The sequence below is a fragment of the Durio zibethinus genome, chromosome 2 (assembly GCF_047325235.1).
Source record: "Durio zibethinus cultivar Kanyao isolate XHJ-2024 chromosome 2, ASM4732523v1, whole genome shotgun sequence".
NCBI lineage: Eukaryota > Viridiplantae > Streptophyta > Magnoliopsida > Malvales > Malvaceae > Durio > Durio zibethinus.
In genome coordinates this window covers 29656837-29728925 of record NC_143163.1, presented here as the reverse complement: position 1 = coordinate 29728925, position 72089 = coordinate 29656837, and the positions used below count along the sequence as shown (strand labels likewise).

The window sequence follows — 72089 nt, the reverse complement described above, 5'->3', positions numbered from 1 at the left end:
CCTTCGCTACCTTATGTAGGCATACTCGGGCTAGATCGACTTGTTCTTATCATGCCTGGGTAAATTTGTAAGCTGCTAGATTCGAACCCGTGTACCCCGTGTTAATAGCACTAGGTGCACATGGACTTTGATTCCTAGCCCTCTTCGTTAAAGGTTGTATGAGAACTAAACTACATCTAGCACCTTAGGCTAGTATCATTGAAAGGTACTAATATAGTGTCGAAGGTACATCTTTAATAAAGCATTCACTTTCTCGGCTTGCTCATCTGTATGAGAGTGCACAATGGTGGAGAACTTTAAATTTAACCTTAGGAGTTTGAATAGTTTACTTCAAAACCTACCTACAAATATCTTATCTTGATCATTGATAATGGATTGAGGAACACCCCCAGTACTTGACCACGTTCTTAAGGAACAATCAAGCTGCTTATTCCATTGGGCATTCCTTAGTTGCTAGAATGAAGGTTCTATACTTGAAGAATTGATCCACCACTATGAGGATGCTACTGTACCCATCGATCTCAGGTAGTCTAACAATGAAGTCCATAGAGACACTCTTCCATGGGCATTGGTTCTAGGAGGTTGGCTGGGATTTTTGCTTTATCTTATCTTGTTGGCACACAAGATAGGTTCTAACATAGGCCTCCACATCGTCCCTTATCCTAGGCTAATAATATCGATCCTCAATAAGGGTTAAAGTGCAATGCATGATTGGATAGCCTGCCTATCATGAGTTATGACACTCATTCATGACTTTCTTTTGAAGTTTGTCAAACTGTAAGACAAATGGACGATTCCCCTTGGGGTAGAGTAGATCACCTTCAAGCCAAAATTGTCTAGTCTTCCCTTGCTATGCATACTTAATAAAAGTTTAGGCTATGGGTTTTTGGGTTAGCCCCTCTTTGATATGTGCCACCAAAGAACCTTCTAGGCTACTAATTGCTACTAGTTTAGCCTTACGGTTGAGTGTATCTACCACAATGTTAGCCTTTCTTGGCTTGTACCTCATGAAAAAATTAAACTTAGCTAAGAAGTCTTACCAAAATGCTTGTTTGGGAGTAAGCTTCTTTTTTCTTTGGAAGTAGCTAGTTGTTATATTGTCGGTCATAAGCACAAACTTACTTCCCAACAAGTAATGCCTCAACGTGCACAAACAATGCACCACGATGATCATCTCTTTCTTTTAGATCATATATCAACGCTTAGTATCATTGAGCTTTCTACTCTCAATGGCAATTGGATGCTAGTCCTGCATCAACATATCACCAATAGTAAAGTTAGATGCATCAATATGTACCTTAAATGGCTTGGTGTAGTCGAGGAGAGTTAGGATAGGCTTATCAGTGACAGCTTGCTTTAGGCAATCAAAGGCCTCTTGGCTCTCAAGACTTCATTCCCAAACTCGTCCCTTCTTGAGCATATTGGTCAAGGGTGCTATAATGGCCGAGTACCCCTTAATGAAGTGTCGATAGTAGTTTGCCATACCAAGGAATGATCGTAACTCTGTGACCTTGGTTGGTAGTTTCTAATCTTGGATTGTACAAACCTTGTCACCATTCATTTGGAGCCGACCACTCCCTATAATATGGCCTAAGAATGAGATCTCATGGTGGGTGAATGAACATTTCTCCTTCTTTAAGTATAATTTATTCTCTCTTAATACTTAGAACACTTACCACAAGTGATCCACATGCTTCTCGAGTGTTTAGCTATAAACAACAATATCATCAAAGTATACTAAAACAAATTGATCAAGAAAGGGTTATAGTACCTTATTCATCAAAGTACTAAATGTCACGAGTGCATTCGTAAGACTGAAAAGCATAACCAAAAACTCGTACGCCCCATAACGAGTTACATATCCCATCTTTGGATCATCACCTTTGACTACCCTCACTTGATAGTATCTTGATCTTAGATCCAGCTTGGTGAACCACCGTTTCCTCCTAGCTAGTCGAACAAGTTGGTAATAAAGGAATAGGATACTTGTTCTTCACCGTAAGCTTGTTTAGCATTAAGTAATTGATGTACATCCGTAAAAACCCATCATACTGTTGCTAAAAGGACTGGTGCACCATATGAAGCTTTAGAGGGTCTAATAAACCTTGTATCTAGAAGCTCATTGAGTTATTTCCTTAGCTTTTCTAGCTTTGGGGGTGACATCCTATACGGGGCTTAGGCTGGTGGCTTGGCATTAGGCACCAGCTTAATGTTGTGGTCTACCTCCCTCTTGGGTGGTAGTCTCTTGGGCAATTCTATAGGCGTAATATCCTTGAAGGATTCCAACACCTCTAGCACCTCTAAGAGGGTGTTGTTGTTTAGCTCTTAAGCTTATCCTTCTTTAGTGCCACTAAAAAGGTGGGCTTCTCCTTTCGAATGCCCTTGGAAAATTGGATGGTCAATAGTGCCTTGGTTTTAGTCTCTTGCTTTCGTTTCATTAGGACAATGCATTGGCATCGACGGTCTAAGATGCAAATATAGTTAACAAAGGGAACAAAGAGTGTATTGATCCTATCAAGGAAATTTACACTGATAACAAAGTCATAATCATCAAGAGGGATTACCTAAATGGATTCCTTGCTCTTTTATGCTTCAAGTTGTAACTTGACCCCTTGTGTCATGCCTACAATCAAAACTTTTTAGAGTTGATCGTCTTGATCCATTCAGCCTCTTTCTTGACCTTGAGCCCTAGTCTCTTAGTCACTCTTTCAGATATAAAAAGGTCAGATGCACTTGTGTCTATTAGCGCATTCAAACATTTACCCACAACTGAGATTTTGACAAACATGGGCCTATTTCTTTTGCATCCCTTCTTTATTAAGGAAAAACTTAGCATAATTGAACCAAACTTCAATCCTTCCTTCTCGGGTTACTCTTCATGCCCCTTGACAATGGCCACATGCTTGGCTCTATTGGGATAATCTCTAGATCGATATGGTCCATCACACAAAAAATAAGTCATGGGTCTAGTCACTGGCCATTTGTCTTTCTTTTTGTCCCCATTCTTGGTGGACTTCCATTTTTGTGTTAAGACATTGCCATTGCTACTTTTATCTTTATCTCCCTCATCTTTGCCATAATCTTGTACCTTTCTACGTGGATGAGCCACTGTAGCTTAGCACATGCCTCTTTCACACATATTGTGGGTAAAACTACTGCCTAAACTCCCTTTGGAACTTCTTCCATGTTCTAATGGTAGCACCCCCCGCCTAGCCTCCTTAAACCTACAATGCCACCATAGGAGAGCAATATCTACAAGATACATAGAGGTGGTGTTTACCTTAACAGTGTCTTTTTCGATGCCTATTGCATGAAAATATTACCTCATGCCTCATAAAAAGTTGTCTACATCTTTTGCAGACCGTGTCCTCTCGAACTCTTTCAACTTAGGAACCTCCACCCTTGTCCTAGGAGCTATTGTGAGTATGCTTGCCCTTAAGGTTTCCTCGTATGTGAATAGCCTCCTCTTGAGCTACTCTATCTCCTTCCTCATGGCCTCCACCAAGGCCTTTAGGGTAGAGTTCTTATAGGTGAGGCTTTCGATATCTTCAGAAAGAGTTTACTTTAACTCTTCCATGATCTCTTTTCCCATCGAGACTAATTCTCCATTTGATCTTCGTACTTGTCTCACATTTTAGCCATGGCCAACTCCACATTGGCCAATTGGGCATCAAAAGCTGACATCATGTCCTTACTAGTGCCTTTTTTACCATTTCCAGTAGTGTATGTCTCACGAGCCTCTTGCCCTTCAACGTACTGGTGGCTCATCTCAGAAGTAAACATTATCTTGGATCGGGGTCACACACCAAACCGTGCTCTGATATCAATTGTCATATGCTCGATGTTAAGCCTTTCAACTGTACAGCCTTAGGCTAGAAACTATCATTCAAGTATGCCTAAGTCAGCCTTTAACCGGGTTAAGTGAATGTGTCATTCATCAAGGACTAGTTAGGTCTTAGAGATAATCGAACACTATAGCACACTAAGAAAGCATTTGGTGAAAATACAAGATCTTTTTTATTGTTGGAAAAATATGGCTTATGTACAATTGCACTTTGAGTAGCTTTTTTGGTTCACAAGTTCATTAGCTTTTGTGTTAGTCCTATAAGGAAGAGGGCACCCCTATTTATACTTAAGCCCCTATGGCCTATGCGATCACTATAGAGCTAAGTGTGTGGCTCTTATATACATTCTAGAAGGCTTCAAGAACATTAGACACATATAAGGTCGTTGAGAAGTTTTTAGAAGGGAGTTGGTTCCAGGTACTCTGTGGTTCATTGGGTCTAAAAGGTTCTAGGCTCCCTTACAGAGTGCCCATGCCTAGGGCCTTTCAACAACTTCCCTATCTGGGTGTTATAATACCTCTGCTCATTTGCATATCTAACCTTTCCAAAAGGTTCTATGCCCGCACGCTAGCTTAGGTCTAGGCTTATCTAGAGCTTTCACATATGCAATGCCCACACCACCTTTTTGGGACCTTCTAGAAGCTTCTCCTAAAAGGTTTTAGGCTCAGTATCAGACAACTCTTGTAGGGACTTATTTTTGTAGCCTGGTGGTTGGGCAAGGGTTTGGCCTTTTTGCACTGGTGCTCAGACCTTGGTCGTGATGGTGTTGACGCGGGGTGTGATACAAGATCCTGGCTATGCAATAGCTGTTGAACAGAACTAGTGCCTACTTGAAAGAGGTGGAAGGAGATTAAGATAGGTTATAGAATAAACAAACTGATGGTTGTTGCCTGCGCTAGCCAAATGCAAGTAAAGAGAGACCAAGCACTGGTGCATAACCTTCAACTTAAGGAGGAGTTGGCGAAGCTAATAGTAGGCTTGGAAGGGGAGAGGGCTAAGTCTTCCAAGAAGTTGGTAAAGTAAAATGATGACTATACTAGAGTCTAACTAGCCATTGGTGAGTAGTATAGGCTGTACGTGCTCTATCAAGTTTAGCTACAGGTGAGCCTTGTGGAATTGAGAAACGTAGACTTTTCTGAAATGATAATGCCTCTTGAAGGCTTTAAGGTAGAGTTACCATAGGACTTGGCTCCGCTAAAGGAGGTTAGAGTTTTAGAGGCAATGGGCAGGGTTTCGATGGCCCTAAACTTAAATGCCCTATCTAGCCAAATTGGTAATTCTAAGGCTAACAGTTCTAGTGCAGAGCTTGCCCTTGTGGGCCACGAAATTGAATATACTATGGTGGCGCCCCTTACTTAGGCTATTGTGATTATGCTCAATGAAAATGCCCCTACCTTGCTCTAACTTTTGATGTGGGCCTCTTTCTGCTATTTAGGAATTTTTTGTGGTTTTATAGTTTTCTTATTTTTATATTTTGCACGTATGTAAAAAATTATTATTACTATTATTAATGAAAGAGGAACTTTTTCAGCAAATAACATTTGCTTTATTATTTTGCTACTTAACTGCTTCATAGTATTCGTGATGTCATAAGATGGCTAAGTCCATTATCGCTAGTAATTCAATGTTGTCTTTCTATTTGAATGACTTTATCATGGTTAAAGACTTAATTGTAACAAGTCGAATTTTATCTAACATGTGTGTCTTGGACTTAATTATTTGCCAAAATAGTAAGTGCCTAATTATACCAATTGAGGTGGAAATTGGAAGAAACCAATGAGTGTGTAAGTTTGATAAAATCATTATGTAACTTGTGTAATCATCATGGATCAATACACGCTAGAAAGGTTCATAGATCAAAAACTGAGTTGTTTTGAGACTTGCAATTATGTACTTGTACTTAAGATATTGAATAGTTTGAGTACTAAAGAGATCATACCTTCTAAGCCTTTTTTACTTTGCTTAACACATTTCCATTGTATTATGATGTGTAAAAAGGATTTTACTTAAAGGAAATTGTGATCATGAATGCACTTAAGTGTATTCAAAATGACTTGTGGAAAGTAACAAGTATTTATACCTTTTTGGTGAGGTTTTGACTTGCTGTATGAACTCCACTTGGGCATGTTGATAGAGGAGTTATGGGTTTGAAATATAGATGGTGTGCTAGGCAAATTGGGCATGTTGGCGTAGTATCCTTAATGCGATAAAGAAGTTATGGGTTTGAAATATAGATGGTGTGCTAGGCAAATTAGGCATGTTGGCATAGTATCCTTAATGCGATAAAGAAAGGTGCGTAGGACGGGTTGAACATGTTAGAGTGGGGAAGTCTTAACATAATAAAAATGGTGCGTAGGTCGCATTGAGCTTATAGGCATGGAAGCCTTAATGCAATAATAAAAGTATGCAAGGTGTGTTAAGCATGTCAACTTGGGAGTTTTAATGCAATAAAAAAGGTGCACAGGGCACATTGAGCGTGTTGGTGTAAGAGCCTTAATGAAGGTCTATAGGGCACGTTGGGCTTGTTAGCATGGGAACTTTAATGTGTTAATGAAAGAGTTGTAAAGTGTAACTGGGGTAGGATGGTATTTGGACAATTCTGCAAGCGAACAAGCCATACAAATAATAATAGTAACCAAAATGTCGAGATTTCGATCTCACTAGGATTAGGTAAAGAACTCCTTAGCCAATGTATCTATTATCCCCAAACCCTCATAAAATTGGTTCATTCAAAGAGTAAATATGAAAACTAACTACTACGAATATACAATCAAATAAATGCTATAGAGTACACATGAATTAAGCTGTAATTCTAAACAAAGAATTAAAAATAGCAAGCAAAAATTGAAACAAAAATAGTAATTAAAGCAAGGTAATCATATTAACTAACTACAACTAACTATAGTTAACTTTAACTAATTATAACTAACTACTCAACTTCCAACTAAAATAACTAATAAAAATACCCAAGAAATTATCCAAACAAATTAAGAATTATCAAAAATAGTAAACTAATTAATGCTAAAATGAAATTGAAGTAAAGATTAAAGGATGAAAATGCAAAACTAACATAAGCAAGTAACACCAAAAGCATACTTTCAAGATTGAAAACTGCCTATTCAATCAAAGAAACTGGATTTGTCTTGTATTAATTTGAATGGAATGAAACTGGAAATTTCAAGAACAATTAATGAGCTAAAGGGAAAGTACAAGTAAGAAGTAGATTAGGAAGGAAAATTGCAAAATCAAATAAAAAAGAGTAAAAACTGAATATGTGAGAAAATCTGGAAACTAAATGTCAGCTAAAGCAACATTCATCAACAAGTTTACCATAAAATTCAGCAAAGAAGTCACAACTCATAAAAGGAAAATAAGCTCATTGAACTAGCAACTTAAACAGTGTATAAATTTGGAAAAAATAGAGCATGTTCAAAGAAATCTATCCAAATAGTAGGTAAATTCATGAAAATAAATGCAATCAATTGAAAACTAACAAGTAAACATATGAATCTAAGAGTGTGAAGTGAAAAAGAAGCAAACCAAATGCCAAGAAATAGAGTAGATCCTTGCTATTTGTTACTCATGTAAAGAACTAATCTATCAACTAAGTTTAAGAGTGACTTTGGAGAGTTTTTTGTACTTGTGTCAATGGAATTTGAAGCTAATTTTTTCTAGAATTAAAGATCTATGAGATAGAAATCTAAGAAAAAAATTTTAGCTCAAAACAAGCTAGAATTCATTAAGAACTAATCCAAAGCTACACAAAGGTCAAAATTGTAAAATTTAAAACAGATTTGAAGAACACATGAATTCACTTGAAATTTCATTAAGGAAATCTGAAAGAACTTTGAAAATTGATTTAAGAAAAGTAATTTGCATGGAAAATAAAAGAAAATTGGCTACCAAACAGCCTTATTTTGGAAAACAAGAAAAGTAAATGCATAAATTTAAAACTAAAATCTAAAAATCTATATTCCCATTTTTGGCTAGCCAGTCTCCCCTATTTATAGGCAAATGGAAGGTGCCTCAACCTCTAAAATATCTTGCAAAAATATCTAGATATGAACATTCTTCTAGATCCTTCTTTCTCCCTTCCTTCATGGCTTGTGTATACTCGTTTGGCTTCTTAAGCTCCTCCTTGTTTTCAAGCTCTCTTCTTATGAACCTTTGCACTCCAAGAAGTCAAAATAATGACCAATAAGAATCCTTCATTTGGCCAAACTCAACAGCTTCTAATGGCCCTCTTTGAATTGCCAAAAATGGAGCCAAAAAATGTGATCACATGAACCTTGCTTCTAAAGTGCAACATGGATTTTCTTCTCTTTTGGTGCTAAATGTACACATTTCCTCTTCAATTTTTTGCCTCAATTTCAAACCATAAAATGAACCAATTGGACATTATAATGGTTGGAAAAATTCTGGCAATTAATCAACTAAAATTCACTTCCAACTTCATAATGCATACATTACCTTTTAAATATGTATAAAGATACCAAAAATGTACTAATGCAAAATTGATCTAAAGAACATAATTCCAAATGAAAATTATGAGAAATGGGACACAAAATAATGTTCCATGAAGTTCATTTGAGCTTAAGAAATCATAGAAGCAAAGGGTAAAAAGAACTCCCTTAATAGGCAATGAAGTATAATTACAGTAGTTATGACCTTTGCTAGCTTTTGCCACCATAAATCCTCCAAATTGAGTCCAAATTGTCCAAAATTTCTAGTTTTCTATATTTTTACCTACACATGAGATAAATATGCATTTAAGAGTATTTTTGCCAAGATTCCCAAGGAATAAACCAAAATACAAAAGAAATAGCACTAAAAATAAGTAAAAAAATGCTAAAATTTTAGTGCAATCAGATGGCAGGATGCCATCTTTCTTCATTAAAATGTTCTTGTACATGATTTCTTATAAAGAAAAGACAAGGATAATGCTTAAATATACAATTGAAAAACAATACAAAAGAAAAAGTTGTTATATAATTTTAAAAGACTTGACAGTAGATGCTGGTCATATGTAGTATTTCTTTAAATAGATGGCATTCCGTGTTCTTCATATGGGATTGCCGCTATATTTTCCAATTCATTTGCTCTAAACCCAATAACTATCAAAATTCTATAAGGTTTCTTCTAGTTAGGTGACAACTTCTTCTTTTTTTTAGCTAGCTTGCTAGCTTTACAGTTTATAAGAATCATGTTACCTATTTGGAAATGCCTATGCTTGACATGAAAGCTATAATATTCGGTGACCTGTTGGGCCATGGTAACCATCTTGACCTTAGCTAGGTCTCAAATTTTTTGCATCAAATCTAAATTGCCCCTTAAAGCTTTTTCATTCTGATTGGGGTCAAAATATGCTGTTCTCAGTATGTTGACACCCATCTTAGTAGTTGTTACTACCTCTGTCAGTGTGAATAGCTTTTTTTTTTTATTGTTAAGTGGTCTGTGGTCCTAATCACCTAAAGTATACTAAGGGTTTCTTCCACCTAAACCCTTTTGGCTTCATCAAGTTTTTACTTTAAGGCAGTTAAAATCTTTTGGTTCATAGACTTTGCTTAATCATTTGTTTAAGGATGGGCCACTAAGCTATGTACAAGAGTTATTTTAAAATTTTGACAAAATCATTTTAATTTATCTACTCAAAACTATGTCCTATTGTTCGTCATAATAGTGTAAGGGATGCCAAACCTATACACAATAAACTTTTACATAAAATCTTTCACTATTTTAATAGTAATGGTGGCCATAGGTTCTACCTCAACCCATTTGGTAAAGTAAACGCAAGCTACAATCATGAATTTCTTTTGGGTGATCACCACAGAGAATGGGCCTAGGATATTTATACCACATTATGTGACTGGCCATGGGTTAAAGATTTGGTTAAGGGCTTCTACTGGCTGTTGATGAACTTTGGCAAACTTCTAACATCTATCACACTTTTTAACTACCTCAACTAGATCATTCTTCAATATAGGCCTATACTAGACTTGTCTTAGTGCCTTTTATGTAAATGCTTGCTCACTTACATGGTGACCATACACCCTCTCATGAATTTTTCTTAAGTAATACTCGATTTTCGATGATGAAAGACATTTAAGAAGACAAACAAAGAAGCTTTCTTGTATAATGTGTCTTCCACTAATGTGAAATGAGTTACTCTTTTTTAGACCTTTTTGCATATAATAGGGTTATAAGAGTGCTCTCTTTTGAGGTAGGCTTTAATATGAGTCATTTAAGTGTCATCTTCTTCTATTCATAAGACTAGAGAATTTGTAAGTAACAGGTATCAACATGTATTCCAATAAGATTTTCTCACATTCCTTAATCTTAGTAGAGTTATCCAACTTAGACAACAAGTTAATGTTAGTGTTGTTGGTACGAGTGACCTGATCCAAGATCATTAATGTAAATGATTGACTGAGTTGATGGGTGACAGCATAGCATTTGGTCAGCGTGAGATCTCTTACTTCATATTCACTATTCACCTAACAAGTGACCAACTAAGATTCTGTGTATACAATTAAATCCTTCATGTTCAGACTAACTGCTAGTTCTAGTTCCATAACTAATGCCTTATATTTAGCTACATTATTAGAGATAGAGAAATTGAAAGATAGACTATATTACCATTCTTGTCTTCAAAGGCTTAATAATAAAATCCAAATACCAAAGCCATCATTTTTTTAGAAACCATTGACATACAACATTTAAGTTTGCTCTGGCAAAAAGCTAGATATTAGGGGCGTTAAATGATTTGAAGGGTTGGTGTGAGGGGATTGACTGGTTTTTCTATCTCTTTTGTTTTTAGTGGTATTGTTTGGGTTAGGATTTGGGTTTTTCACTTTGTTGTTAGGGGATTTTTGCTTTAAGGGTAAAATAGCATTTGGTGAGGAAGTCAACTAAAACCTAGGCCTTAAAAACCTTTTTGGGCTTGTACTCAATGTGAAATTTACTAAGTTCAATACTCCATTTCATTATTCTTTCTAAAGTGTCGACTTTGTGTATAACCTTTTTAAGTTACTTGTCTATCAACACAATGATGGTATGCTCTTTAAAGCACTATCTTAGTCTACAGATAGCTGTTACCAGTGCAAAGGTAATCTTTTCTAGCCATGTGTAGTTGACTTTGCCATTTTGTAATGCTTTGCTAGCATAGTATATTGGAACCTAGTTCCCATTTTCTCTCTTGACTAGTACTGTAGCCACTGTTTCATTAGATGCCATCAAATACACATACAAAAGTTTACCAGGGATAGGGTTGGTGAGCAGGGGTGAATTGAGGTATTTTTTTTCACTTTTTAAAGACTTTCTAGCAATGGTCATCCCATTTGAATTTGGTTATGCTTCAAAGAACTTTGGAAAATGGTAAACATTTGTCAGCCAACTTAGATATAAACCAACTAAGGGTCGTCACTTGCCTAGTCAGTTTTTGCAGCTTCTTAGTGGTTTATGGAGGGCTCATATCTAAAATGGCTATTATCTTTTCAGGGTTTGCCTTAACACCCTTGTTAGAAACCATAAATCCCAAAAATTTTCATGCTTCCACACTGAAATATATTTGGTCATATTTAATTTAATGTTATGTTATCGCATGATAGAAAAGACCTTTACCAAGTCTTACACATATTGCTTTGAAGAGAGACTCTCAATCAATATGTCATCCATATACACTTCCAAGGATTAACCAATCTGCTACTTTAAAATTTTGTTAACCATGCTCTTAAGGTGACCTTTGCATTTTTTAGGCCAAAGGGCATGACCAGCAATAAAAACCATTCTAAATTATAAAAGATGTTTTTTCCTAATCAGAGCTAGCTAATTTGATATAATTGTATCTTGAGAAGGCATCCATGAAACTCAAATAATTACGACCAGTAGAAGAGTCTACCAATTGATCAACTAAGGGTAAAAGAAAGCTATCTTTTGGGCATGCCTTATTCAGATCTGTGAAATAACATACATCCACCATTTTCCATTTGCCTTTTCATTATGACAACATTGGAGAGCCACTCTGGGTATTTTACTTATAGGATATATCTATCCACTAGTAACATGTCAACTTCCTCCCTAATCACCTATATTCGCATAAGGGTGAATTGTCTTTTTTTTTTTGCTTCACTAGTTTGGCAACTGCGTCCACATTTAAATTATGAGTGATGACACGCTTGTTTATACCTACGATATTTGCATTAGACTATGTAAAAACATTTACATTATGCTATAAGAACATGTGCAATATGCTTATTGCTTTAGAGCCCAACAAAGAACCTGTTTGAATGACAAACTTTAGGTTTAGCAGGTATAGTTGGATTGGTATGATTTGCTCAATGGGGCGAGCCTTGGACTCTCTTATTTCATCATAAAAATCCAAACTATCTGTGTTGAGTGTTTATGCTAAGGTAGATTAATTAAATGCGTTAAAGGTAGGGGGTTGGACTATGTTTCAGGTTCTTCTGATGATGAAGGTGATGTGTTTGTTGTTTGTTCTTCCTTTTGTGTTAACTAGAGGCTTAGCAAATGGCATTGACATATGTGACTTGGTTGGTTTTCATGAATCTCACCCTTGTGGGTGGGGGGAACTTAACTTTTAAGTAATAAATAGTTGTAACCATTTTGGCTTCCTTCATCAATGGTCTGCCAAAATTAATATTATAGGTTAAAGGTTGGTCCATGACTAAGAAATTTGTTAACTACTTTTGCTTATTGGCTTCTTCGTCTTAGCGGAACGAGCTCTCACCCTGTTTGTATACATTTCATTTTGTCCAAGATTTTGATTTGATTGTGCAATTAGGCTTTAAATAAAAAAAAATTGGCCCAAGGTTTAAATGCCCAAAATTTTTAATTTTGATTGTAATTTAGATTTGGATTTTGATTTTGATTTGATTTTGGTTTTGGTCAAAATTAAAAAGTCAAATAAAAAAATGGGATTTTATAAAAAGAGACAACCTTGGATTCGATTTTGGTCTTAGAGTCAATCTCATATTTGAATTTATTATTAGATATGGAAAATTTTAAACTTTAATCCATGGAAAAAGGAAAAATCATAGAAAAATCTTAGAGTTCAGGGAGCATTAAAGCTTGTCCAAATTGATGTAGATTTCTTCTATAAAACAACTCTTAATTTGTGAACAGGAGAGGGTAGACAACAATAATTAACAATCAATACGGAGGCAATTGGTAGCAAAATTTTGGTGTGTCAGGTTAGAAATTTTAGGATATTGTGGGATCCAAAGAAAAAGGATTTGGGCAATAAATTTTGAAGGTCTTGAGTTTAATTTTGGTGAGATTTCTGTCTAGAGAAAGGCATTAAAGAACAATCAACAATTAAACCATAATTGACAGCAAGTAAGAATCAAATAAGGACTAACAAGAAGATAAGCAATTAGAATTAGTTTCAAAGATAGACAATCACAGTAGCCGAAATTCACACATGACAACCTAAGCTTGGGATCAACCACTAGATTCATAATTAATCAACTGAGACAGTGACAAGCAATTCCTAGTAGCAAATAGGCAAAAATCAACCAGCAATAAAAAGCAAGCAATTCAATAGGGAGGTAAAAAAATAATAAGTAATTTAGAAAGCAATCAAGTAACTTGGTAACAGATATTCAAGCTTAATTCACAATATACACAACCAAGAACAAAGGCAAGCAATTATCTAGAAAAGACACTAGGCCATTAATGAATTTTCAAAAGCAATCATTGGAGTTCCATCACTAACATAAGAAGAAAAATCAAATAGCATAATCGACAATCGCTATAAGCAATCAACAAAGGATCCCAAAATCCAAACCTCACCATCTAGTCATTAATCCACCTCTAGCCATATTCTTTTCCAAAACTAAATTCCTAAAAAACCTACAAAGCAACACACACCATACAAATACTCAACCAATTCCCAACAACTTCAAATAGAGCTAGCAAGCCTGAAAATCAACCCATCCACAGCCAAGCAACCAAAAGGAAAAAACAACAAAACTCAGCGTTGATTTTCTATCAAAAGAGCCTTTAGGATTTTTCTTTTTTTTAGGAAATTGAAAAAGTAAGACAACAATTATAGTAGTGGGTTTCACCAATTCTGGGTAATTGGAGTTCTTAAGTTTGGGGATTTTGAAAAGAATTTCAAGAAAAATTTTTAGAAAGAGGAGAGGAAGGAATCAAAGGTAGATTTTTAGGTTCTTGATGGAAGGCCGACATTAGATTTTAGAAAAGTTAGTGATGATAATTGGTGGCTTCTGAGCTATTCACTTTCTAGTTGAACTTGTTCTTAGACTGAAGAACTTTTAGAGAAAGATAAGAAAGCTTGAAAGAAGAAAAATTAGAGAGAGTGCTATAGAAGAAAATGAGAAAAAGTAAAAAAATTTGGCTTTTGTGGTAGTTAGAAATGTTACATTTTTTTTTAAAAAAAAAGAAGACCACCATGCTTTTTGGACATGACTTGACCCACATAAATTGGTAATTTTCTCTTTGATTTTTATTTTTTATTTTATTTTTATTTATTAGGTCATCTATATTTTGATTCTCTCATTAGAATTATTGAAAAATAATGAAAAAAAAACTTTTAATTTTTACATGAGTTTTTTTTCATACTTTTATTTTTTTTATGATTTAAGATACTTTTGTATAAGTTTTAATATATTTGCATGATTATTTATTAATTGCATGATTTTTAATATATTTACATGATTTATTATTTATTTGTATAATTTGTTATTTGCATGATTTATTATATATTTTTTCATGTTTTTTCTGTGTCTTATGATTTTTTTTTTATATGATTGCTTCATGATATTTATTATTGCATGATTGCATGTTATGATATACTTTGATATTTTCTATAAAATTTTTGTATAACCATATTGTGTAAAGAAATAAAAAGGACTAGAATTGATTTATTTGCATGATATAAAATCATTTTTGATAAGGCTTAGATAAGATAACACATAATTAACTTGGTATCAATTTTAGGCATAAAGGGATGCTAATACCTTCCTTACACGTAATCGATAGTTCTATTGATATAGATCAAAACTTATTCTTTTTAGGGACCCTTCATTTACATTTAGGATAATCTTAAAATGGATAGATTCACATAGGTGAGCAATCACACCTAGGTAAAAAATATTGGTGATGACTCCATAATTTTTGTGTCTAATGGGTAAGTTCTCCCAACCTAGACATTATGATAGTTTGGCAACTTCACTAAAGACTTTAGTGAGTCAAGCCATTAGTTAATTGTGTTTTCTCTTAAGCCTTGCTTTGATGGTTTTATTATGTAATTATTTGTGATTTTTTGTGTGTACTAACCTGTGTGTTTAATTTGTAGCTTATGATTTTTTATGTGTATTAATTTATTATTTTTTTATAGATTTTGATTTTTCCATATGTACCAATTTATTTGATTATTTGATATGTCTCTTTACATACACCATTCTTTCACGCATAAGCTCTAGACTCGAGCTTTGACTTTTGTTAAGAGGGAATAAGTACCTATACTTTTGTGAGGTGATAATCTTTGTGTGAGCTAGTGAAAACTCCTACTCAAATTGAAACCATTCCTTTTGAACCTATAATGGTGGGTGAGGATTAGGGTGCCTTACTAGTTTATAATGGATGATGATGCAAAAAATAATTTGAGAACCTTTAGAGTGTCAAACTTTTGAGCCCAACATGTAAATAAACCCTAAAAATTTAAACCTAAGTTAAAGCCTTACCCTTCCCTTTGCTAGAAAATCCTAAATAGAATATATGATGGAACGTTTATTATTTTACTTGTAAATTTATAAGTTGTTCCTTGTAGATATTATGTGCATACTAATCTTTCATATTTTTCCCTGTATATATCATGTTTACTAACCATTTTCTTTTACTATAGATGCATGTATTTACATTATTGAATCCTCTTTATTGCATTCATGTAAAAGGTAGAAAGATTTCATAAACATCTATCTAAATATGCATCTAATTATGGTAAATCAAAGTTCAAGGATAGCTCAGTCTTCATATCAAGCTAAAATTATAACAAAAGAACAAGCTCTTTACTTTCAAAAGATGGAAATGGCATAAAAAGAGATGAAAAGGCAATTCGAAGATATGGTTGAATTGTTGAAAAATCTAAGCAAAGGGAAAACAATGGTTGAAAAAATTAAATATCTAATATATCCACCTAGTTTTGGCCCATTTTTCAAATAGACATTTCAAGGGGCCCAACATCGAAAGCCATTTATGACAAGCTACCTTTACATGCATACTGACATGCTTTAAATTGCTGCTTCTACTTACATGGCTACTATTCTTGATCCAACTCAAGTTCCTAATTTGAAATAAGAGAAGCTAAAAACAAACATAGTAAAACCAAAAAAAGCTTTGGATCTTAATAAAAAATGGATCTTATTAAAGAAAGGCTTCAAGTTATTGATGTAATGGATTTTTATAGTTCAATGGATGGTGTTGAATTGTGCTTGGTTCCTAATGTAGTCATTCAACCTAAGTTAAAGTGCTTGAATTCAAAAAGTATGATGGAACAAAATGCCCCATAAGATGGTTGCACATGCACATAATGAAAAACTACTCATCCATGTTTTTCAATATAACCTCACTATATCTACTTCAAGGTGGTATGTTCAATTGGATAGGTCCCACATCCATGGTTGAAGGGAACTAGCTAGGACATTTATCACACAATACAAACATATAATAGATTTGGCTCTAGACTGTTTGTCCTTACAAAGCATGAAAAAAAAAAACACTAAAAACTTTAAGAAATATGCCTAGAGGTGGAAGGATATTGTTGCCTAAGTTTAACCACTGCTTACTAACAAGGAGACCATGACTCTATTTGTTAATATTCTCAAAGTCCCATATTATGAAAAGATATTTGAAAATACAACTAAGAATTTTGCTGATATGGTGATTTTTAGGTAGATGATAAAAAAGACAATCAAGAATGGCAAACTTAAGGGAAGTGGTATAAATGATGGAAAGAAAGATGATTCATCAAAGAAAAAAGAAGAAGATACTCAAGTTATGATTTATAAGGGGCAACATGCTAAAAGCTTCACCCCATATCAACCTTGTCCGATGTACCCACCTTATTACCTTTCTATAAACAACCTTCCCCAAAATCTTTATCTTTGTCAACCTGTACAACAGTTAGGCTTTCATCCCCAAATAATTGCTCGTGCCCCTGTCATTCAATTTGCTACCCAACCAGGGAGCAAGTAAAAAAGATAAAAAAATAATCAAGAGAGAATTCCAATCTCAATTCCTAACCTATTGCTTTTACTAATAAAGCATCAATTCCTTACCCTTGTGCCTTTGAAAATAACCCCAAATCCATTAACAAGAACCTATAATCCAAATGGTAGATGTGATTATCACATAGGGTTAATTGGACACTCAACTGAAAGATACAAGCATTTAAAACAGAATATTGAAGAATTCATCAATAATGACACTTTGACTATAGAGTTTATGGAGCAATGAAAATATGCTTTACAATAGTTTTTCTTTTAGATATTATATATCAAACAATTTGTGATAAAATTTCAAAATTTTGAGTTTTTTGTCTAAGTTTTGCTTTGACATATGCATGAATTTTTGCCTTAGTTTTGCTTTCAATTTGTTCTTGCATTACATGTGAAAATAATCTTGAGGGAATTGGTAATTATTTTAAAAAATAAACATACCTAGTTATAACTAGTTCATACTCCAATTCAGTTAAGAATTACACCATTCTAAAGTCTGACTTATCAAGTCTCACAAACTTGATTTTCACTTGACAAAAAGGAATTTTCAAGTCAATAATCTTCATTAAGGCTATGAGCCATGAAATTTGCAAATCTTTATAAGCCAATACATAAGGCTCTTTCTTAAAGATTCTAGACATTGGTAATTTGATAAGTGTCAAGACTATTCCAAACACATTATTACCCATGTTTCTTCACAAAGCCTTACCTCTTTAATTTCTTCTTTAGGGCATAATTACTAAAAAGATCATATCCCCTCAATATCTTCTGTGACTCATTTATTTATGTAACATTCATTTTCTCCTTCATTCGTTACCCTAAATTTTTTCTTTACCCACATCTTAGGGCAAATTTACAAAAAAGTCAAATTAGCCAATTTTTTCAGTATCCTTTCTTTTAGATGGCATTGATTTTATCTCTTGGTGTGAATTATGAAAATGAAGATTGTTACATTGGGCCTTCATTTGATGCAGTAAAACGATACACATTGAGCTTAAGTTGTAAAAAAAAAAGAGCAAAAGAAAAATGAAAAAAAAATTAATTGTAACATCATACATATAAGATATTTAAAAGATTTCAAAATCAAAGAAAAAATTTACTTTTAAGAATTGCTTTTTAATATGGGTATCCATATTTGACATGATAAATGATCATCTTTTATATTCCCTTCACAAAAAGAAAATATCCATTTACTACCCCTTTTGAGCCTATTGAATTCTTTTTAAAAACCTTAACTAAGGATCATCCTCCACATTAGAGGGCAAGCATGAACATAAATCTTTTTAAGAAAATATTAAATCCAAAACTAAAGACAAAAAAGAATAGCTATAGTTAAAATGCAAGTTCTAAAATTTTGGACTTAATTTATCAAGAAATGGAAACAAGAAAGAAAAAAAGGAAAAAGGAAAAAAAGGAAAAGGAAAGAAATGAAAAGAAAAAAGAGAAAAGAAAGGGAAAAATGTGAAAAATGTGGAAAGGAAAATGTCATTAAGAAAAGAAATGATCTTTGGTTTGATTACCCTCAAACACATTTTTAGGCCTATTTATCCTTTCTTTCATAACCCTAAACCTTGGCTTATGTTACGTCCTTTGAAAAGTATATTTTGATCAAGTGTGGATATCTAAATTGAAGAGTTTTTCTTTAGGAAATTGCCATCACTTTTTTATTTTGAATGAATTTCAAATTTTCAAATGCATGATGGAATAGTTAAAAAAAAAAGTTTGAATAAAGCTCTAGGTTGAAAACCTGAAAAAGCAGTCTAGAGCAATATTAAAAGTAACTCAAGCAATGTCATTAGAGGAAGTGAGTTTCAAGGACCAATGAACAATGATAACCTTTGAAAATCTAATAAGATGAACCAAATCTGAAGATTTGTTTTGAAATTTGAGCTTTTCTTTTTTTTCCTAAAATTTTGAGCTTATCACAACTAGTTTTGATATTTGTTAAAATACCACATATCAAGAAATTAAGAGAGTGCAAAAATGGATTGCGCTTTAAAAGATGATTTTTCATTTGTAAGCCTAAATGAAGAAATACCGATTTGCTTTTTCCCATCTAGTGGTAAAATTTCCTTTAAAACCTCAGTGTGACGAAGAATTTCATTCCTTTGAATAGACCAAGTTGTGATCCACTTTCATTATTCTATGATCATTAGTTTCTAAAAGATTACAGAATAGTTATATGGGGCAATTTCTTTGATTATCATGAATATATTGGGGCATTTGTTGTGAAGACATTTATATTTGAATTAACATGAATTGGTGTGGATAAGTGATAGATGATTTTCATATCATTATGATAAGAATGAATTTTTGGAACAAGGAGAATGGTCAAAGCAAAAGGTTTGGAAAAGATCCATAGATAAGAGCAATGGTTTCGAGTCAAAAGAAAATGGTGAAAGATTATGCTTGAAAACTAGTTGAGAGAAATTGCTAGCCAGTTCTAAAACTTGATGAATAAATTGGAAAAAAAATATTGAAGACCTCTTTACTACAATTAAATGTGCATGACATGAGTTTTTGTTTGCATTACATGCATGACAATTATCTTATTCATTGCATATGCAGTTTTGACATTGGATTTTGATTTTGAAAAGTAGAGAATTTGAAAATATGAGATTTTGACCCTCGATTGAAGAGAATTTTTCAAGTATGAGATTTCAATTTTTGATCGAGGAAAAATTTTCATAACAAAAGTGATAAGTTTTGGGTTAACAAAATTTTCAAAATGAGATTTGTAAAAGTGTTTAGCCTTGATTAGGGGGTGAAACCTTTTCCAAGATGAGATGTTTTTATTTCAAAAGAAATGATTTTTAAAGTTTCAAAACCTCTGTTAAGGAAAAGCTTTTTCAAATATAAGAAATGATTTGTAAGACCTCCGAATGTAACTCCAAAACCTCCGGATATGATTTGTGAGATCTCTAAGTATAATCTTAAAGTCCTATGGGTATGATTTATTAAACCTCCAAACATGATTTGTAAGACCTCAGGGTATAATCTTAAGAAAAATTAAAATTTGAATTTTGAGGTTGAATTTGGAGTTTTGAGGCATTCATTGCATTTAATTCTAAACTAAAAAATTTTAGACTTGACATTTCTTGATTAAAAATACTGAAGATGTTTAATGTGACAAGATTAACTAGCACAATGTGAGATTTAAATCCAATTAGGTTGGCATATGAAAAGAACAAATGTTAATTTTTTTAAAAGTTTCAAAGCTTCTGTTAATGAAAAGTTATTTTTTTCAAATGTGAAAATAATTTATAAAACCTCTGGCATAATCTCTAAAACCTCGGAGCATGATTTGTAAGAACTTCGAGCATAATTTCAAGACCTCCGAACATAATTTCAAGACCTCCAGACATAATTTATAAGAGCTCAAGGTATGATCTCTTAAACATTTCAATACCTTTTCAGATTTTTATTTAAAAATTTCAAGTTTTAGTTATGGGGCAGCAATTATTTAAAGTTTCAAACCTCATTTTTGGGAAGCAATTTAGTTAAAGTTCCATGCCTCAATTGTGGGGGAGCAATTTATTTAAAGTTTCAAACTTTAGTTGTGATGAAGTACTTTGTTGATCGACTTTTGCCCATACTCTTTTCCAAAACCAAATTCCTAAATAACCTACAAAGCAACACACACTTTGCAAATACTCAACCAATTCCTAGCAATTTCAAACAAAACCAATATGCTTGAAAATCAACCCATCCACAGCTGAGCAACCAAAAAGAAAACACAGTAAAACTTAGTATTGGGTTTCTGTCAAAGAGCCTTTAGGATTTTTTTTTTTTTTAGAATTGGAAGAAAAAGATGTCAACGATAACAGTGGGGTCTCACCGGTTTTGGTTAACTAGTGTTCTTGAGTTTTGGGATTTTAAAGAGAACTTTAAGAAAAATTTTTAGGAAGAGAATAAAGGGAAGGAATTGGAGGTAGATTTTTGGGTTCCTGATAGTAAACCGGCACTGGACTTTAGAAAAATAGGCGATAATATTTTTGGCTTCTGGGCTATTAGTTTTCTAATTAAACTTGTTATTGGATTGAAGAATTTTTAGAGAAAGCAGGGAAATTTGAAATAAGAAAAGTTAGAAAGAAAGTTGCAAAAATAAAAATGAAAGAAAGTCAAAATTTTTGGCTTTTATGGTAATTAGAAATGTTACGCTTTGGAAAAGAGAAAAAGAAGACCCATGTGTGCCTTAGACCTTTTTTTGGTTTTTATTTTCTATTTTCCCTTTATTTTTTATTTTATTTTTATTTATTTAAGTCATCTATATTTTGATTCTCTCATTAGAATTGATTAAAAAATAATGAAAAAAAATTTTAATTTTTGCATGATTATTTTTTTTCAAACTTTTTTTTTACATTTTTTTAATGATCTAAGATACTTTTGTATAAGTTTTAATATATTTGCATTATCAGTTTTTAATTGCATGATTTTGATATATTTACATGATTTATTATTTTGTTGTATGATTTGTTACTTGCATGATTTATTATATATTTTTGCTTTTTCTTTTGTATATGTGTTATGATATTTTTGGTATGATTGCTACATGATATTTACTATTGCATGATTGCATGTTATGATATACGTTGATATTCCATGCCTCAATTGTGGGGGAGCAATTTATTTAAAGTTTCAAACTTTAGTTGTGATGAAGTACTTTGTTGATCCACCTTTGCCCATACTCTTTTCCAAAACCAAATTCCTAAATAACCTACAAAGCAACACACACTTTGCAAATACTCAACCAATTCCTAGCAATTTCAAACAAAACCAACAAGCTTGAAAATCAACCCATCCACAGCTGAGCAACCAAAAAGAAAACACAGTAAAACTTAGTATTGGGTTTCTGTCAAAGAGCTTTTAGGATTTTTTTTTTTTTTTAGAATTGGAAGAAAAAGATGTCAACGATAACAGTGGGGTCTCACCGATTTTGGTTAACTAGTGTTCTTGAGTTTTAGGATTTTGAAGAGAACTTTAAGAAAAATTTTTAGGAAGAGAATAAAGGGAAGGAATTGGAGGTAGATTTTTGGGTTCCTGATAGTAAACCGGCACTGGACTTTAGAAAAATAGGCGATAATATTTTTGGTTTCTGGGCTATTAGTTTTCTAATTAAACGTGTTATTGGATTGAAGAATTTTTAGAAAAAGCAGGGAAATTTGAAATAAGAAAAGTTAGAAAGAAAGTTGCAAAAATAAAAATGAAATAAAGTCAAAATTTTTGGCTTTTATGGTAATTAGAAATGTTACGCTTTGGAAAAGAGAAAAAGAAGACCCATGTGTGCCTTAGACCTTTTTTTGGTTTTTATTTTCTATTTTCCCTTTATTTTTTATTTTATTTTTATTTATTTAAGTCATCTATATTTTGATTCTCTCATTGGAATTGATTAAAAATAATGAAAAAAAATTTTAATTTTTGCATGATTATTTTTTTTCAAACCTTTTTTACATTTTTTTTAATGATCTAAGATACTTTTGTATAAGTTTTAATATATTTGCACTATCAGTTTTTAATTGCATGATTTTGATATATTTACATGATTTATTATTTTGTTGTATGATTTGTTACTTGCATGATTTATTATATAGTTTTACTTTTTCTTTTGTATATGTGTTATGATATTTTTGGTATGATTGCTACATGATATTTACTATTGCATGATTGCATGTTATGATATACGTTGATATCTTCTATAAAATTTTTGTATGACCATATTATGTAAATAAATAAAAAGGATTGAAATTGATTTATTTGCATGATATAAAACCATCTTTGATAAGGCTTAGATAAGATAATACATAATTAACTTACCAATTTTGGGCGTAAATGGGTGCTAATACTTTCTTTGCATGTAACTGATTCCTGAACCTTAGTTTTATTGATATAAACTAGAACATATTCTTTTTAAGGACCTTTAGTTTATACTTAGGATAACTTTAAAAAAGATAGATTCACATAGGTGACCAATCACACTGAGGTAAAAAAGATTGGTGGCTACTTCATGATGTTTGTCTCTAATGGGTAGGTTCTCCCAACCTAGACGTTATGACATTATTGATGGATGGGCATATCTCAAATTGGACAAGGTGAGGGTTGTTGGGGTTATCATCGTGGCAGATGGGATGGCGGCTTATCATATCCTCCAATCTCTTGATCTTTTTTTGAAAGGCAATGCACTAATTAGAAGAGTGCTCCCTAGTTGAATGGTCACTACAGTGTCATTTTGGTGAGAATTGATTATCAAGTTTTTTAAGGGGAGGCATCACCTAGTTGGTTTTTTGGTTAGGTCTTTAAACAGGCCATTGAGTTACGGCATTGAGGGTTTAGTTTGGGTTTTGGTAATGGTTGGGTTATGATTAAGAGGTATGGTTACCTTTTTACTAATCTCTTCTTTTAAGATGGTTATGGGTTTAGCGATTGTCATGGAACCTTTGGCTTGGGGAATTTGTTTACCTATTGTCACCTAGTGGACATTCAGGGCATTGTTCACGTCTCTCAGCTTTATTTGCTACCCTAATCTCTTTTACTTCAATACATTTTTGGGTTTTCTCATAGAGCTAGTATAACTGCATAAGATTGTTTTCTATAGAGAAGTACCTAAGGTGATCATGCCGAACTCCATAAGTGAAAGCTTAGATAATCCATTCAGTGTTGAAGGCTTTGATCTCCAATGTGACTGTGCTAAACCTCTTTAAGTATTGTTGTAAAGTCTTATTTTTCTTTTGTTTCAAGGTAAGCAGGTTCACAGAAGAGCGCATTACACCCTGCTACTAAAAAAATGGGCTAAAAATTACCTACTTAGGATATTAAAACTATTTATAATGGCTAAAGCCATGGAGTAAAACACATGCGGGCTCTTCTTTATAAAGTTGTGGGGAAAACCCTACATTTTGCTACATACGAGGCATTTTGTAAATCCACGAAAGTTCTAAAATGGTCTAGGTGGTCTTTTGGTTTAATGGCCCCATTGTTAGTCCCCTTAGAAAGTTTTAGAAAAGTATGGATGTAGACTTGTTTGATGATGAGGTTAGAAGGTTGTGATCATCTTTTAGCCACTAGAGATCTTTATTCTTTTTTTTTTTCTTAAGCGTAAGCTCTTTTTTTTATTCATTGTCAAGGCTAGGGTTTCTATGGGTTTGGTTTTGTGTGGTAGGTTAAAGGTAGCCTTCTTCAGGTGGTTAGGGTTTTATGGTAGTTCTCTAAAGGATAAAATAAAACTTTTTCATAAAATTGGTCTCTCTTATAAGGGTTGTTGGGTAACCTGTTGATATTGTTGAAGTAGCCTCTTTTGAGTGGCCACTTGAGCATTCAAAAGCTGTATTTAGGTCATTAATGCTTGGTAAAAGTCTAAGGTAGGTTGTTGTATATTTGGTTAGTAGATTGGGATCTATGGGATAAAAAGTGAGACATGCACGATAGATGTTACAAGGATAATGTTTTGCTAATTAGTGGCATTAATGGGTTGTAAGGACAAGTCTTATGCAGAAGGTGATTAAGATGTAGGGTTTGAGGGTCCAACAGTAATGATGTGGACCAATAGTGGAGTTAATGTCATATTTGGAGATAAAACTCCCATTAAATTTTGATAAAACCCTTAAGTAGTGCAAACCCGTTCATTTAATGAAAGCTAATTGCTAGAAAATGGAGAAGTGGGTTTATACCTAGGATTCCATGAGGGGAGGTTTGGTGATGGGATTTGTAAGAGGGTTGGTAGCATGGCTGCCACATCAAGGATAGCTTTAGGTTGGGTTGTTGCATTTATGGTAGGTATTGCTACTTTCAAAGATTGGGGATGGTGAGATATGGTTATTATTTCTCATAGACGGTGCCAATTGTTGATAGTGTTTCTAGGTGTCTTAGTTGACAGATGTTGGTAAGAGGTTAAGGATGAAGTGGCCTAAACCTATAGCCAAAAAATATGATTAAGGGGTGCCGGAGTTGGTTCTCTAAGATGCACTTCAACATTCAAGTCAATGAGATGTTTAAAGTCTTTGTTTTAGAGTAAGAAAGAATAAAGTGTATAAAGAAAACTTCAATGGAAGAAAAATTTAGGTCGTAGGTCTCTTACGTTCCTGATCCTCCTATTACTTTATATGTGAGATGAAATGTGGTAACTTGATTGAGATAGTTAACAATTGATGAGAAATGGAGCTCGAGAAGGATCTACATGGGTGACTGTGAACTGCATTAAACGATCTCAGGCAAATTGGAAATAAGTGTTCAGTTCTAAAGTGATGCCTTGATGGGATGCAGTGAAAATATTGAGCAAGCCCTTCTTTGATGAGGGATGAGCTAGTTCTTGAATAAAGGTGATGTAACAACTAGGCATGTGCTGGCTGGGCACCCCTAAAGGGTCCAAGGGAGTTAACTATGTTGATTAAGTAAATAGGTGTAACATGATGAATTGCTATTGAGCTTAGAAAGTTGGTCCTGTAGTGTGTTGGTCTAGGAAGCAAATATTTCAAGTCTATTAATTAGCATTATGTTTTGAACTAAAAGGATTAGTTATGTCTTGAGTCAGTACCTATGATGGATATTTAGCAGGAGGTAACGATTGTAATGGAGTATTCTGGAATTACAATACAGTCACAAAGATTTGCTTTTCTCCTGTTTCTCCTTCTTTTACCTTTCTTTCTCTACATTTCTCTATTCTCTCTCTTATCTGCTTCTAGCATACTGTAGAAGCTAATTTTTCTTCTCTGTTACATTCAGCTTGTATCAGCCCAATCAATAAATTTTTTTAAGAGGAAATAAAAACCATTTAAAATATAAAAGTAAATAAGTGTTTTTAAAAATTATACACAAAATATATAATTTTATTAAATGACAAAATGCATGATTCCATTTTTCTATAGACTAATTACGTTATATTTGGTATCATTAATACATTTTAATTTTCTTTTTTCCAAATTTATCCATTTTAATTAGTATCAAATATGATATATTAGTTTGATTTTTACTATTTATTTTTCTTTATAACAATTTTAAAAAACTAATAACAAATAACAAAAGTAGGTTTTCTGGATAATGCTTTTGGATTTCGACTGAAAGTTCCATATATTTGAGGTTAACTTTGATTTAGATGCCGAAAACTCTATAAAATAAATAAATAAAAAATGAAAAACAAGACTATTATATATCACTGAATATATCATTATCCAATTCGTGTTAAAATCAATAAAAATTCCAACTTCCACCTGCAAGGACATTGCGAACATCCTTCAAATCTTGAACAATTACTCCTTACGTGCCCATAAAAATAATGCCTCGTTTGTATATTTTTTGTTGTTTCAGGAAAATCTTTTCTTTGAAAAATCACAATAATCATTTAAAATCTTCCTTTAACTATTATTATTCATTTTTTTCTTTTTTTAGTAAAGGTAATTCAAGAAAAAAAAAACTTTATGATCAATAAAAGTTAGAATTCAACTAAAATTTTTGAAATTTAGTGCAAATTCAAATTAAGATAATATATATATATATAAGAGACAGAGGGAATATCAGTCAGCTCTTAGCACTATAATTACGTGTCAACCTTTCTATAATTTTTTTGTCACTGCATAGGGAATAAGGATAGGAGTGGGATGGTGAATAGAGATAGAAATGAGATGGTGACTTTACAACTCTACTTTATATGTTTGCCTAAATCTTTTCATTGGATCAAGAAATCAAAGACCAAAACTCTTAATCTTGAACGCTGGGTAGTGAACTAACTTTTCTTCCAATCCCATGAGGTTCGCCTTCTCCTATTGGGTTGGAATGTCTTAATTTTTTCCTGGTTATATTCATGGCCTACACTACAATATATTAAGGGCAAGAGCCAAGAGTCAGGAGATCACCCTCTTGAATAATGAACATCCTCACCATTGATTGATGTTCTTTGTCGTTTTCAGCCGATCTTATTATTAATCACTGGCATTGAAGAAGTTTTACTGGGACACATGCAAGCAATGATATTTGAGACTCATCCGTATCCGTAAGTTATTTAAATTTAATTATAATTCATAAATTATTTAAATTTGGTTTAAATGATTTATCAGTAAATTTAAATAATTTATCAATGCTTATAAATTATTTGCATTAGATTAAGATAAAAATTTTAATTGAGTTTAATCATATAAATTCAAATAATTCGATTTATTAAATAAATCAAATTCGAATATTTTATGCTTAACTTAAATAATTGGATTTTTATATTTTAATATATTTTTTAATTAAAAAATTATTATCTATTATATATATATTAATTTGAATTCAAATATAAATAATAAAATTTAAAATCAAATATAAAAATTAAATTTATTTTTTATTTAATAAATAAATATAATTAAATAATTTAAATTTTATTTTAAATCAAACTTAAATTTAAAATTTAAAATTTAATTCAATTCAAATTTAAATTCGAAGTCAAAATTCTTACCGCTGAATTACATCCCCTACTCCAATCAGCTAGAACCGCTGCATGAAGGGCAGTTGTCCGAAGCTCTAAACACACGAGTCTACGTGGAATGACCCCAGTGCCTTGGAGCCGTTTGGTTACCACTAATGCAACAAGGCTGATCCACTGCCTACTTGCTGCTGGAGCAAGCACCTACTAGGAAATAAAAAACTACGTACAAATTAAAGCAAACCCATATTTGGCAAGTATATCACCACCGAACCACATCTAGTTAACCACCAAATTAGAAAATACCATTTAATAACTCTGCATTACCCTTCATCTAATTGCCAACACCTTAATTAATCTGCAAAATTCTTTAGTTTGTCGTACCAAAGAGCTTCAACCCAATTCTGCCCCAAATACTCTTGGGCGAAAAAGGCAACTGCATATTTTTTCTGCTGTGAAATTTGATACATAGATTGTTAATTGTTAAAATTAAAGTCTATGAACTAGATTTATCTGTGTCCTAATTTTACCAAAAGAAAAAAAACCAAATAAAAAACCACAAACATTTCACCAAACAAAAAAGAAACAAAGTTAATAAATTAACATTCTATTATATGATCAGGTGAAACCAGAGTTGATATCTTTATAGCTGCCAAAATTGTTTATCTCTTACCCAACTCCAGTTTACATCTACCACTTTATGATGGATTAATTTCTTCCGTAATGGCGTTGCTGCAGGAGCAAAACCAAGTGTCAGTTCCAACCCAGAATCAGTACTCTCCTCGGTTTGGCTTCAAAACTTCAAAACAGGACCCTTTTTCATCTGGTTCACCACGGAGCCCTCCACAGTCTCCTCATAGAACATGCTCTCATCCTCTTTGCTGTCACCATTTCCGAGTTGGCTCATCCATGAGTCATAACTCGGCGAGTCAACCTGTCGCTTAAACCTAGTCGTGGATCGCTTCAAACGAGTGCGGGTCTTCACCTTGTTGGCGTTGGCACGCTTGGGTTCCTTGGAGATGTGTAGGATTTCATAGGTTTTGAGAGGTGAAATCGGTTGCTTCGCAGAAGAAGTTTGGGTTAGAGGCGAGCCTTTCAGCACTGCATCAACGACTGTTTGGCACTCAGCCCAGTTCCCGGACCAGAGCATGCCAACTGACCCATAAATTGGATTTACGACACGCCCAAAAGCCTCATATAAAAGTGATCTAAAAATAGCTGCAGTGCAAGTTAGAGGAATGATACATTTCAGCCCAGAAACATCCATTAGTAACCTGAAAAAATAATCCTTTTTAAAGGAATGTGGATTAATTAATTGCCGAGGCGAAGGTTTTCAGAACCAGCTTGGATGAGGTGATTGAGGTCAAGCAAGAGAGTAGCATTGGCTTGGGAATCAGGGGACTTGATCCATTGAAGACAAGGTGTAATGGAATAGTTTTCCTTGCAGCTGTTGCGTAGGACCCTGCTGTCATTACAGCTTTGTTTGGGATTATTTGAGATTATTTGATGAGAGAGATTGTGCGGAGAGGAAGTGGAGAAGAGGGAAGGTTAAATAAAGCGCAGGGGCACACTAAAAAGCCCTGTAGACCGGAGTGAGTGTTTTGCTTTCCATTTCCTTGTTTAGCTAAAGTTGGGTTGGGGGAGTGGGGAGTGCCCTTTTGGGAAAATGTACCCTCTCAAATTGTTTTGCTGCTTTCTTTCTTTTCTGAATAATCTTACATGCACGATTTTATTACTAACCAACTTACCATTTTAACTTCATTTTGTTTTATTCTTTTAAAGTTTATATTGATAATTTATAATACTATTAAATAAACAAAATCTTTATAGAAGAGAATGGTGAGCCTTGAGAATCTCTTTCTTCGTTTTATTATTACCCTATATAGTTGTTGGCTTGTTACCATTGGATATAGAGTTCTACTACTAATTTCTTTTGGTCATTTTAATGTTATATCACAAAATTGTTTCTTTTGGTTTTTCTTGATTCGGTAATATTAAAAAAAGAACTTCAAAAAGTGTTGTTTTCCAGAGATTAATTTTCGAAACAAGTGAAATAAGAGTATTCTTGTAATTTTTGGGAACAAATAAGGCCAAAATGTCAGAAAAAGAACAGAGGAAAAAAAACAGCATTCGAAAGCTGGAAGCCATGCAAGCAAAAGTCGAGGGGCAGAAAACAAAAGCACATGCACGTGTTAAATAATTTCATTTCTAACTAATAATTAATTGTTTTTTGAATTTTATATTTTAAAATTTATAATTTATGATATATCTTAAAATTTATAAGTTTGTAGTTAAATTATTAAATTATAACTTTAATTAAAAGTTTAAATTTTAAAATTTTAAAATATTTATATTTTTATAATATTTTTTATTAAATCCATAATTGACTTATTGATTCAATAGTTAAACTACTAATTCAGTGACTCAAAGCCTCAAACGATTTAATGTTCCGTCCAGTTCTAATAATTATACTTATAACACTAACCGAAACTTTATTACTGACCTGAAAAACACAGAGGAAAACCATTAATAAGTATCTTTAGTCTTGTTCACGCAAAGCAACTTATCTGACAATTTATCTTTAACAAAGATGGCTTCACATTATAATATTTACTTTTGATTTGTAACTCTCGTTATCAACGGAGCCAAAAGTAAATAATAAAATAGTAAAAATAACAACCAAAAGAAATCCAAGGATAACAGGGTATGTAAACAAACAACAAATGACAGAAAAATAAAAGCAAGGGTAGTTAAAAGTGTTAGAAAATCACTTGGAGCACGCTTGAATTCCTACAATTGCTTAAAGTTGATTGATCCATGGCTTCATATACAGTATTTTGACCAAAGTCCACGACTTCCTGTATAAGATGGTATATTTCACTAGTAATCGCTTATTCTTTGGCCTGCGACACCCTTGTTAACTCAAGAAAAGCAATATGAAAATATCCAACATTTGTAAATATTTTATTTTGTCCAAAAATTTTTTGGAATTGAAAATAGGTATCTGACCATTAATTGAGCCCGATTGAGAAGTTTTAGATTCAATAAAAAAAATTTAATTTTAATTTGATTTATTATTATAATTATTTTTTTGTATATTTTACTTGTTTTAAAAAAAAAAAAAAAAAGTCAACAGTCCAAATAAAATAAAAGATTAAAAAAGAAAGAAAGAAAGAACATCAAAGCATTGGATTTGGCTCATGGGATTCAATCCCAAAAATTTAGCCCGAGTAAAAGAAGGAATTGAATCACAGGAGATGATCAAAAGAATAAATCGAGCAATTAATGTGGTTGAATCTATTTGTGAGAAATTCAATCTCTGATAATCAATGGAATCCCAAAAATTACTGTTAATCAATGAAATCCTTAAAATTCTTGTTAAAAATTCTATAGAAATCCTATTCTAACACAGACAAAAAGGGATAAAAAGCACACAAAAAGAGAGGAAGGAAAAAAGGGTTGGAAAATTTTTTATTGGAGTTTTTTTTTAGGTTAAGTCTATGGATGATTTTGAGATTTGGTAATTTTAATTTCTAGATTTGGATGTTTGTTTTTGCTTTTGGGTTCTTTCTATAATTTTTGGGTTTGTTTGATTGTTATTTTTATTTATTTTCAATTATGATATTCTTTTACGATTGGTGTTTGGATTTTTGTTCTTGGGTTATGATTTTGGAATGTGAGAAGTTTCTAGAAAAAGTTGAATATTTTTGGGTTTGGAGTTTGAAGTTCTGGGTTTTTTTGGGATCTGTTAAATATTCCAATTGAAGCATTAAATTTTTCAGTGATTTTCATGATGGCTGGAGAGATATCACAACGGCTATTTTTTGGGTTTGTGAACTATTTTTAAGAAGTTTGAACTTTTCGGTAGTCGAATAAATTTTTTGACGTCAAAATCTAGAAAATTGGTTGGTATTCATCTACTGTTTAGAGAGAGGTCAAAGAGAAATTAAGCTAGAAAGAGAATAGGCTAGGACATTTTGAGGAAAAAATGCTGAAAAGTACATTTTATATTAAGGCAAAATGACATCATTTTTTAGGGGCTTGACCTTCGTGAACCTGAGCACGACCCGCCTGTTGACCCAATAAGGACCTGACCTAATCGTAGCATTTTCCTTTTCTTTTTTTTTGTTGATTTTTTTTATTTTCATTTTAATTTCTTTCATCTTTTTGTTTTGTTTTTTTCTATTTTTGTTAATTCTAATTGAATGATTGAATTAAATTTAAAAAATTGGTAAAATTATTTATTGCATGATATATTTTTTATTTGCATGATAGATTTGCATTTATGATATCTAATTGCATGTTTTTATATTGTGTTTTATTAAATATATTTTGTATGATTGCATGATTATATTTGCACGATAATTAATATATTTGCATGATAGTAAATTAATGTTCGCATGATATTATTTTGCATGATAATTTTTGTATGATAATTTTTGTTTATTTTCTTTTCTTTTCTAATTAAAAAATGAGTTTTGAAAAAAAATTTTCAATTCTACTAAACTATTGAAGGATTTAAATCTTGAATAAAGTCTTACCAAACTAATGAAAGGCTTAATGAATTTCTTGAAAAAATATTTTTTAAAAATCCTATCAATACATTGGAAGATAATTCTTGAAGGAAAATTTTACCAACATATTAGAAGATATTTTTGAAAATAAATTATTTTCACAAATAAATAAATTTTCAGTCCTATCAACATATTGGAGAATAATCTTTGACAGAAAGTCTTACCAATATATTGAAAGATATTTATGAAAATAAATTATTTTCACAAATAAAAGCCTTTTTACAACAACAAAATTAAATGAATCCAAAGATAAAACCTTTTAAGAGTGTGACACTAGTTTTCATGAATACTTTTGAGGTGAGAAAATTATCTTAAATTGCTACCAAACTATTGAAGTAATTTTACGATTAATTTTCAATAATTAAATTATTTGGTAAAATTACAAAGAGACTTTATGGCTTAGATAATTTAAAATCAAATTGGTACCACATTTAGATGAGCGAGATGAGGGTGCTATAACCTTTTTCACATGTAACTGTACTTTTAGACCTGAAATTTGATTTCGTAAACTAGAATCCACCTTTTAAGGATATTCGAATCAAGTTTGGGACTCCTCTTTAAAATGGAAAAGATTCAGTTAAGTGACTAATCACCCTTAAACAAAAAAGATTGGTGGCGACTCTTTAAAGTCTATGTCTCACAATAGGTCCATTAATTTATACGTTATGGCAACATTCATAAATAGGTGTTTGACATTTGGTTTTATAAACAGGTGATTAGAATTAATTCTAACAACATTTGGTATTCTTTCTTTAGGAAATTAATTAAAGATCAATAGCCAATCTTGTTTACTTTAAAATTATTTCTAACATTTTGTTTTTAACACTAAAATTGTTAGGATCGTGAGACAAACAAAACCAATATTATTAATTATATATAAAAAAATAAGAAAAATACCTCTTTTTGGTTGTGCTGTTGAATGACAAATTAGGCAAGACTTTAAATATTGACAAAGTTATGAAAATCATAGAAAATTCCTAACTTCATCTTTGCAAGGCTATCATCTCTCTTTGCTAACACCTAATTCCCAAAAAATATTATTAATAGAAAAAGAAGAAGAAGACCTTTTTTGGTTTGTTGTTGAATGGCAAATTAGGCAAGATACTGAATCTCGACTAAGTTTGATAAATGCTTGCTTTTAAAGGGCGATCATTATTTTTACTAGGTTTCAAGCCTGCAGTTTTGCTTATTGGAGTAAAATACAGTTATGTATTAGTTTAAATGTTAAAAAATGTATAATAAAACAAGAGTTGGATTTATGTTTCTATGTGGGTTTCATTAGCTTAAGTTGTAGGTTATTAGAAGGTTAAAACTATAATGCAACCATAACAGGCATAAATTATGCCTAAGATGAGTCATACTTCCAAATTGGTATAAGCAACAAACTATCTAGATTTATCAGAGGATGAGGATTATACCAAATTGTTACTTATACCAAGTCCTTTTTGGATGAGATAAATCCTAAAAGACCATTGGCTGTCCTACCATGACTAGCTATTACTCCTTTTAACTTATCTTCGTTACTATGCATCCCCCTTACTGTATAGATTTTGCCTCATAAAGTATGAAAATTGTATAGCCATCAAAAAATAATATGATATGTAAGTTTTAGAACTTATATTATAGCAATCAATGTTTTAAATATTTACTTCATTTAATGATCTTAACCTCAACAAAAAGAATGAGGAAGGCCAGGAAAATATAATGTAAAATATCAAAAAGCAATAACTAAATCCTATATTTTGCCTCTATCCAAAATGTATACAAAGAGTTGAACTAGATAGATAGCTTTCATTGCATTATGATGTAAGAATAATCATATTTGGATATGACTTTCACGAATCTTGAGGAAGATTATTAGAAGTACCAAACCATGAAATTAGATGATTACCAACCTAGTAATCATTACTCATTCTATACCTAACATATTGTGAAGAGTTATCATGAGCTAGTAAATGGTTAGAACTATGGTGCTCCTTCCTATAAAAAGTAAGAGACAAATCCCAAGGTCTTTTAGAAAATGACTTTGAAGTAATTGGTATTTCTTAAGATACTTACACCAATTACCAAAAAACAAATTAGCTTGAAAAATGTAGAAAAAGCTTGCTTTACATTTTATAAACTATTTCAACTTTTTATAGAAAACAAACTTCTAAAAAGATTTGCATTATTCAATTTTAGAGCACACAATGGTGTACCAAAGGTTGATCATGACATTTTTTTGAAAACTTGAATAATAGTGATGAGTATAAAGTAAAATATATGTGAAAATCTAGTTCTAAATCACTAAGTAAAAAAATTAATTCATTTACAATATACTACCAATTACACTAGTCACATTCTTACACTTTTTATATTAATTATTGATTGAATTTCAAAATGACACCATTATCACAAATATCTCATGCATAATGGGTTTCAATTGTTTGATGCCTTGTTCTATTCAAAGTAGTTCTATTTAATCTTGAAAGTCTATTATTTCTTGCTCCATTAATACTAACACCACAATTGCTTGCATTATTAGCAATTTAGCATTATTCAAAATAAATTGAGGTCTCTATTTTGCTTAGCAATTAAGCATGACCTTGACCTATTTAGCCTTAAATCTTTCAAATCTCTTAATTTTATTTTACCTTGATTGATACATAAGATTCATTAAATAGAAAGGCATAACTTGAAAACTCAATCAAAGAGAGCTAACATATATAAAATCTCTAAGAAAACTTTGATTACTAAAAAAAATTCTCACTACATCTTTAAGTAACAACAATGTAATACCATAGACAAATGGAAAGTGTGTATAAAAAATCTATTGAAAAAAATTAAAACAAAACAAATCCCATCATCTATTGATAATTCTATTAAATAAATTCAATATTACACATTGTATTTTAGTGTAACAACTATTCAAGATGATAATATATGAATGAAGTTTTACCGTCAATAAAGAATTCTTAACTAATTAAATCATCAATATTTAAAGAACCATGAAAAAAGTAAAATTAAGTAAGCTTTTAGTATTAATTTAACATTAAGTAAGTTTTTAATATTAATTTTATAAAACAAACATCATTTGTTACAATAAACTTAATAGTCGTCAATAAATATCATAGCAAATTTGTTTGCTTAGTGACATGGCTTTATCAATTGAAAATGTAGAACACAAATTTATTTGCTTAGTGGTTTTGCTTTATCAATTGAAAATACTAAGTATGATATATATTCAATAAAACTTTGAAAAAATCATTCAAAAGAAGAATTAATGAAACATACCTTGAATGTTATTATTGTAACTTTTAATCTATACTTTAATTGCTACAACACTTTAATTGCTACAACAACATTAACAAATAAATTAAAGGTAGATGAGAGATTATGAAATTATCTAATATGATTTCTACTGCATTAAATTGAAATTAGAATTTTTTTTAACAAAACCAATTGAAATTTGCTTTATATATATATATATGCATATTGAAATATATTAAATAAAGTAACACAGAACTACAAACAATGAAATAACTACAAATAAAGCCAAAATTTTGGGAAGCACGAGCACTTTTGGGTTTGTTTTATTTGAAAGAAAAAAAAAACCTAAAATTACAATCAATTGTTAGGCCTAATTATTGAGTACCTTATATTTGCAAGCATAAAGTGCTACTCCTCAAACAATAATATATCTAAATTTTTGTCATTTAAATAACAAATTCTTAACCACGTGGCTCACATTATAAATAAGATCATAGTAATAATTACATAACAAATTAGGCCTTTAGAAATTTTATTATAATACGTCGTTATTTTTAATAATATTGATTCAAAGATTCATTAACTTTAAAATGGTATAAATGAATCCAAGCACCCAAATAAAATTAACCCTTCTAGTGGTTCTAAATTTATTTATAAATTTTGATAGACGAAGCTTGTTTATATCTCAAATTATTATTTTAAAAAAATTAGTTTAGAGATAAAGATGAAGATACCAGCAACAATCTACAAGCTTCATTGAGTTTATAGCATTGAACCTTGAACACATATGCCTTCTATTAGTAATAGCAATAAAAATTTACATATCAGTAAATACATAAATTAAAGGAACCAAAATATGCTTATTACATCTGTTGAAATAATCTAAAAAATAATAATCCTGCCAATCTAAAAAATTAAATAATGAATTTAGATATTGTGTAAGTCATCAATCCCTTTATTACTTAAACTAATCATTTGCATATACTAAAAGATAAACACTAGATCCTTGAATTTCATAATATCTTGACTCTTTGATCACTAATGTGAACTTGTACCACCTTGAATGGTCAGCATGTTGGTTGGTAATGCTTCTTACAAGTCAAATCTACTTAAAGAGCTATGATTCATTAAAGTTGTTGTCATCACTCTGTAAAGCTAATGAGCAAGCAAAATGAATTACCTTTTAATTCAAACTTGTTTACTTTTCAGATAGGATCGTCAGCACCTGTTCAATCTGCTATCAGAAAGGATCTTGACCTATTTATTGCGAAGGTTGGTTCAAGAATTTTTAAGTTTCTCTTCCTACCCCCATAATTTAAACTCCTTTAATGAAAATAAAGTAATTGTTTTTCATCCACATGCATGTTTAGGGCATTTATTTTCTTTTCTTCTTTTCTTCTATTTTGCAAAGCTTATTTGCTATTAATTCTATGGCCCTGTAGGATATGAAAGGTAATAAGTTTTTTGGGATAAGTTGTGAACATTTGCTGAAACTTGTAATCAGCCTCTTAATACCTCTCAATTATTCATACAAAAATCTTAGTCATGCAGAAATTAAATCAAATACTATTAAAACTGATTTCCAAGTATTGATCCTAATCTAATTCATAAATACTAATGCTATGTACATATATTTTGTAGCTAATTTTCATAAATTTTAGCTAACCTTTTTTGTTTATCCAGAAATTTATTTTAAAACTGCAACATTTGATTTATACTTGATCTTGTTTTTTAAAATTTCATTTTTTTTGCATTCTTTTTTAACATTTTTCTACCATGAATCTCTCCAGCAAAAACTATCAATTTCCACTTTCTACCCAGAAAACCCCACCACCTCATTAAAAAAAAAATCACTATGAACACATGCAAACAAAATAATGGATGAAAAACATAAATAATTAATCGAATAACACACATATGCAAAAACAACAACATCAAATAATAACAGAAAGCCATTAACAAAGAACAAACCATCCAAAAAAAAAAAAGAAAAATAAATTCAAGAAATCAAATAAAAGAAGAAAAGAAAAAACTGACCTTGATGGGCGATCTAGAAGTTGACATCGAAACCCACTGTCGGTTTTCATCTCCATCTTCAAATTGTAACCAAGAGCATAATCTTCCAATACAAGAAAAGGTTGGAGCTTTAACTTACTTATTTGCCATTAAAACATGATCTTTTTGTATAACAGTGTCAACAATAAAACGATCAACAAAGGTAATAAATCTAAAATCACTGGCCAACCAATATGTCAATCTTTCATCATAAAAAATCTATTATCTTCCCATACTTTTCAAAATACTTAGTAAATATCTTTGAAACCCCACCATATACAAAAAAATCCACGAACAAACAAAAATATTCAATAATTTGAAAAATAACCATTAAAGAAAAACACATAAAAACCTTAAAAAAAAAACTCAACTCACCAATAGTTGTATTTTTAAGTAAGGCTTAAATACAGATTTTTCTACATAAATAATAAAGGAAACAAATAAATAAAGAGAAAGTTTAGAAATAAGAAGAAAGGGAAACATGAGAAAAAAATGTAAAAAGTAATAGTGTTAGCGAATAGGTTGGGTACCCTTCCATTCACGCCACCAATCACCGAGGCAATAAAGATATCAATTTTGGTAGAAAGTGTAGCAACAAACGAAAATAAAAAAATTTGATAAATACCAAATTAAGTAAAACAAAGAGAATATATATATATATATATATATATATAAGGAACACATGCAAGAAAATTTTCAAACTTATATGAAATTCGCAATACAATGTTGACAACAAAATAAAGAACAAATGAAAGGAAACCTAGCAAAACAAAATGAAAGAAAAGTAAAAAAAAAAAAAGCAAAAAAATTAATTAATATTAAGAGTACTTTTCAGAAACTTTTGGAAAACTTTCTTAAGCTTTTCAAGTCTTAAATTGTCTCCTAATTGTTTTTTTCTTACATTGCTTAATTGTCCCTTCAATATAAAGAAGACATCTTTTATAATAAGTTATAGATTATGGGTTTGGTTTTTTTTTTTTATTTCTTTGTTTTTGGTCAAATATTACATCAGCTTAGATGGTATGATAAGCCATAAAAGGGTAATATGGTTATTTCTTTTTGCTATAGTTCTGTCTGTTACACACAATACAAATATGAAAGGTGTAAGAGGATTGCAACTCTTAACAATCATGAAATTCTTTATACTCTATCTTTGTTAAATTCTTTTTGAATCATCTCTATCTTTCTTTCTTTTCTTTTTTCTATTGTTATGTATTTTAATTATAGCTAATTGTTGCCATTACAAGTCATCTACTATGCCATAGCATTTTTAAAAAAGTTGCATTAATGGAATTAGAGTTTGATCTTGGCCGTGGATGATGGTGTGAAACCCAAACTGCATGACACTCTGTTGAAAGAATTAATGGCATGATTGGACTCCAAATTGGATAGTGTTTTTGAATGGTTAGATAATGCATATGAATGAGTGAGGGAAGGTATTCAACCTGATATGAGAAATCTTAATACTAAACTAGCCAAGGTAATCAACCAAATGCCTATAATGATTGACTATGTAATTATTAATGAAAAGGCTAGTGATTGCGAGGTGAATATAGAGACAAATCAGTAAGCTAAATAGAAACTATCCATAGCAACCATTGATCATTCCTTATCCTCACATGCTAATTTGCTAATGATCGATAAGCCTTTATTTTCAATTACTGGGGTTAGTTTAGTGTATGAAGGGTGTCATGAGTTTAAGCTTAATGAATTAAAGAGTTAAATGGATATAAAATATGTTGAATACTTAATTACTTGGTCTTTAATATTGAAAAATATGCTGCGTTTTGCTAAATGTAATACGTTAGAATCTGTTTGGGTTGAAAACAATAACCAATTAGCTAAACCTATCATTTTTGGGAATGTTGATATTTGTGGGAAGTTTGAAATAGTTAATTTAAGAATATGTGTGCTTACGAAAAAGTTTGTAGTGGTTCATGACCCATACTAATGGAAATGGATGACATGAATGTGGTTACTTGGATTAGTGGAAAAAAAAAGTTATTACAAAGCTAATGAAATGATTGGTGGGTTTACTTTAAATGATTTATATAAAAAAAAATTTTAAGTTTTTTTTTAAATGAATGGTAATTATAAAATATGCTTATATATGTATGGGGTGTCCTTGTCTTGACAAGTTGCTACATGTTTAAGTAATTATGCCTGGCTTGAAGTATGGTGATTATGATATTATGATTACTGGTTTTATCTATATAGGGCCATGGAAAAAAGTTCAACATGTGTTTGATATAACAACTCTTAAAGATTAGGTGATATAGATTTCAATGATTGATGCTTATTTGGCTACTATCCCTGTAAAGGAAAGGAATCTAGAAATGTAGAATTCTCAACCAATGGCCATTTCAAGAATCATTGATTATGGGCTTGAAGGTTCATCAATGGCCCTTTTTAGTAGAATTAATGGTGGAATCTATACTAAAGCCATTGATTTGAATGCTAATTTTTCTAAATTAAAAGGAAAAACAATGTGCTTTCTTGTTTTTTCTTATGATTCAACATTACAGGTGATATTTAAGATAAGGGAAAGTGGTCTTCTCTAAGTTATTGGTGTTGATGGCAAAAAGGTCTTGGAAACTGTTGTAAAGGTAAGTAATCTGTTGATCATACAAAGGTTCTTTGTCATATCAAATATGACTGGAGTATTGAAAACATGATTCTTGTTCTTTATAATCTCTATAAGTTTAGCTTTCAATTATGGGATTAATTATTAATGGTGCTATGGTGTTTATAATTGATACTTTTGCTTATCATTTGATTAAAGTAACATGTGAGAGAAAAATGCATTATGGTGAAGTTTTAGTGGTTACTAATCTTAGAGGTCTTCAAGAGAGTATTACCATTTATGTGCATTCTAATTATGTGCTTCATTATGACTTGACAAAACCAAACCTTACAACACCTTTTTATCACTTAGATGCCACCATTGTGTAGTTGAGGTAGATTTTTGAAAGGAATTCATAGGGAAAATTGGCCAATCAATCATTTTTAGATATACTGATCTTTGCTTTAAAAGGGTTGGTTTCATTTTTCTTGGACAGTTAGCTTTTCTTCACGGTTTTGATGAGGCTATTGTTGTAACTACACTGATTGTTCAAACCTTTTTAAGGCTATAAACCTTGTCTTTTCAAAAAGCCTTTATGATGCGACAAAGTTCAACATTGCTTTGACTATAACATCTGGGTTGGCGCTAAGAATATATGAAGTTAATGGATGCAAATCAGCTTCAAAAGAACAAAAGCTTAAGTTTATGGATACTCTTCATCATAGAACTGGATCAAAATTGCAAAAAGAGTACAAGTATATTGAAGTTACTTTTGATGCTATCATAATTAGATAAGAGATTGTGAATTCACCAGCTAATGTGCTTATCCTTATAGCACTAACAGTAGAGGTTTCAAAGATTGCTTCTTAGTACAATGAGGTTCTATTCATAAGTTTTTTGACAATAAAACAATACAAGATGTTGCAAAAGGGATCTTATTTTAGGTTTATTGTAACATTTGCACCTCATTCAACCATTTTTGCTATAATATGCTTGAAATGAAGTCATTCCTATTGCTATTTCCACTAAAAAGAGGGTGCAAGCTTACTTGCGTGATGGTCACTATGAGGCATTTTATAATGCAAATCTAGGAATTACCAAAAAGCCAGTGCCAAATTTCAATTTTATTATTGTTTCTTTCCAATCTATACCAAGCTTAGGTATTTATCTCCATCCATAATGTTCGATCCTGATGTTACAATAGTGTTATTGGTGAGCATGGTGTTATTAAAGGTTGTAAAATTCACCATTTTGTCATTAATCATTGATCTTTCAATTCTAAGGGTGCAATCATGGAAGATATCTTATTGATGGGGGTAGATTATTTTAAGACTTATGTTGACATAAAGCTTCTTACTGCAAAAGATAGTGTTTCAATTAGTATTGGACAAAATGCACATATCAAGAGAACCATTATTGACAAGCATGCTTGAATTAGTGACAATATAAGGATAGTTAATAATGAAAATGTGCATGAAAGCAACTTGATACTTGTAAATGCTTTAATAAATGTTTGCCCCCAAAGTGTTGAGGAGATTGTTAATGTGGCAACTTTAACAAAGGATGACAACATTATTATTCTTGGACCTTTAATTACAAGCATATTAACACTCATGGATGATATGCAAAGGAGAATTTTCTCCAAAATTATAAGAAACTGCAAGATAATGTTGACAACCTAGGAATGGATAAACTTACCTGCTATAGCAAAAAGAAATTGCAAGATAATGTTAACAACTTGGAAGTGTTTAGCTATAGCAATGAGAAATTTCCAACTTTTAATCCTTGAAGATAAGGATTTTGTAAGGAAAAGGTATTGATACAAGATTGTTTTTGAAAAATGCTAGCTATTTCTATTATGGGCTTAGGCTCTTTTATATCTTTGTTTTTGGGCCAAATGTTAGACCAACTTAGATGGTATGATAGGCCATAAAGGATAATATGGTTATTTTTTTTTTATTATAGTTTTATATGTTACATGGTATAAATATGATGGGTGTGATAGGATTTGTAACTCTTGACAATCAAAGGAATTTTGTTTTATCTTTCTTTGCTAAATCCTTCTGAATTCTCTCTATCCTTATTTCTCTTCTTCCTAGTGTTCTGTTCTTCAGTTGCAACTCACTGTTGCTATTGAAAGTTACTTGCTGTGCAACAGGCCCGAAGACCTCGACCATCGAACTTAGGGAATGAGAAAATGAATGGAGTGCTAAAAGACATTTTCTACAAAACCAAAACAAAAAAAGTTGCCACCAATCTTTTTTATGGTGTGATTTATCACTAAAAAGATTTTATCCCTTATATAAGACATTTAAAATAGGTTTAAAGTTTTGTAAAAAAAAAAAACACTTTGTAATCTACGAAAACAAAGTTTTGTCAATGTGTTAATTACGCATGAAAAAAGATTAACACCCCATAATGTCCACCGAAGATGGTATTAATTAATTGCATGTTATCTTTAGATTTTGATAAAAATGGTCTTATTTTTAATGTTTAAAAATTAATTCCCTTGTTTATTCCAAAACTTGAAATTTTTTTTCTTTTTTTTTTAAAGTAAAATCATTTTTTTTCTTTTTAAAAACAAAACACTTTATTTTTAGATCAAGATGAAAATGTCTTAAGTATCAAGACATCTTTATTACTCTCTTATATTTAAATAGAACTTAAAAAACATCTCTAACTTAAGGGTTTTCAAATTAGCCCACAAAAATCAAGATAACACCTCACATAAATGATAAATATCAAGAGTACCCTTATATTTAGGCCAAATTTTGAAGGTTATTTTTACTTGAGGTGCCATCTTATTTAAAAACATTTTTGTTTGAAAATTCATTTATGAAAACATATAGATGGTATGTATGAACATAATAATATGATGTATGCATGATAGTTGGATATGAATGACAAAGTATGAATGCATAACAATTTAAAGTGCAAATGCACGAATGGGATTAAGGGTTGATTTTATGGTTTGAGGTAGGTTTAAGGTTTAGGTTAGGATTTGGGGTTTGATTTAGGGTTGTTTAGGGTTTAAGATTTTGGCTTAGGATTTAAGATTTGGTTTAAGGTTAGTTTAGGGTCTAAGATAGGGTTTATGTTTAGATGGTAATTTAGGGTTTAGGTTTAGATTTTACGTTTTGGATGGTGATTTAAGGTTTCATAAAAAATACATGTGCTAAGAATTAAATTACAAGAATGCCATTGGTAAGAATATAAATATTGATACATGAAAACTGCATGACTATGGAACAAACATATTACAAATTTAGACATTTTTCAAACTATATTACAAACTAAATATGCATACAACAACATGATGAAAATGGATCAAAAACTAAGATTTTAAAGAATTTAAAAGACCTGTTCCACCACTTTTTTCTTTTGAAATTCATGCAAATAATCATAAAACAACCTAAAAATCTACTAATCTAACATTTTTATTCATGGAAAATTTAAGCTAACACATTGAAAACTTGAAAAATCATGCAAGAACACAAGCAAAGAAGAATAGACCAAAATTTGGCCACCAACAACCTAGGAGGTTTTGGCCAAGAATGGGAATGACTTGATCGAACCACCTCATGGCATATCCACATTTTCACAACCATTCATTTGATCAAAACATGAATCAACCATTTATTAAATCATCATATAAAGGTTTTTATATCATGAGAGAAATTTTCTTAAACATGTAACAAAGTAACAAATGAAGAAATCATGAAAACAAACAATATTGCTAAACACCAAACATACACTATTAAACTAATCAAAATTTTTGCAAATAACAAGTAAAATAACCACATAATCATCATAAACATTATTGAAAGCAAAGAAATCATCAAAGGAAGACCAAAAGAAGGTTCAACCATGGTAGGATGATGCTTGGCCAAAACTTCAATGGTTACAAATGGTGGATTTTTTATTATTGTTACTTGATCTTTGTGGTTTCAATCCAAACCATTATTTAGTTGAATGAGAACTTGATTCAAGCTTGGATTAAAATCAATAAAAACTATGGATTTTCTTCACAAAAATAGAAAAATGGAAAGGTAAACAATATGAAAATAATATGAAATGCAATGGAATGTAATGAAATGCAAACGAAAATACCAGTAAGAAATATAACTCCATAAGGCTCTCCAATAATTTTTTTTTATTTTTTCCTTTTTCTCCATTGTTTTTTACATGAATTCCCAAATGCCTCATCCATTCCAGCCTTCTCATAAAGAGTAAATATCTTCCCCTCCATGCATGTAAGCCATTGGATTAAATCTTCATCCAATAACGATCATTTCTTCCTTATTTTGTATTGCAAGGAGTCACTTTTCACCATTGGATCCAACCCCTCAAGATCATCTCATGGTTTAAAATATTCATGACCAAAAGTTACATTCTTAATGCTACTAGAACCAAATAAAAATACTATTTTACCTCCATTAAAAATTTTTCGATTTATATGCAATTTTCTTGGAGAACCAAGGCCCCTTATTCATTTTTATGATTTTAAAGCACCAAAAATCCTAAAATAATATGAAATTATGATCTAGAAGTTTTTGTGAAAAATCGACCTCAAAAAAATCAAATAACGAATTACCCTTTAAGTTATTTTAGTAAATTCATACATTCTGAGGTGCAATCAAGGTTTTAATGCACAAAAAATCATGAAATAATATAAAAAGTCATGATTTAAAATGTTTTGCAAAAAATTGACTAAAAAATGTCAAATTACAAAAATATCTCTAATGGTATTTTGGTAGTTTCTCACCTTTTAAAGTGTAATCACTGGTTTTAATGCACCAAAAATCATGAAATAATATAAAACCATGATTTAAAGTGTTTTGCAAAAAAAAAAAACCTTGATAAGGTCAAATTACAAAAATACCCCTAAAAATATTTTGGTAATTTTGTACCTCTAAGGGTACAATAAAGTTTTTAATACATCCAAAATTATAAAATAATATTTAAATATGATCTAAAAGTTTTCATGAAAATTCAACTTTGAAAACGTCAAATTACAAAAATACCCCTAAAGGGTATTTAAGTAATTTTACACTTTCCAAAGTGCAATCAAAGTTTTCAATGCTTTAAAATCACAAATATCATTCCCAAGGCTAATTAATCCCATTTGGTTGTGAATTTTGAAATTTTGACTCGAGTTCTATGGATTTGACCAATTTTTATCGATTTTGGCCAAGTTTGACTTTATTTGACTAGGTTTGACAAAGTTTGGTCCTAGGGTATTTGGGTTAAATTGATCCTAAATTTGATTTTAAAACTTGTTATAATAAAATAAAAGTTATATTTGAATCAAATCAAATTTTAAGAACCTCATAACTAATCAGATTTTACTTGAATAAAATTAGGTATCTACAATAGTATTTCTAAAAGAGCTACTTTAGAGTTATGAAAATCACATAAACCTCTTTATAAAGCATACATCTTCAATCCAATTCCTTCTCTTTGGACTTTTGATTTTAGGTCAAGTTACTTAGTATGATGGTTTTTCAGTATTCAGACCTTCTTAAACAATTCCATTCCATTCTTTATCTTTCTTTTTCTTTTTTCTTTTCCTTTTTTGCCTTCGTTTTACTCTTTTTTTTCCTAATTTCTTTTCATATTTTCTTCTATGCCTTTCTTTTTTTTTTTTTTTTCATTCTCTTTCCCCATTTTCTCTTATTTCTACACATGGTTTTACCATTTCTAAAAGTTTTATTTTTCTTCAAGTTAATACAAATAAATAAATTAAAACTTAAAAAAATACCAATCAAAAGAGGACAAATGGCACAAAAGTGGGAGCCTCTATGTACAATGTATGAATAGTACAAATTTGGAGATTTTTTTTATACATTAGTGTAAGTTTTGTATATATATTTTTTAATCTTTGGATTAAAATGGTGAAGATTAAAAATATTATTTTGACCCAAATTAATCATAAATTTAATTTTAATCCAATGGTCATTCTTACTTTATATATACTGATATATGGGAAACTTTTATCTAATTTATATCAAATTGATAATTATTGGAATATGATTTGGTCAAATTGACTCAAATTCATTAGTAAATTAATCACGTAGGTACTATTAAATGCTTAATATGAGTTGAGTTATAATTTTATTCCTAATAAAATTTCACATAAGTGCTATTAAAGATCTATTCCTAATAAAATTTCACATAAGTGCTATTAAAGATCTATTCCTAATGATATTAAAATATGTGCTAAATAAATAGGCACATATATTTGTGAAAATTAATAAGAAGAATTAATCTTAATTACTCTAGAAAAAAGTTGTCATTCTTAAAGTCACTTACCTAATATTTAAGTTTCCACCTAGAACCTTAGTATTTGTAGTATGAAAATTTATGGACAACTCTAATAATCGTTCTATAGATTATAGAGATCAATAAAGTTGTTCAAATAGTAGAATAAAGAGTAAATCATTGGAGGTTTGTCAAACAAGTATTAATAAATTGATTTTGAGAATTCAAATTACATTGGAGTAGATAATCATAAATGTATTAATTTTACTATAGTCGTATCAGAGCATTAGTCTGCTTTTATTTTCATCTTTAGATTTGCTTCTACAATTGTTTTGAATGTTAGAATATTTTTTAATAATTTAGAATAATATTTAATGTTGAAAATTTGAGCACATGCTTTTAGACCCTTTTTTTTAATATAAATATGTACTCTATGATAGTATAAACTTGTGGTAAAATTTTGATATTTAAATCACTTATAGTTTAGGAGAAAAATCATAATCAAACTAAAAAACTAAAACTTTGGCTGTGGATTGCTTGTACATGTTTTGACTTAAGGCATGGAATATATATTGTTAGAATCCTTATCTCATAAGCTTCTCATACATATATTACTTGAATCTTTTCAATGTGCAATTAATGAGAATTAAGTATTTAAAGTTTCATGGACTAAAACTAAAAAATCAATATATATAGTTTATATGATAAAAGAAGTTTTTTTCCAAGTAACATAACTAGCTCATGAGGCGCATGTTGGCTCTTTGTTTTTACAAGTTTTTAGAACACTTTTATCACTTAAATTTTCTAATTTTGATTTATGATTTTTCATATATATTTTTGAAATTGTTAGAAATTGCAAAAAAATATTTTTTTGTAATTTTTTAATGAAAAATCATATAATTTTGCTGTTTAAAATTCACTCTCATACTTTGAAATATGTATATATGTAATTTTGGTGATAAGAGGTAGTTTCAATTTTTAAGGAATGCGAATTTCTTTATAGTGATATTTTCTAATTAATTAGTTAGAAATTAATTAGTTTTAATAAATAAATAATTTTTTAGGTCAAATAGTTGATAATATGACTAATATTTAAGATATAAATAAAATTTTTTTATGGAATATATTTTCATCCTTATTATTATATCACATGCCATTGTTATTTTATCTTATGTATATGATAAAAATATTACATAATGTGGATAAAGGGAATAAGTTCTTATGTTTTATTTAAATAATTGGCCATTTTTATTTTAGCTTATATACTTAAAAATGATTAATTATCTAAAAATTAAATTTTTTATCTTAGTAAATAAGAAGAAATTTTATGGTTTAATTCTCTTTTACAATAAAATATTAAAATAAAGTGATTGAATAGAGTCTTGCCTATTGATGAAAACAATGACAACCACAAGTACAATCATAGATTTTATGAAAGAAGAAAAGGTTGATAAGAATAATTGTTATATATGGCATAAAAAGATTCAACTTCTTTTAAATGGAAAAAGAGGTATTTGAAACTATAACCAATAGTATGGATCCACGTAGGGGAATACAACCCAATATAAGATGGACTAGGAGGTCTAACAAAGTTTGTTTAAAAATGATCGCAATACATGCTTTATTATGCTAGATGATCTTATTAGAGAGTTTGAGATTTTCCCAATTGCTAAAACAAGAGGGACGAAATGAAATTGAAAATTGGTGGATTTACAATTAGGTTTTGTGCCTTGAATGTTAAGTCTCACATATTTGTTATGAATTATTCACATTCTATAATAGAGCAATTAAGGGTGATATTTTCAATGATAAGAGGGTTAATAGCAGTTAGAATTGAGCTAACTGATGAACAACAAGTTCAACGGTTATAATGTCACTTCTTAAGGCTTTTGTAGCCAAGTGAAATTGATGCTAAGACAGAATGATAATGCGAAAACTTTTGATGGCATCTCGTCATCTTGAGCTTGAGTAAGAGCTTGAAAGAGGCGACGCTTGTTGCTTCCAACATGGGCCGAGCTCTATGAGTTCTAGTGGGTTGAAGCCCTATTAAGACTAAAGAAATTTTAAAATTATGTGTGGTCCACGTAAAATTCAAAAGTCTTTATTGATCCAGTTTATTTGTTGATAAAATTAACATTCATTTTACTAGTTGTCACTAGTATATTAGAAAAGCATTTTCAACAATAAATATTTTGGAGACTCATTTGCATAATCGAATAGAAGACCAATGGTTGAATGATAGTTTAATTGTATATATTAAAAAATATGTTCAAAAGTATTAATAACAAAACTATTATATAACATTTTCAAAATATAAGATTGCGTTAAGGACAATTATAAAATTTTTAACAATCATGATGTAATATGAAAGTTTTAGGTAGTTAGTCCTATTATATATTGTTATTTTTTATATAATTAATATATATTTAAAATAAACTCCCATTAAATAAAATTTCTGACTCCAACACTTAATGCTACTGTCAATAATATTATAGAAAGAATTCCAAGAGCCCAAAATAGCCCATTTTGCCAAAACCCCCGCTGAATGAAGCCTTTAGATACCTATTTATAAACCCACAAAGGGCCAAGACCCCAATCCCTAAATCGCACGAAGGGAAGTTACAAAAGAGAGAGAGTGGGAAGTTATCTAGATTCTGCTTCCATCCAGGTGGCATAAAACACACGGTAATGGAAAAAGAAAGTTGTGAGAAGTTACAGCTTGTCGTGGGAATGTTCTTGGTCATGGGCAATGATAATTGGTTACATGACAACACATTTAGAAATGCACTTCCTGATCAAAGGAAAGAGGCAGCACTTGCGTTCAGCGGAAAGGTTAAGAAGACTTCCTAACAACCTTCATAGCCTCCAAGTCGTATTCTCTTGAGCATCCTAATGGTGGAACAAACCTAAGAACCATACCACTGATTCTTGATGAGGTTAGCTTCAGTGCTCTTCGTGTAGTAATACACTTGGGCTAACTGTTCGAAATTATCTTTATTGCACACTGCATCGCTTAGTTGCAAGGCTGCAAGTTGCGTTGCCCATGAGCTACACTACCAGGGAGTGCAGATCTTAATAACCAAAAATAAGTGTGGCTTCGAATATCTTCGATCCATACCAATACATTCATCGATCATCTAGACATTTGATGAGTTAATTTGTCACACAGTTGATAGTATTAATATAAAAAACATAGTGAATAAACATTAATTAATCCCGAGGCCAAGCATGATCCTTCATGTGCCCCTTGAGAATCATGTATGCAAAATTAAAGCAGCTTGCTGGGCAGTGTCCAATTGACTAAAGAGAAAAAGTTAATTGGTGCATTATGAAAAAAGAAACAAGTAGTTAATTGGTGAAAACCTGACTCATTAAGCCTATTACTGTAGTATATATAATTCCGACAATTGAAACAAGGACAGAAAAAATGCACAAATAGGTTCAGAGTGAGAGGAAGAGAGGAAAGGGGCGAAGGGCAGTGGCCCTGAATCGGTGAAATAATTTGTCCTGATGAGAAAAATAATGGGAAAGTCAATTTGATTCCAAATCCAAAACACTAGCAAACAAATCACCACGGCTACAAAATCGCTTGCAGCTTTTTTAACTTCTTTGGCCGCGTAATACATGCCTCTTTCGGCCTTTCCCACATCGATTTCCATGCTTTTTTCTCCTAATAAACCACCCAAATTTACCATAACACCAGACTCCTCGACCTCCCTCTGTCGTTTGTTATATGTTTAAAAAAAATTATATGTATTATAATTCGTAAAAAGTTCAATAATTTTATTTAAATTAAAAAAATATATAGATAAAATGAGCTAAAGAGAAGAGTGCATGTTAAAACAGGTGTTTTTTTTTATGTCAAAACAACACTAAATACAAACATAAACTATAAAATGGGAGAATATCCAAAATACCCAAATTAAAACTTTCACCCTCTTTTCTTCTGTGTCTGCAATCGATTATGGATTGTCTTCACCTACTTTTCCCTAAAAGGACAAAATGCTAATTGGAAGAAGCAATAAAAAAATTTTGCTATGTTTCCAAATTACACTAAATATACAAAGAACTATGTAACACTCCAACCAACATTCAAAAGTTTAGACATTGGTTTTTTCTTTTAACTTTATTCTGATTTATGAAATCTTTGTTTGTATATTGCTCCTCTACTATATTTTAAGGATACGTTTGCAAATCAAATACCTTACTTTTACTACTTGAAAAGTTTAAACTTTCTAGGCTTTGTAAGCTACAACAATGACATTCCAAATTGGAGCAAAAAGAATTAAAGAGTGAAGGAAAACCTGTGAACTTTTGAAATATCCTCTGTCGATGGCTTTCAGCTTTTCCTTTTTTTTTTTCTTTTTTTTTCTTTGATTTCTAAATTTAATTCCTTTTCCCTTTACGCTCTATTTTGTTAGAGGTTAGGCTTAAAGCAACAGTTTTATATGTATGGAGTCAACGCTTGGCTCTGAATTAATAAAATAGTCAAGGATCTTACGGCTAGAAATTTTTGATTGGAAATGTTGGTATATGTTTCAGTACAGAAATATACTCCTACTATATTTTAAGGAATTTTAAACTAGATTTGGCAAAACTTTGAAAAAAAGGGAATAGAAATCACATTTTACCACTTTGTGTGAAAAGGTGAGAGTTCCAAGTCGGAACAAGAAGAAACTTTTGCCAAATTTAACATGGACAAAATACTATAAGTAACATCAAATATGCAAATTCGAGACACTAAATATTTCAACAGTGATGAAAAACTTGGGAAAAAGAAAATCTTTGTATTGTTGCAGTGAGAGGACATGGATCTCGCTGTTACATCTTGATTTACCACTATTTCTTTACTTCTTCTTCGAAGAAAAGCTAAGTCAATTATAAAAAAAAAATGATCCAAATCGAAGTACACACAAGAATTTCTGAGATATAATTTTTCATTGTAATAACGATAAACTGAAATTCTCTACTTCTATACATATCCACTCTTGGATCCTCCACTCAAGGAGCCAAAAAAATAAAAGTTCTAAAATACCAAAATACCAGCGTTTTCCCCCCTATAATTACTAATCTCAATCAAAATACTAGTACGAAAATGATGAGAAAAACGTAGGTATTTTGGGTAGGATACAACAAAAAGGAAACAAAAATAAAATGGGTTCTCTACTAGTTGTGGAGAGGATCTGGGCAACTGGGAACTCTTCGTTTGCTTTCTTCAAATCCTTTATCGGTTCCGTTGAAACTGAAAGATCTTCCATTGAAGTACTTTTGAAACAAGTCATCCCCTTTTCCCGTGTTATGTTTCATGCCTTGTCTCTCTGTCATCTTTCTCATCCCAGTTCCTGGAAAAATCCTTATTGCTCCAGCTCGGCAATTACAGAAAACCCAAATCTGTAGGACGGAGATAATCAACAGCACCACCATAGAAGAGTACAAAAGTCTCCCACTGCTGAAAAACCACATCCCCACAAACAAATCTGCATAAAGATGCCCACTAACTCACTCTAAACTTCCCCTTCCCAACTTTTCTTTTCCCCTTTTTCTTGTGGCGGATAATACAAATGTTTATCTTGCTCGTCCTTTATCCTCAAAATATATTGGAAAAAAAAAAGAAAAAAGCAAAATACACTTTGCTTTCAAACAATTTCTCTAAAGAAATTCCGCCAGCTAGCTAGACAACGAAGGATTGTTTGTGTTGAGAATGAGTTTGGAGAGCTTACTTTTCTTAGAACAAATCTCTCTCTTTCTCTAGCCTTTCAAACTAGGAGTAGGAGAAGTACAAGAGAAAGATGGAGAAGGGATCATGCAACCCACACTGGCCCACGCGATGAGACAATAGCAATCTATACACTCTACAGTGTGTAATTCCTAGTTTATCTTTTGAGGAGAGACGATTATTAATACACTAATGCCATTTCAGCCATGCAGCGAGATTAAATGAACATTTCCGTTTCTTTGACGTCAGCCTTTACCCTAATTAAATTACACAACCTTGTGGGGCCCAAAAATAAAAACACTATTAAATTAGGGTGCCTATATTTGCATTTTTTTCCTTACCATATTTCAAAATTATTTTTAAGTGAGTTTTTTTTCTTAAATCCTTTTCCATTTTTAAGCATTAGAATTTTGTAAAAATTTCTAAATTTATAAATCCAAAATTTTTTTTAAATTTCTAAATTTTCATATTTGAAAACTTTTAAAGTTTCTATATCATACTTTTGAAATAAAAATAAATTTTAAAAAATCACATGCATAGATTTTGTCTATAAACTTATAAATAAGATTATAATTATTTGAAATAAATTGTATTTTTTTTAGTGTAATGAAAATTTTTTAAAATATGAGTTTTTTTCTCGACTTAATTTTATTTTTTAAACTTTAAATACAATTTTTTAAAATTAATCGAATATACATATTCAAAAAATTATAAAATTTATTACATTTGTATAATCAAAATTTTTTAAAATTAAAATTAAAATAATAAAATAAATTTTCTCAAAAATAAATTAAAAAAAAGTGTGAAAAGTAAAAAAAAAAAAAAAAAACAGTACAAATAGATGCACACAATAAATTATTAAACTCCCAATTATGTAAGTAACATTTGTTGGTTCTGAAAAAATATGCATGTCGGTGTGACCAAGGTTAAGGTATTTTTTCTTTTATAGTAAAACTAATTTTAAGCCCGTGCATAAATTAATTATATTTTCTTTACACATACTATTATTTAAAAAGTAAAGGATTATTTGTTAAAAATAAATTTTTATTTAAAAAAATAGTATATTTAAAATTTTGATAACAAATTGTATTTTCATAATAATATATAATTTTAAAAATCTCATTTTGTAATGTGGGTGGTTTATATATATATATATGTATATGTACGTATATATGTATGTATATGAAGAGAGATTAACTTACACCAATATAAAATTTTTTAATTTTATACTTCTTTTAAGCATTGATTTCAATAAATACAAGAGATGAGATTAAACTATTATTTTTTTTACTTATTTCTCTCATCCCTTGAAACTACTAAAATTAATGATAAAAAAAAGATGTAAAAAAGTGTAAAACTTTTTTTATGTAGCTTGATCCCTCCCTTATATACATACATACATACATACATACATACATACATACATACAGACATATATATATATAATAGTATACTTAGGAGAACTTAATCTATTGGTATCTATAAATTAATAATTTAATATTCATACTTATCTCATCTTTATCATAAATTTATAATTTAATAGATACAATTGAATTATTTTACTTTTTATCAACATATAAATTTTCAAAAGAAATTAAAGTGAAACAATCGTTATGCATTAAAACAAATATCATATTTATTTGATTGGTAAACTTTCAATAAAAATTAATATTTGATTGACCTAATCAAGAAAATCATTAAAATGCTTTCAGTCACTATACATTATAAGAAAAAATCATTGAAAATGAAAATCAATTATTTATTTTAAAATTTCATTGTTTTATTCAAAACTAGAAAAGTTGTCCAGAATATTTTTCAGATACAAGTTTTTATTGACATTTTTTAGAGATATTATAACATGAAAATTTAACAAATTTAGTAAAATTTAACTAGATAAGAAAAAGGAATTATTTTGACACCTATTTGGCAATTTATTTTTAATACATACAATTGTATGGATTGAAATATAAAATTAGAATACAAATATTGTAAAAAAAGAAAGTGCATAATAAAATATTAAATATAAAATTATATTGAATCAATGTTTTTTATTATTTGATGAAAATAAGTATATTACTTACCTTAAAAATTGTACAATATATCTTGTTATGTATCATAAATAAAAAGCTATTTCTGTCTTTTAACAATTTTCATTAATAATAAAATTTATTTAATTGTTTGTTATGTATCATGCTGGATATTAAATAGCAAACTTGTCTAAGTTATTGTTTTTAAAATTTTTAAATCATCAAACAATGACACATATATTAGAAAATACATATTAAACACACCACATATTTCTTATATAATTCTATTATTTAATAGCAATTGAATTAACCATGACCAAATAGATGATCATGACAAAATTGTTGATAAAACCATCCATTCATGGGAAAAAAGAAAGCAATTAACAATTTCACTTAAAAATTATGTTGTTGATTCATGCAAAACAAATTAAATAGAATATATATAATAGAATAAAACCACATATATTAAAAATAAATAAAAATGATGTTCAAAAAAATCCCAAATGAAAAGCATAATCATAAAGCAAAAGTAAAAGAACAAAATCTGTCATAACAGTTTTGAAGACCGCTAGATGAATTTGAAAACAAAAGATGGAGTGGCCACTAATCTTTTTTAATTAGGTGTGATTGACTACCTATTAAAACTTATCTTCTTAATAAAATTTTAAAACTAATTAAAATTTATTAAAAAGATAAATTTTAGGTCTGCAAAATAGTTTAATTTTGAAAGTCAGTTACATGTGAGGAGGGAGTAGTACCCTCATTGCTCCCGTTTAAAAATGATACCAATTAATTATTTGTTATTTTTAATATTGACTAAAATGGCTTAATTTTGATATTTAAAATTTAATTTTCCTAATTTTCTATATTGTAAAAAAAAATATTTTTATTTTTTTAGTATGCTTGAAAAATAAATATGAATCTTACATATTGAAAAATTCATAAAAATATTCAAATACTCTAGTAATATAAGAGAAACCATATCACCTAACGAATCTTTAAAAATTGCTACTCGAAATTCTCCAAAATCTTATCCTTGGCGGTCATATTTATTTCCAATCTTTATGCTAAAAAAAGGGTAAAGTAATAATGCCTATAATTTAGAAACAAATAATATTTTTAAAAAAATCATTTTTATACCATTTAAAAACAAATAAGAAATTTTTATTGATAATTAATCTAAAAGCTCTAATACATTGGCAGCATTTTAGATAAATTTTTTTACATAGAGATTTTAAAAAAATCACTACTCGAATTTATTTTGAATCTCATCTTCGAAGATTTTTCATTTGCTTTAATATAAAACAAAACATTTAATAATATTTTTATCCATAAATTTATTTAAAAAACATATTTTTATCTAAAAGACTTCCCAAATAAAAGAAAATAATGATAAAATGGAAGTTTTTTCATATTTAAAAAAAACTTCTAACTATTTCAATACTTTGATAATTTTTAGAAGACTTTTCTCACATAGAAAATTCTCAGGAATCACTACTCAGACTTTTTCAGAGTTTCATCATCAGAATTTTCATTTACACTTAAAATCATATCATGCAAAATATTAAGGTAGAATATACACACAAAAAATATATGTTACTTATTTTCTTCATATTATATTTTGCTACATTTTTTGTTACTTGTTTTAATTATGTTTCAATCTCTTTAAGTATTTCACACAATTATCACTAAAAATTTTGGAAAGGATCAAAATAAATAAAATATTTTATTGAAAATTTTCTTAGATAGCTCGATACTTTTGTGGTATTTTAGAAGAATTTTTGCATCTAGGGATTTCTTAGGAATCTTTACTCGGACTTCCTTAAAATCCCATCCTAGGAGATTTTATTTATTTTTTTCTTTCTAAATTTTCATTCTAATCTTAATTTTTATTTTTTAATTATATTGTTATTGCTTTTTTTTTAATTTAAAAAAAATTAATCATAATTTTCAAATGTCAAAGCATAACTAAAAAATATTTTTATTATATTTTATTATTATTATAAAAAAAAATCCTTAAGAAGATAAAAGAATGAAAAATTTTTGTGTATTGGATATTTTTCTAAATACTCCATTACTTTGGTACTATTTTTAAAAAACACGTCACATAGAGATTTTAAGGAATCACTACCTCGAACTTTCTTAAAATCTCATTCTCAAAAAATTTCATTCATATCATTATATTATTTTGCATAAGTTGTAAAATGCATGGAAAACAAATTATTTTAAAATAAATTGGGACATGGACTTTTAAATAAAATTTGTAAAAAATTAAGACAAGCATAAAATCCACCTGTAAAGAGATCAAAACACATGAAATTTAAGTTGTATTTAACTTGAACAACATAGAAGTAATGTGCCTAGCATTAAATGATAAGCTATGCATAAAGACAGTCCTTATGAAAATAAGCAAACTTTTACCATGTATTGTGGCTCTAATAAAGAAATATCTAAATAACATTCAGGGCTCCCTACTAGCTAGCTTGGAACCCATGCTACCCCTTTTATTTGAAATCATAAAATACCAGAAAAAAAACTCTGAAAATCCCTAAAGTTGCACTCCATACTATCCATATTTTAGAGGTTTATTTTATTACATATTTTAGTTAAATTTTAGGTCATCTGGTTTCAAGTTCCTAGGTTTTATGATTTTTTTTTATAATCTTTCTTTTTTTAAAAAAAAAATTTCACAGCCGATTATGAGAATGTAAAGTATATGATGCCTAGCTTGTACATACAAAGGATAATTATTCAACCTAAACTATCAATGACCTTCTGCCTAAGTAAGATGAAAGAAAGCTATCATCCAAAATTCCCTACAAACAGTCCCTTGGACCATGCCATGTTTGAAATATTTTCTCTTATAAAACAAGCTTACAAACACATTGAATGTTGCAAGCACCAGCATTTATGAAGCTAAAAGACTTCATATGGAAGCAAAAAAATGACAAGCATGAAATGATGAGGTCTAATTCAAAAGTTTCTTGCTCTAGCCACAAGAGTCTTCTAGTTCTTAATGACTTCCCTAGGTTTATATTTCCTGAACAATAAGCTACCTTTTTACCTAGAACTCAAGGATAATGGCAATGGAATCCTACAATCTCTTAGGCAATCAAGCAATAAAGAGAAGCAAATCTATTAAACCAACATATGCAAATAAAATTTACTTTATTATTATATTTTTTATACAGCCTTTACACGAAAGGGTCCAGTTGACCTAAATCAGTGTAAGATACAAATTCTCATGAATAAACCACATGTATGAAAGAAAAAATAATATGTGTAGAACAAGAAAACCCAAAATTTTGCAACTTGACTACATGTAATACCAGTTTTGAAGAGGAAGAAAATACTATTTAAAAAAAAAGAGTTTGTTTTTAGGCTTTCATAATGCTCAAAGGAAAAAGATGAAAAAAAAAATCCTTGAAGTTTTCTTGGTGTTTCTTGCCTATTTGAATATTATTAAGCCTAAACAGTAATACAGGGAAAAACAACAAGTTTCTTTTCAACTTTGCATGGGAATATGACACAAATAAGAATAAAGTGACTATTTTTTTCAAGTTTTTATTTTTTCTTTTTGGTGAAACTTTCTTTGTTTCCAGCTAGCAAAGTTCCACCTTTCTTTTTTGTTTTTACTTTTGTTTCGTTATGCTTTTCCCTTTCCTCTACTAAGCTATCTCGACCTTGTGATATAAGATTCTCCCTTTTCTTCTATCTTTTTCTTGATTACTCTAAAACCTTTTCCATTTTTTTCTCCTTTTTTTCTCTTTTCTTAAGGTTTTTTCTTCTTTTTTGTTTCAAAATCGAAGATCTCTCTTTAAAAAAAAACACCCCCAGATTTTTCTAAAAAACCCCCTCATTTATTTGTTCACCCTTCCTTTTTAAACTTATTCAGCCTTTCTCCTCAAGGCTTTTATATTTTTTCTCCTTTTTTTTGTTGCTCCATTAACCTGTCTCATTTTGTTTGTTATAAGTGTTGTCCCTCCACTTCAGCCCATCAGCTTGTTTCCCACTGGATGTTTCCCTGTACATGCATCTTTGTCCATCCCTATGAAATGTTTTAGTTTCGGCTTCAAATTCTTGTCCGTTTGCTTTATTTTTTTCTTTTATTTTTTTATGCCTTTGCTTCCTCTTATGACCAAATGGGTAGGCCTTTTTTCTACATTTTTTTCCTCATTTTTTATACTTGTAAAAGGCACATTTCTTTTGTGCTCATTTGTCATGTAAATAGGACTAATAATAAGGTATATTGTAGGCCCTGTTTGGATCTCTTAATGAATTTTTATAACAAGTATCTATGGACCAAAATTAAGTTATGAATTAGGCCCATTATTATAAAAGGCCCTTTAATTGGCCTTTAGAAAAAAAATTTGATTAATTTCGAACCTTATTTGATGATTTCCTTGGGCTTTTAATTAAACTAGAAATTGGGTTCATTAAAATCATCCATTTTCATCTCTATTTTGGTATTTCATAAAATAAGCCTAGTTTAACGGTGTCAGATCATTTCGAACAAAATTAGATATCTACAGTTATCCCTTTTTGTATATTTCTAAGAATCAAGAATAATGTAAAGACATATTTCTCAAAAATATGCAAAGACATAAACATCAATTTTGTCCGGTTGATACTTTTGAGAGTTTTTTTTTTTTAATCTTGTTTGAAAATGGCTCCCCCTAAATAGGGGCTTTGAAAAAATCTTCTTTGAAAATGGCTCATCCTATATAAAGGCTTTGAAATTTTAAAATCTTGTTTGAAAATAGCTCCCCCTAAATAGAGGCTTTGAAACTTAAAATAAATCTTATTTGAAAATGGCTCCTCATAAACAAAGGCTTTAAAATTTTAAAATCTTTTTTTAAAAAATTTGGTTTAGACATGGCTCATGACATGATGGCTTGAGGGATTCACAAGTTGTGTTTGTTTTGAAATCATTTCTCATACTTCAATCTTTTATTGGAATGATTCATATTTAAAAATCTCAAAGTTTAAATTTTCTTAAGAATATATTAAATGTAATTCATGAATACAATGAATGCAATACATGTGATGCGAGTATTATTAGAAACCAATATGACATATCTGAATTGTGGTAACAAGGTTCTTTAAGTCAATCCTTTCTAACTTTTCATCATTTTTTCCCAAAACAACCAATCTCAATCTCGATTTGCATATTTTAAGAGTTGCTTTCTTGCGAACTATGATGATCATTTGCTAATATTGTTATTAGATGCCACTTCCAACTAGTTTTTACTTTGAATTAATGAGTTTGAAAATGGGTGCCTTCCCAAATCCCCCTATTTTTCTTAATCTTTATTTTAATTTTGTTATCCTTGATTTTTGCAAAATAATGTAAGACCTTTTATGAATATTATCAATCATTTATCATATTTCAGATTTTATGACTAGTGTGAAGAATTAGCTTTTGCTCTATTTGTGAGAACAAAAATTATCAAAAAGTTAGGTAAATTAGAGAATGATGAATATTTATCATAGAAAGGTATAACGACATGTCCAATGAGAAACACTAGTACAAAATTTAAATAAAAGAATTGTATTTAGATAGTGAATATTTAGACAATCCTGAATAATATTTCAAAATTATTTTACTTAAAAACCTATTCCATTGATACACTTGATCCTTCCACGTTCGTTGTATTGGACATTATCCCCTTATACTTAGATATTAGTATTCCTTTACATCTAAGCCACCTTTTTTGGTTTTCAACTTGGATCCTTCTTTTTGACTCAAACTGCCTTTTTTTGAATTTTCAATTATGAGTCATTCTTCATTTGTTATTCATCTTTTATTTATTTATTTATTTATTTATTGTGGTGTTTTTCTCTTTTTTTTGTCTCTTTCTTAAGTAAAGTACTTTTTCATAGCATTTGAGTTTATCAAATTTGGCGAGTCATCCTAATCCATCTCTATCAAAATCAATGTTCCACCCAAAAACACCTTTTTGACTACATATGGACGTTTCCAATTTGGTGCCCATTTTTCTTGATTATCATGCTAATTCTGAAGAATTTTCTTTAAAACCAATTCTCCCTTACGAAAATGCCTAAATCAAGCTTTCTTGTCATGTGCTCACATCATTTTTTTCTGATGCAACTGACCATGGTAAGGAGCTGTATGCCTCTTTTCTTTAATAAGGTTTAATTGTTTGTAATGATTTCAGACCCATTCTGCTTTCTCTAAATCTATTTTTATCAAGACCCTTAAAGAAAGAATCTCTACATCGATTGGCTGTACAGCTTTTATCCCATATACAAGGGAAAAAAGATAGGCTAGTAGATGTGTGCACTGATGTATTATAAGTATGCAGTGCAAAAGGTAACTTTTCATGCCAGTCCTTATAGGTATCAATCATTTTTTCTATTATCCTTTTCATATTTTTATAGGCTGCTTCCACTACTTTATTCATCTTTGGGTGATATGGAGCTAAATTATGGTGCTTCACTTTAAACTAAGCATAAACCTTCGCTAATATCTTGTTATTCAAATTACGAGCATTATCGAAGATGATCTTTTTTGAAAGGCCATATTGACATATTATCTCTTTTTTTATAAATCTGCCTACCACTATCTTTGTCACATTAGCATAAGAAGCTGCTTTGACCCATTTTATGAAGTAGTCAATCACTAAAAAAATGAATCAATGTCTATTTGAAGCTTTTGGAGGATGGGTCTAATTAGATTCATCTTTCACATAGAGAAGAACCATTGAGGCATGAGAATATGATGTCAGAAATTAATGGTTGAGATGTTAGAGATTAATAGCAAATAGAAAAACTCATAAATAAGATAACTTATAAGAATTTGAATAATGGTAGAATATGATTACTAGATTAAAAAGGACAAAAGTTTACCACTAAGACTAGACATTAAGGGATAAAAAAAATCACCCTAAGAATTCTAATAAATGACATAGAATAATAGAAGTTCACCACTCTTAAAAATCCACCTAAGAGATATAGAACTTAAAGAACAATCTAAAAGATTGCTTAAGGATAAAAAAAAAAACTCTATTCTACCTTCTACTAAAGAATAACAAAAAATAATTAGGCTAGAAACATCTCTCTAAGCATAGGAACTTCATAAATTGAATTGTTAGAATCATGTCTAAAATCATAAGATTTGCATGTGAACATAATAATTTGTAATGTGAACGTAATTATCTGTCTATTTACTCTTGTAAATTACATGATAATGAATTTGACCATAATCCCATCCACCTTCATGCTATTCTTTTCCAACTAGTGTGAATGCAATCTCCTTATTCTAGCCCACTTTATTTTTTCATTTGTTTAGTGGATTTGGACTAAGGATAGGCCCATCTTATTTTTGGATAAGTCTTCTTTAGTCTCAGCTCAAGTTGTAAGATGTGTTGACACTTCGATGTCAATTTTCTTTGGTTAGAAAAGATTTGTCCTCAAGTCTAAATTAGTCTTCTCACCATGGTAGGGTGACAAATCAACAATATTGAAGGTGAGAGATACTTTATAAGTGTCGGGAAGCTCTATTTTTTAGGTATTCTCTCCAATACGTTAAAGAATTTTAAATGGACCATCTATTTTAGATTGTAATTTACCAAACTTTCCTAGAGAAAATTTCTCTTCTTATAAGTTAATCCACATCAAATCACTTTTTTTGAACTTCACATTTTTTCGATGCTTGTTTATTACCTTTTTTATATTTCTCATTGTACTGTAAAATCCTAGCTCTCACTTGTTCATGCAATCGTTTGATACCCTTAGCTATTTATTCTATATTTTCACTAAATTATTGATTAATAAGAAGAAAAACTAAATCTAAAAAGTTGATTGAATTCTTACCATACACTATTTTAAAAGGGCTACAACCAGTGGTTTGACTTGGTGAGCGATTGTAAGCAAACTCTACTTGAAATAAAATAAGATCCCACTACTTGATATTCTTTCCTACATAACTTTTTAGAAGGTTACCTAAGTTGCAGTTGGTTACTTCTGTTTGACCATCTATTTAAGGATGATAAGAAGAACTATATTTGAGATTACTGCCAAGCTTCCTCTAAAAAGTGCACCAAAAATGACTAAGAATTTTAGAATCCTGATCAAATACCATGGATCTACTCTATGTAGCCTCACAATTTCCATGAATTATAGATTAGAAACATAAGAAGCATATATAATTTTGGTACAATGAATGAAATGGGCTCTCTTGAAAAGATGATTCATAACCATCATGATGGAATCATTGTTCCTTTGAGTTCTAGGCAGTCTAACTACAAAGTCCAAACTAACATCCTCTCAAGGAACATTAGGCACGAGTAATGAAGTATACAATCCAGTGTTTTGACTATGACTCTTGGCAATGTGGCACACTCTACATCGTTCAAGGTGTTTCATCACATCCCTCTCCATTCTTGGCCAATAAAACCTGTCTTACAAAAGAGCAAGTATCTTGTCCTTTCCAAAATGTCCACCTAATGTATCATCATAAGCCTCATTGATTAAGGCTTATCTTAAAAAACATGAAGGAATGCAAAGGCTATTATCTTTGAAGAGAGATCCTTCATGCAATAAAAACTGGTTTTATGGTCTTTGCTTACGTTCTTCTCAAATTCAGTCAAAGTAAGGGTCTGCCTCATAGAGCCATTTGATTACATCAAATTCAATAATTTCAACAGCCATAATCTTCAATAAGGAGTGCTTTTGACTTAAAGCATCTGTCACCACATTTTGAGTTCTCAATTTATGTTTAATAATGAAGTTGTAGGCTTGAAAGAACTCTACCCATGCTGTATGCCTTCAATTAAGCTTATGCTGGTTATTGATAAATTTCAAGGCCTCATAGTCTAAATATAAGACGAATGACTTGGCAAAAAGATACTGACTCTAGTGGAATAAAGCTCTATATATGGCATAAAACTCCTTGTCATAGGTTGGATACTTCATCTTTGCTTTATTAAGCTTCTCATTAAAAAATGCTACAGGTTTTCCTCTTTGACTTAAAACAGCACCTATTCTAGAATTAGATGCATCACATTTCACCTCGAACACTTGATCAAAATCTGGTAAGGACAAGATGAAAGCTTCAACGATTTTGGTCTTGATGAGTTCAAAATTGTGTTGGGCTCCTTTGGTCCATTTAAAAGCTTTATTCTTTAAACATCTAGTGATGAGAGCCATAATAGAGCTAAAACTCCGAATGAAATACCTATAAAAAGATGCAAGGCTATGGAAGCTTTGGATATTATACAGAGATGCTGGTGTTGGCCAATTTAAAATTACTTCAGCCTTGCTAAGATCTATCTTTATTCCTTTTTTTGACACCATAAACCCTAGAAACATAAGGGTAGAAGTCAAGAAACTATAATTTTTAAAGTTAGCATAAAGTTTTTGTTCCTTCAATATACAAAACAATTGGTGTATATGATTTAAGTGTTGATTCTCATTTTTGCTATACACCATAATATTATCAAAATATACTATTATATATTGCCAATATAAGGTTTAAGGATATGACTCATAAATCTCATGAAAGTACTAGGAGCATTGGATAAACCAAAAGGCATTACCATCCATTCATAGAGATCATTCCTTATCTTGAAAGCTATTTTCAACTCATCTCTAGGCTTCATTCTGATTTAATGATAACCACTGCATAGGTCTATCTTGGAGAAAATAATTACTCTATATAGTTGGTCCAGCAAGTCATCTAAGCATGGAATAGGAAAGCGATAGTCAATTGTGATTTTGTTGACTGCCCTACTATCCACACACATGCACCATGATCCATCCTTTTTAAGCATCAAAAGGGCTAGGACAGCATAAGGGCTCATGCTTTTATGCACTATTTTTTTTCACCAATTCATCAACTTAGCATTGTAACTTCACATGCTTTTTAAGACTCATCCTATAGGCTACTTTGTTTGGTAGAATAACTCCTGGGATAAGGTCTATACAGTGTTGAATGTCCTTCATTGGTAATATATCAACTAGTAACTCTTTTTGAACAACATCTTAAAATTTTTGTCAATAATCTTTGTATCACTGCAGAGGGCTCCTCATTATCTTTATTCTCTTCAATTAGTACTAGTGCATACATAGTCCCACTCATCTTAATTTTTTTTTTGTAATTGGCCTTGGTACCACCCTTCTTAATTTCTTTTCTGTAATTGGCTTTGGTAAACAAGCTATTTTCTTCTCCTTTGGTTGGTTTTGACATTCACTATGGGCTTGGTATGGCCTAAGATGATTTTGCATCCATATTTCATAAATGTGTAAATGTTGCAACAACCATAATAAATAACCTTCTTATCATAATGTCAAGGTCTTTTGATTAGTAAATGGCAAGCATTTATCAAAGCTACATCACAGCACACTTCGTCTTTGTATTATTTTCTTATGGAAAAAAAAAACCAAGCACCTCTTTTTTTTTCAAGGTTTTAATTTTCTTTAACTAGCTCCTCTTCATTTTTCTTCAACTCTTTATTTACTAAAGTCACAATCTTTCTATTTGGGCATTCTAGGGTAATGTGTCTAAGCCCTTGACACCTAAATCACCTTTTGATTTGTGCATTTGACTGAGGTTTGCTTATTAAGGTTTTATTTTTTGAGGGGGGCTAACTTGGAATGGGTTTAGAATGAACTATAGTTTTGGATGAGCCACCTTTATTGATATAGCCTTCTTAGGACTTGAATCTCAAGTTGCTACTATAGGCCTCTTTTTGTTGTCTTTTCACTTTTAGGGCAAGCTTGTATACTTTATTGAAAGCCCAATAGGGTTATAGCTGTACCATATTAGCTATCTCGATCTTCAACCTTCTAAGATACCATGTAAGAGTCTACTCCTCTTATTCCATTAATTCATATTTCAACATAAGATGGTCAAACTTAACTATATATTCTTCCACTAAGAGATCTCTTTACTTCAAGTTATGGAGCTTAAGAAAGATGTCTTAATGGAAGTTGTCTAAGAGATACTTTCTCTTCAACTTTCATTTCATCTTCTTTCAAGTTGTAATTTTTTTCTTACCTTCTCTTTCCTTTTGCTTCGTCAAATTTTCCTACCAAAAAGATGCATGCTTTCTAAGTTTGATGACCATTAACCTCACCTGGCGATGTTTAAGGGTATTATGGTATTTGAAGATGCGTTCCACTATGTATAGCCAATTTAAGAACTCTTTAAGGTACATCTTCATTTCAAACTCAAGAATATTTATCTTCAAATTAAATATACTATGTTGAAGTTAGTTTTTGTGTAGATAGTCTCTAACCTATCATAGGTGAAGTGGGATGCTATCATCAAAATCATTATTGCTTTTATGGTATGGATTGCTTTTTCCTTCATTTTCTTTATTCCTCATTGCTTAGCTCCTTTTCTCCTTACTCTTTTCTTATATATGTAGCTATTGTTATAGTTAAATGATCTATTGTCTCATCTTTTATCCCTTGGGTCAATATTGATAGTTATCACAACATCTATGTTTACTTCAACCTTTTTTGTTGGGGCTTGATGATGATGACGTATCATAGCTCTGATACCAATTTAATGATGGGAATTGATGGTTGAGATGTTGGAGATTAATAGCAAACAAAAAAACTCATAAAGAAAATAACTTACATGAATTTGAATAATAGCATAATATGATTATTAGATTAAAAGGGATGGAAGTTCACCATGAAAACTAGACACAAAAGGATACAGAAACACCATCTTAAGAATTTTAATCAAGGATACAGAACAATAGAAGTTTATCACTCTAGAAAATCCACCTAAAAGATATAAAACTTGAAGAACAATATAAAATATTACTTAAAGATAAAGAAAACTCTATTCTGCCTTCTACCAAAGAATAATAGAAAATAAATAGGCTAGGAATATCCTTTCAAGTATGGGAACTTCACAAATTGAATTGCTAGAATCATGCCTAAAAATTCTGAGATTTGCATGTGAACACAATAATCTATATTGTGAATGCAATTATTTGCCCATTTACTTTACAAATTACATGATAATGAATTTGACCATAATAATGAATTTGACCACAATCCTATCCACCTTCATGCTCTTCCATTCTAGCTAGTATAAATACAATCTCTCTATTCTAACCTACCTTATTTCTATATTTATTTAGTGAATTTAGACCAAGGATAGGCCCTTCTTATTTTTGGATAAGCCTTTCTTAGTCTTAGCCCAAGTTATAAGATGTGTTGACACTTTGATGTCAGAACATGTAAAAAGGTTAGAGGAGCATGAATCTTATTTGTATAAATTTGACATTTATGACATATTCTAGCATAGTTGACACAGTCACTCTCTATTATTAATCAATAATAACCTATTCTCATGATTTGTCTAGCTATCATATGGCCATTTGTATGTGCTCTCCAAGTTTTTTCATGCACTTCTTGCAGTATCTTCTTGGCTTCAACAACATTCACACATTTTAATAACATTTGATCTTAACTTTTCTTGTACAAAATTTCTCCATCAAGGAAAAATCCCATAGCCAATCTTTTGATAGTTCATTTGTCATTTTCTAACACATTTTTTGCTATTGTTGATGCTTGACATATTGCATAATGTCATAGTACCAAGGCAGACCATCAATCTTCTTTTTAATAGTTGAACAATATGCTGGTGATCCTTGCACTTTCAACCAAATAAGTTGAATTTTCATTTTATCACACACTTTAAACATTGCAGCCAATGTAGCCAGAGCATTAGCCATTTGATTATCTTCTCGAGGTATATGGTAAGATTGGACCTTCTCGAATTGTTTGATTAAATCTGCCATATACTTTTGGTATCGTATCAACTTTGAATCTTTCGTTTTCCATTCACCATGTAGTTGATAAATTACCAAGGTCGAGTCTCCATATGCTTTTAACACTCTAATCTTTTTTTCAATTGCCATTTGCAGGCCCATTATGCATGCTTCGTATTCTGCCACATTTTGGTGCAATTAAAATCCAACCTTGTAGTGCTTGGATAATAATTTTCATTAGGGGATATTAAAACTGCTCCAATCCAATGTTTCAAAGCATTTGAAGCTCTATCAAAAAATATTTTCCATGACTTTTTTATTGGTTTCCTTTTCTTTATTTCGAATATGGTCATCAAATCTTCATAAAAAAAAGTCCAATTTCATAGGCTCATAATCATCAATTGCACATGCTACAAGGAATTCAGCTATCACACTTCATTTGATCACTTTTTTTGTAATATATGCAATATCATATTCAAAGAGCATAACTTGTCATTTTGCTAAACCCAGCTTAAGTTCATACTTTTATAATCTTTCGAATAGCTTCTTGAGATTGGTAACATGGTCCTTTCCCTCATGAGATTTTGCAATCATATCATCCACATACACCTCTATTTCTTTATGCATCATATTATGAAAAAGGGTTACAGTTTCTCTTTGATAAGTAGCTTATGCATTTTTTAATCCAAAAGGCATAACTTTATAACAAAATGTACCCCACAAGGTAACAAACATAGTTTTTCCATATCAATAGAGGCTATTTTAATTTGGTTATATCTAGAAAAATCATCCTTGAAAAAAAATGTGAAGTGCTTAGCAGTGTTATCCATAAAAGTGTCAATATGAGGCAAAGAAAAATTATCTTTTAGGCTGACTTTATTTAAATCTCTATAGTCTATGCACATCTGAACTTTTTCAACTTTTTTAGGAACTGAGACTACATTAGCTACCCATTTTGGGTATTTGGTTACCTCCAAAAACCCTGCATAAAATTACTTTTTCATTTTTTTTTTATTTTTAACAAAATGTCGGCTTCATACGTCTTAATTTTTACTGTACTAGCTCACATTATAGCTTTAATGGCAACCGATGTTCTATAATATCTGAACTAAGCCTTAGCATATCTTGATATAACCATGCAAACACATCAACAAACTCACAAAGCAATTATTATAACTTTTCTTTTTCTATGGGGAAAGGGATATGCCCATCTTAACCTCTTTATTTTCCTTATCACCTAAATTGACCATGCCTATAGCTTTCGCATGAGGTTTAATTTTTTTTCTTTCTTGTTCCATTAGTTTTAATAAATCAGAAGACAAGTTGTACTCATTCGAATCATTTTCACTATCAAGTTCATCAAAATGATTAAGTTTTTCAAAGTCAAATCTTAGATAGTCATCATGATTATCCTTGTATTCATTATTTGAAAACCTAAAAATAAGTGAAATTGAAAGGATGTAGGTGTATGTATGGGAAAAGAAAAAGAAAAAGAAATTGTAACTTTGAATGAATGAAATAATGAAAGAAATGCAAATGCAAAACACTAGTCATTTTATTAAAATGATAAAGGAAAGATAAGCCTGTACAAAATTCTTCGAAATACTCGTAGGCATAAGCATTAAGGGAAATTAACTCACTACATTACTTTGTGAAAGATTTAAGGATAATTGGCAGCTTCATTGCTTTCCAATTATTTAGCTCTTCACACTAATGACATGGATAAATAAGAGGTTTATCTTTTTGAATGGTTGTTGTTTCATTTCTCACCATATAAATATAGAGTTCGAAAAAAGTTTCTTTCATGTTTAGCATAGGTTCCCTTTATATGACCTCCAGTAGATTAGGGTAGATATATCCACCTGAATGAAATGTATCATAGAGGTGAAATATGATCATTCTCTCATACTTTAGCTCATGTCCCTTAACCTGCGTCAATCTATTTTATGTCTTTTTAGCCAAGGCTTTTTTTTTTTTTTGCTGCAGTGACTTTAAATCCCAATCCAAACCTTTCCTTATTTTCAAACACCCTTGGTGGCTCCTTGACTTTTTGTAAATTCCTTTCAAGCTCGTATCCAACATGCCATCTTTTACCAAGTGTTTGTTTGATGACCATTCTTATTTCACTTGATAAGCACAAAGTGAGCACCTTTGATCTTTTCCCCACATAAGTTATATTAATGAATTTAAAGGATCTAAAAGAGCACTCCAATGCCTAATCTTTAGAAACACTAATTAGTTAACCCTTAATTATAAACTTTACTTTCTGATGCAAAGATGATGGGGTAACTCTTGCCTTATGAATCCATGGTCATCCCAATAGGCAGCTATAAGATGGCGAAATGTCCATGACTTGGAATTTTACAGAGAAAGTGCATGGCTTTATTTGCATTGAAATTTCAACATCCCCTAACACTTTCTTTTAAGACCCATTGAAAGCCCTCACTACCATATGACTAGTCTTCATATGTGATACATCAATGGTTAATTTTGTTAGTGTAACCATAGGCATGACATTGATTGAAGAGCTATTGTCAATAAGAACCTTAGCTATGATATGGCCTTTGTATATAATAGTGATATGAAGGGCCCTGATACTACCCTATCCTTTCAATGAAATCTCATCATTATTGAAAGTTATAATACTCCTCACAATATGTGTCAACATTCTTGACACAGATATTATAGTCCACATGTGCTTAATTCAACACTCTTAGTAAGGCATTCCTATGCAATTCAGAATTCAACAATGGCGATAACAAAGAAATTTGAATGGACATTTTGTTTAATTATTCTAGTTCGTTGTATTTGCTATGTTTGATCAATTTAAAAAACTCATAGGCTTTTTTTTTAGTGATAGGTTCTTTATATCGTGCATCTTGAGCCATTATAGAATGAATCTTATTTCTTTCTCCCAACATCTCTTTCTTTTCTTTAACTATTTCTTTTTGAGTTTTCTCTATCATTTTAAGAGTATAACATCTCCCACTTCTCGTCATTCCACCTATTCTGATTATATTTATAGTATTGGGGGCATTTGGGCTATTTGTAACCCGACAGTCATTTGATTCTTGTGCCATGACATTATAATTATACTTTCATAGCATTGCCTTATCACTATGATAAAAGAAGAGGCTAGGGACTCAAATTGTTATAGGTTTCATAGAAACAAAAATATGATGTTCTTTTGTTGATCTTGGTTTTGCATTACAAAATATAGTAATCAGTTTAGGTACAAACTTAGGGAACATACTTTTTGAAGATCCTTTTCCTGTTGCATTCATTAAGGATTGCCTTTGTGCCTTACTTGGTTTTCATTACAATAAATTGTCACTGGCTTAAGCATAAACTTAGAAGGCATACTTTCTGAAAACTTTCCTTTTGTTGCATTCATTGTGTTCTGAACATCTTCTTCGTAAAACTCTACCAAGGATGAATCCATCATTATTTGCAACACTTGATGAAATATGCCATAATTTTGAATAGAGTGTCCTACCATATTCATATGATAAATACATGTTTGAGAAGGATCATAGTCTTTATGATGGAACTCTTATTTTGAAGGAATCAGATGAAGCATGTCAACTTTGACTAAGTTTTCAAATATTTGACCTATCAGGGTTTTAACTTCATCAACACTTCTCTTAACATGCCTTAACATACCATTGTTTATTGCATTGATCACTGGCCCAGCATGGTTTAGTAAAAAGTTTTCATTAACATTTAGCTTTTCACTAGTATCAAAATTTATGTATTATTTTTTGATCAAGTGCTACACTCTATACTTAAGTGCTATGCAGTTTTTTATGGAATGGCCTGCAACCCAATCATGATAATTACATTAAACATTTGGATCCTATCATCTAGGGTATGAAGGCTTCAATGGCTCTATGAGGTAAAGTGCAATGAGATGGTTTACTATTAATTAAGGGAACGAATCAGTGTAAAACCTAAGAATGGAATCAAGCAGAGTTTTCTCTTGAAGGGCTCTTGGATCTCTAAGATTGGTTGTCAAACTATTTGGCTAAACAACAGGTTAGGTTGTGGGTGCAAAAGTGTAAGTAAGCATACAAGGCTCTATGGGAATCTTGACGATGGTATCGGTTGATATGGGTATGGACCTTGGGAAATATTATGCATGGTGGGGTAATAAAGGTAGGTTGGATGGGGTGATATAGGATAAAATTTTTGGGTGGTTGATTCCATAGGCCATAACATGTGCCTCTCCATCTTTTTTCTTAGGTGGCATTACTTTCTTAAAACTGGATATATCACTTGTCTCGATCTTACCACTATTGATGTCACTTTTTATTATTTCACTAAAAATTATCGTATCCATAAAATTTTTTGTTGTATTGCCAACATGTTTATCATAATAAGGTACCTTGAAAGTATTAATGAAAAGCAGCGTTATCTCTTTTTTAGTCAAAGATGGCTATACTTGAATGGCAAGATCCCCATATCTATGGTTATATTCTTTAAAAGTTTCATTGGCTCTTTTTTTCTTATTTTGCAATGACAATCTATTAGGAGCCATCTAATAAATGCTTGTATTGGCTAAGAAAAGCTTTAGGAAGGTCCTTTCAATAATCTATGTGACTTCTATTTAGTTGTACATATCATCTAGTTGCAAACCCAGTGAAGCTATCTTAAAAATAGTGGATTAAAAACTTATCATTATTAGTGGAACCTATCATCTTATAACAGAACATGGCGAGATAGGTCGATGGGCACTTAGTTTCATCATACTTCTCAAAATCAAAAGTTTTAAACTTCAGTGAAATTACTAGATCTGGGACCAAATTGAGGTCCTTTGCATTAATACTACTAAAGATATCTCTTATTCAATGGCTTTTAGTCTCTTTTCTAGTAAGTCATACTTGTGTTAAATTTTTTTTCTCTCCTAACTTTGACATGCCCCTTAATTTCTCTTATTCTTCAAGATTATCTAAATTGGGAAGAAAAATTGGATCAACTGGATTACATTGTGGGTTATGCTCAAATTGCCCTTTATTTGATTTTTGGTTAGCCAATAAGTTCACATTCATGAATGGGTAAGGTTGCCCACCTATATATGGTGGATACATCACTTGAAGAGCTTAAGCATAAAGTGGTGTATACCTGGGTGGGTAAAATGACTCTTCTTTGACATTATTGTTTTTTTAAGGTTGATTTTCCTCTCTTGTAGTAGAGGCTTTAACAACACCTTTCCCTTTGGCCATGCCTACCATTAACTCCCTTAACTTCATCATTTGGCTTCTTATTTCCTCTTGCATTCTAGCCATCCATTCTTACATATCTTTCTAAGCTTTTTCCATTCTCTCTACCTTGACAATCTGCTCGTTTTCCATGATTCTGACTTGTAATTGTGTACTGTACAGGTGGCGAGTAGATT

The 72089-nt window shown here is 30.6% G+C and overlaps 2 pseudogenes; one reads left to right on the top strand and one right to left on the bottom strand.

The window, feature by feature from the left end:
- Positions 1-27633: 27633 nt before the first annotated feature.
- On the bottom strand, positions 27634-29039 carry LOC111318462 (LOB domain-containing protein 42 pseudogene; annotated as a pseudogene).
- Positions 29040-40932: 11893 nt separating this feature from the next.
- Positions 40933-41617, top strand: LOC149520112 (glucose-1-phosphate adenylyltransferase small subunit, chloroplastic/amyloplastic pseudogene; annotated as a pseudogene).
- The last annotated feature ends 30472 nt before the right edge of the window (positions 41618-72089 follow it).